Source organism: Diceros bicornis, chromosome 4, assembly GCF_020826845.1.
Source record: "Diceros bicornis minor isolate mBicDic1 chromosome 4, mDicBic1.mat.cur, whole genome shotgun sequence".
Lineage (NCBI taxonomy): Eukaryota > Metazoa > Chordata > Mammalia > Perissodactyla > Rhinocerotidae > Diceros > Diceros bicornis.
The window spans coordinates 78,146,599-78,218,687 of record NC_080743.1 but is presented as its reverse complement, the minus strand read 5'-3'; the positions used below and the strand labels follow the sequence as shown (position 1 = coordinate 78,218,687).

Below are 72,089 nucleotides of genomic sequence, written 5' to 3'. Positions count from 1 at the left end.
TCAGAAGAAGCAGTGTTGTCTCTTTAGCATTCCTTTAAAGAATTTGGGAACAAAATACTGATGTTACCAGTTCATCATCCATGTGCTGGAGGGAAGCCACCATCTTTTTTTTCCCCTTTCATGTTGGCCTTGAAAAGGGAGAGGCTGGGTGAATAGGGACCGTGTAATTTCATTCTGACATATAAAGCCTTAGTTTTCACTTTCATGTTCCCAATAGCACACTTCTGCACTGGTTCTATTACATGTCCTGACATGTAGAACCAAAGGAAACACAAAATGAAAATGAAACAGTGCTCCACCTGAGTCACTGTCTGTGTTTCTCTTTATCACCAAAGCAATGAACTCCCACACAATTGAGGCTTGTTCTATTTAGGTTTTAAAACGTCATCTTTGTAATTAAAGCACACTATTATTGTTATAAAGTAAACAATTGGAAAACACGTTCTTAGAAACATCTCTGTGATTCATAAATATTTGGATGGTGAAGTCACAGAGGTGGAATGCTAACCTTGCTAACATGCCGTGGAAAAAGATCAGTAGACACTAGCATTACATGGTGAAAAGTTAGCCTTAGTCTGTGGTGGAAAAGTGAGGTGGAAAATTGGGCAGTTATTTTGTAATGGTCATTTGGAATAATATAGGTTTAAAAAATAAATACTTTTTCGTATGTTGTAATTCACTTGAGTTGTATTTATTAATTCATTCAAGAATTATTTATTGAGTGCCAGCCTCCTGGCTTGACACACCAGGTCCTTCTCTGGCCCTGTCTTTCCAGCTCAGCTGGGGCTGCTCCCCACCGGCACTTTAAGCCCCAACCACTTGAGGCGCTAGTGGTTTCAGTTTCTCATTGAGCCTTTCATTCACATGGCTACACTGTTGCTTATGCAACCTGGAATTTCCTCCTCCTCCCCACCACCCAGCCCTCTCCACTTGGAAAATTGCTATTTTATTTTATCTTTCAAAATTCAGTTCCAAAGCCATTTCCTTATGTATGTAATGTAATGTGAGTCACATCCAGGATTAGCCATGTAATTTATAATTTAAATGAAAATGCAGATCCCCTTGTTCAAAAATTAAGAATTCAAGCTGGTGACACCAAAGCATCAAACCAAGTGTGAGACCTCTTAAGAACGGGACTGCACAGATCACACACGCATGAAGCTAGCCCTGGTCGAACCTCCTCTGTGTTCCCATAGTTCATAGTTGATATTGTTTCTTGGCTGTTCAGCATCTATCCACCCCAATTCAGGTAACGGTTTCCCAGTTTTCCTCTGGGGAAGCCTTTCCCTTCACATTCCTGGTCCATGTGCATTGGGTGACCAGTCAAAGCAAACCATGCCAGGGTCCATGGTGACTGGTTAAGGAATGGGCTCGGGACCCAATCAGAGCCAACGAGCAGCTGGGAGCATTTGGCTGGGGCTGCTAGAGACAGGCTCACTGGCTTTCCCGCTGGACTTGAATGTGGGGGGCTGCGAGCCAGGGGCCACTGGGGTTGCCACATGGAGCCAGAGATAAAGGGCAGAGCCAGGAGGAGAGGGGCTATGCATCAAGATGGGCCTGCAGCCACATTTACCTATGCAGTCTTCAGCTATGTGAGCTAGTAAATTCCCCCTTTTTGCTTAAGCCATTGTGAACTGGGTTTTCTAACGCTTGCAAACAAAAGAGTCCTAGAGATACACATCTATTTGGTCCTTATCTACACTTTTTTGTATATGTGTTCAAGTTCAATACGCTAGCTATCTGCCACATGTTGTCATCGAGCACTTGAATGTGGCTAATCCAAATTGAGATGTGCTGTAAGTGTAAAACACACTGGATTTCAAAGACTTAGTACAAAAAAAGAATGTAAAATAGCACATTAATAATTTTTACATTAATTACATGTTGAAATATTTTGAATATATTGGGTTAAAGAAAATGTATGATGGAAATGAATGTCACTTTAATTTTACTTTCATAAATGTGGCTACTAGAAAATTAAAAATTATATACGCGGCTCACATTTGTGCTCGTATTTTATTTCTATTGGATAGCTGATCTAGAGTCTAGCATCCTGGCACATGCTCTGTTTCTATCTATAGACTCAAGCTCTCCTCTTCCCTCCTGCCACCCTCATCTGAGGCTCTTCTGCCCTACTGTCTCTGCTCTGTCTTCTCTCTTCTTGTTCTCCATCCTTCTTCCCTAATAAGGCAGAATATGTAAGAGGTAGACTGACTTTTTAAGTCTGGCACTTGTTGGCCTCTGCTAATTTATAAGGGCACAAAATAAACACAATGTCAACTCTGAACTTTGGAATGTTGTCAGGTTTTTTTAAGTTCATATTCTCCGAATATTTGCTTTTTAAAAAGAACATGTCTGTATTTAATTTTAAAAGAAAAATAACGAAGTCTGGCTGGGAGGTTACAATAAAACATATTCTAGTCCTTGCCAATCTTTTGTTAAATTCAGGAAGCAGGTAGTCTACCTGGGATGTGTCTTAGCCTCTTGCGTCTTTTCCCCAGCCCCCATCTATAAGGGCTGCTGGCCAGCTGCTCTTCAGCCCCACGGAGCCCCAAATTAGAGGAAATAGAATTCAACTCCAGGAAGAGGGCTCAACTAGACAGAAGGAAGACTTACTCTCAGTGAGAGCTTAGCCATTAAAAGAGACTATCAAGGCAGGTGAGAGAAGATTTCTTTCATGTAGATCTGTGTGGCTCTAAGTGGGTACGTGTTCGTAGGCAACTTAAGGACTAACTGGAAATAGCTGTCTTAGGTGAAATCTGAGAACTCAAGAATTCCAGGAGTGGCTATTCAGCATCACAGATTGAGCAGGGACAGTGGGGAGTTTTGAGGATCTACAGCCCTCAGTTCTAGGGCTGAGCATGGTGACTGATATAAATACAGACACAGACACATACGTATGCTTAATATCACTTACAAAGACTTAAGAACACTTACTTTAAAATGCCGTATTGTCAGTGGGTAGATCAGGCTGGCAGCACCCAAACTCACTGATCCATCTTAATATCCCTAGAAGTGGGACCACCAGACACCACGGACCTCTTCCCGTGATGTAATAGGAGGCACACCGTCCACCAAGGGAATTGAATCTGAATCTAATGAAGTCCCTAGATCTGACCACTGGCTTTCAGGAAATTTAGGGAATAGAGGAAATGATTAAACAATGCTATGAGGATGCAATCATCCAAATCCAGGATGGGGGAAATTTTATGGGACAAATAACCTTGTTTCTTCAACAAATAAATAGCATGAAAAAAAAGAGGAGGAGGAATTATCATTGATTAAAAGAGACTTAAGAGACTTATCAACCAAATGTGACACGTGGACCCTGTTTGACTCCTGATTCAAACTAACTGTAAAATGACATTTAAAGAGATAATTTTGGAAACATGAACATAGACTGGCTAACTAGATGATATTAGCAAATTATTGTTAATTTTGTTAGGTATGTTGTGATTATTATTTATAAAGTGCTTATTAGTCTTAAAAAGGAATGAAATTCTGATACATGCTTCAGCACGGACAAACCTTGAAAACATTATGCTAAATGAAATAAGGCAGACACAAAAGGACAAATATTGTATGATTTCACTTATATGAGGTATCTAGAATAGGTAAACTCATAGGGACAAAAAGAAGAATACAAGTTACCAGGGGCCATGATGAAGGAAGAATGGGGAGTTATTGTTGATGGATATAGAGTTTCAATTTAGGGTAATAATAATGTTCTGGTGATGGTTGCAAAACAATGTGAATATAATTAATGCGACTGAATTATACACTTAAAAATGGATAAAATGGTAAAATTTATGTTATGTATACTTTACCATAATTTTTAAAAGTACTTATGGGTTAGCGAGATACCCTGAGATGTCTGTGGTTCGCTTTAAAATACTCTTCCCCTCCCTTCCCCTATAAAAAGATGTGCGGAAGGATAGATAAAATAAGATTGGCAAAATATCGGTCATTGTTAAAGCTGGGTTATGGGTATATGAGACTCTATATGTGCATGTTTGAAATTTTCCATAATTAAGAAGTTTTTAAATGACTACACAGTGCCTGACTCTCATGGGTAAACGAATACACTGCAAATCTGTTGGCAAACATAACTGAGCCCAGCCGAATGGAAAGGCACATGCTGTGAAGCGGGAGCAGGGCTAGGGAGGGCCTCTTCTATTGCATTCCCCATGACTAATCCATAGGCCATCGGTGTCTAAAGAGTGCTTGCTTTTTCAAAGCAGTGTCCTTCAGTGACAATGTTTTCCTGACCTCTGCCCTTGCTGGAACACCTAATGCTTTTCTCAACCAGTTTGATGAACTTCTGGATTATATTTTTCCCACAGGTATAAGTCAAGATATCACGTTAGATTTTTCCTTGCAATAGGGGCCTGGGGACAATTGTTGAGTATAGGTAAGGAACCTCTGTTGAGCAAGAGGATGGTATAGGTTGCTGGGAACATTTGGGAGGGGTCCTCTCTGCCTAAGGAGCTTGAGGGGGCTGTAGTGGGGGAGGCTCCTTTAAAGAAGGTGGTCTCGAAGGCATCCCCTTAAGATGGTGGGGAAAGGCATTCCAGGTAGAGGAATCAAGATATACAAAGGCATGGGGGCACAAAGGAGTATGTCTCCTGTTGCACAGACACAGAAGTGAAGAAGAGTCTGGAAAAGCTAGCTGGGGTCCGAGTGTGGATACTCTTATATGTCTTGCCATGAATTTCATTCTTTCAACAAATTGAGACCATACTAAGGGGCACAGTTTTTGCACAGATGGACTCGGCCCCTTTCCCTTCTGACTAAGAAATGTGATCAAGAGGAGGGATGAAGGGAAATGCATTACCCACTGCACAACGTGGGACACCTGGCTATGGGGTCCAAAGTTATTTGTTACACCTTGAATCTTCAATCCTCCTTTAAACCTAGCTTTGCAGATGTGAGTGGGACCAGGGCAAGTAAAAGAGACCTGCTTAGGTAACAAAAGAAGATTCTAGACTATAAATAGGGCTTGGTACAAGAAACCAGGTCCATGGTAAAGAGATATTTCTCACTTCTGTGTAGTCTCTCCTTATTGTCTAAATGGTCGCCTCACTTATCTTGTAGCTAACAGTAAGATCAATGAAAATACATTATCCTGCTCCCCTAATGTTGCCCATATCCAATGCTAACCTCGTAAGTCTCTCAACAAGAGACCCATTAAGCTTATATTACCCATTTAAAGAAATGTCTGGAAAATGTGCAGTTTTTCAAGGAATAATAATACAGATTGCCATTACAAAATGAACATCTGTAGTCACGGCTCCTGTGTTCACAGTGAGTTCAACTTTTAAAAATGTGTGCTTTTAAATGCATTCCTCTCTTTTACATTTCTAAAATTAAAGTAATATATGCACAAGATTTTTAAAAAGCCAATAATTGAGGAGAAACTAAAGAAACCAAGAGTGCTTACCCTACACTCATGCCACTTTCCACAGACCACTACTTTCAACTATCTCTTTTAAAAATTATTTTTAAGAGTTATTCAGACTGATTTTAAAAACCATTTCTTGGTCAGTTTAAGATGTTGTGTATTGACTCACCTCTATGAAATATGAGGAGTTAGCTTCCTACTTCCCTGCCCCCAGCTTTCTGATTTACAATTTAGTCCTTCTATTTGTTCCCTCTGTACACTTACATGATTTACTTAATCCTCCATTTCTTCTGCCGTCTACGCAGTACCTTTTGAATCCCCACTATGTTAGCTGAGGATATTAGCTCAGTTCACTTCTTTCCATCTCTCCCATCTACTTCCCATTATCTGCTATTTGTACCTTTACTTTTAAGTCAAGAATGGAAACATCTATAATCACCTCCGTCACCATAGTTAAGTCTTTCTTGCTTTGTGGGTAGTTTGATTTCAAGAGTGGAAAGCAAATAGACAGGGTTTGCATTATTATGACTATGTAAATTTGGATTACTGTGATGCCCAGGGGCATGCTAGGATCATATTTCCTTCTCTACCAGGTCAAAGTCACCACCTCTCTGCCACTTAAAGGAGAACATGCCTAGCAAATCCAGTCATGTGGATTCTCTCTCATGCTCAAAATGATGCTATGTTTTAGTTGGCTTCCAATTGGGACAATGATTTTCTTTTTAAAAATATAACCATGGGGGCCGGCCCGGTGGCGCAAGCGGTTAAGTGCGCGCGCTCCGCTGCGGCGGCCCAGGGTTCGCTGGTTCGGATCCCGGGCGCGCACCGACGCACTGCTTGGTAAGCCATGCTGTGGCGGCGTCCCATATAAAGTGGAGGAAGATGGGCACCGATGTTAGCCCAGGGCCGTCTTCCTCAGCAAAAAAAAAAAAAAAAAAAAAAAAAAAAAAAAAAAAAAGAGGAGGATTGGCGGATGTTAGCTCAGGGCTGATCTCCTCACAAAAAAAAAAAAAAAAAATTAAAAATATAACCATGTCTACATAGTCACAGAAAAAAAATCATATACATGTATTACCTTTATTTTTGAAAAGGAAGTTATTGACCCAGTATGAAGACAACTAATATGTGGCATTATTGTGAGCATTTGAAGGAGGGATTATGCAGATGGTGGAGGAAAAGAGCTAAATCCAAAACATCCAAAGTTAGAAGTCAAGAGATAATGCCCAAAATGGAAAAACCAGGAAATTAGCAGTATAAGCACATTATTTATAAATATGGAGAAGAAACAGCTAAAAGAATGCAAAACAATTGCCTTCAGAGAGTGGAAATCAGGAGTGGATTTGCCTGGACTGGGAGACGGCTGTATTTTTCATTATGGAGCCTTGTGGTATTGTTGGACTTATAAAACTCTGCACATGTATTACTTTGATACAAATTAAACTTAAATTTAAAAAGAGAGTAACTGACCCTCTCATTCCACTCCCAAGATAATCACTGCTGACCCAATCTAATAGCTGAGAGTGAGGCACTAAAAAAAGGATCAGGGCTGTTCGTGTGGGGCGAGCCTCGTCGCCTGGTGGTGAAGCCCTAAGGTGATGAGATGTGATTCTTCGTTGGAAGACCTCAATGTTGAGACCCTAAGTTTTTTCTCTAACTTCCCTCTGGCAGAGGCTGGTGATAACAGGCCCCGTTGGGGGCTGTCTGTGAGCAGAGTGGGAAGCTGCCAAGCGTCCCAAAGTTCAGAATGTGCAGTCTCGCTTAATCCCCTCGTTTTCGTCCAAGTCCACACCATGCCTGGGATCTGTGTGTCTCGAGCCTCTCCAGTTTCAATTCTCCTTAAGAGAAGCTTTTCAAGGTGGGGAGGGTAGTCACCTGGCTAGAGGGGGTTGGGAAGCTACTTAAGGGGTCACCCTCTTGATTCAGATTTATAAGTAGTCTCCCTGGTTTCAGCCTCTCCTCTCGCCCTCACTTCCAGCAGTTACTGGTGCCCCCCAATGCTGAGCCTCGCAGGGGTCTGTAGAGAGACCCCCATGCCCCTAGCAGGCACCTCACTTGGACTCCTGCTTTGCTAAATTAATTACATGTGCCCCATTCCACCTCCACTTTCCATCTTCCACAATTCTGTTGACATCTCTTGTCTGCTGTTATCTATCCTCCTGTCCTTTCTGCCCTTATAAGTTAATATACTTTTCTTTTTTATCCCTTTGGTGTTATTTTCAAAGGGCTTGTGGGGAGAGAGAATGGAGATACACAAGTATTTTTAAGTGAGTGAACAAATGAATGATGGTTAATGCTCCATTTTAACTGAAGTTGCAACTGACTTTAAAACAGAAAGGCTGGATTTTATTTACCATTTTCTGCCCTCTGTTGTGGGTTCACATTCCAGGGTATTTCCCTGTTAACAATACTTTGTCCCTTGGCCAATGGTTGCTTCCCTGAGCCCAGCCTGTGGGCTTCCAAACTTGTGGGTTGATCACCAGAGGCCCTGGCTGGAGATGGTGGCGTCACCCACCCCCCTGGCAGCAACCCCAACTTCTGCAAAAGTCCAGTTGCAAGTCAGTTGTTTGGAATGCAAAACATATTTTCCTATAAACGATATAATAAAGGAATATTTTAGTTCCCAGGCCAGCTTCAAGAGTCTATTTAAAGCTCACAGGTGCGAATATTCTTATTTATTAATGTACTCATTCCCCAAATTTATTGAACGCCAATTATGTGTATTTTGAGCCTTGTATTATCATAAGATCCTATCAAACACAATCTTTTAAATACATCACTTTGCTCAATTTTTGGTTTCCCTTGTTTTTAATTTCCAAATGGTCATCTCTTTTCCAAACATAACTCCTTTCTCTCCTTCCCCCAACTCACCCGCCCCACCTTCAGAGAAAAAAGCAAAGCTTATGTCAGAGTCAGTGCAAATGTTTATCAGAGACAGAAAGCTCCTCATGATGCCCCCTGCACCTAGAAGACTCTTCTGCCAAGTGGATGGATGTCCCAGAAAGTCACTCATTGTGCTTTCTCCAGGGCATCGCACTGACTAGTGTGAGACTGGGAATTAGCTCTTCATCCACTATCTTAGGGATTCCTAAGGCTGTAGCACTGACATGAACAAAAAGTCACATTTTAAGCCTTGACGCTCATCACTGTTGGTTATTTTTTGCCTTCCCATAAAATTCAAAGGTGATTGGAGCATGTTGCCAGTGCCGCACTGCATGTCTTTATTTTCTTGTACACCTATTCACTTTCGGCTTGCAGAGAATGATGCTCTCACTCATGAGGAGAGGGGACAACTACTTTGCAGTGGACATTTGAAACTGTCACCAAATTAAGTTCTTTGGCACTTTCTCCAAGGTTATTCTGGGCAGGAGTATCATCCAAGATGGCAAACTCATGGTGATACAGTCCCATGTTCGTTCGTTCTTTCATTCACCAAATACTTGCTGGAGGCTTACTGTGTGCTGGGCACCATGTTCAGGGCTGAGGATGTCCTCCTGGGGCTACCTCTACACCATGAACACCGCACTTTGAGCAGTACAGAGGGAGAAAGTACCATGGCCCAAGAAGAGTATTTCCTCCCTGACCTCCCCCCACCCCAAATAAAGTTCTATCAGTTTGGGAGAGAAGGGAGAACCAGAAAAGGGAGAAATAAGGGGAGCTGCCTTTGTGGGTCTCCCTCCATCTCTGGGGTCAGAGGATAATAGAAACTCCATGAAAAATTGGGGAACCTCAGAACAGAGGACACTTGCACCCTTTTCCACAGTAACTTCCCAAAAAAGCCTGTGTGCAAGGGTAGAAGAGGCATGGTTGAGGGAGGCCAGCCTCCATAATTGCATGAGACAATTCCTTATAATCTATCTGTCTATCTAGCTATCTGTCTGTCTATCTATCATCTATCTATTATATTTCTTTCTATCTATCATTCTATCTATCTATCTATCATCTCTCCTATTGGTTCTGTTTCTCTGGAGAACCGTGACTAATATAGGTAGTAACAGCTGTTTTCTCTCTTCAGAAGGTTGTTAATAAACACTGATATAAGAAATCGAGGGCTGGCCTGGTGGCGCAAGCGGTTAAGTGCGCGCGCTCCGCTGCGGCGGCCCGGGGTTCGCTGGTTCGGATCCCGGGCACGCACCTACGCACTGCTTGGCAAGCCATGCTGTGGTGGCGTCCCATATAAAGTGGAGGAAGATGGGCACAGATGTTAGCCCAGGGCCGTCTTCCTCAGCAAAAAAAAAGAGGAGGATTGGCGGATGTTAGCACAGGGCTGATCTCTTCACAAAAAAAAAAAAAAAATCGAGAAGTGCCATGTGACATGGGTCTCTTTGGGAGACTAAAAAATAATTATAGCTACTATTTATGAGTGCCCTCTGGTGATATTTTATCTCCTCCCCCTTGTAAATACTTATGTAACATCTGGTTTTTTTGTAGGTATAATTTCCTTAAGGGCAGAGATTCTGTCTGTTTGGATCATCACTGTGACCACTCTGTGGGAGAGAGCCTGGCACGCAGTAGGTTCTTGGTAAATACTTGTTGAATGAGCCAGTTAAGTTATTTCTAATCTTCACCACAACGCAACATGGTAGGTACTGTGATTCCCATTTTAAAAAAAGCAAACTGATGCTAAGCTTGAGTGCTGTCGTTCTCTGAGTATATCGCCCCACCTCCAAGGCCTTCCATTCTTGTCTGCCCTGCTCTGGGCCCTGGGAGGCTGACCTCCACAGACATAGTACCTGGGCTCCTGGCCAGGGAAAGAGAGGTCAAGGTTAGGACCTCTGTTCTAGGGTATGGTTCTGACAGTGGCTGTGTTCCTCCAGGGCCACAGCTCCTGTCAGGCGGCTCCTCTTTCATGGCTCCAATTTCCAAGATCCAATAAAATATTTCCCCCCCCCGCCCTTCCGGCCTGGGGTGATAATGGTTTCTTGCTACTACCGGTCTCTCGGTACTTCACCATCCCTTGTTGGTTCCCTTAATGTTGCCAAAGCCTCAGTTAACAGTCTCTCTGTTAAACTCTCCTCAGTTAAACCTTCGTGTGCACCATCATTTTCCTGCTGGGATCCTGACTGATAAAGAGAAATTAGGTAACAAAGTTACAAAGCTAAAAGGTGGTAGAGGCAGGATTTGAACCCAGGTGTGTCTAGCACTGAAGCCCATTTTTTATACCTCACGACCTCTATTCTTCTCTCAGAAATTGGTTAGGAATTCTCCCCATGACATCCCATGATCTCTTCTAGAACATTCCACAACCCTGGCATACTTTAGCACTTCCCTCCTCCCAGAAAGGAAAAGTGGTGCCATGGAAATAGGGCTCGGCCTTCTGTGGCCCCAGAGACCCAAATTCCAATCCAAGCTCTGACACTAGCTATGTGACTCTGAGCAAGGGGCTTGACTTCTCTGAGCCTCTGTTTCCTGGTTTGTAAAATGGGGCCATACTACAGCAAGTGGGAGTGAGGAGTAAATAAATCAATGTATTTATATCACGAGCTCAGTAAAGTTAGTGTTTCCTCCTGTTTCTCCTAAGTTCAGGTCTCGTGGCAAGGCCTGAATACGTGCCTGAAATCACTCAGTCTCTTTTTTAGGTTAAAAAAATGCCGCTCAATCTCTGTGCAGGGAGAGATGTCAGGGATTTTGACTGCTAAAAAATCATGGTTCTGTTTCAGAAGGAAGCTTCCAGAGTCCTCAGCCCAGGAGACAGATCTTTTCTCCCAAGCTATCTTTCAGGCATTTAGTTTTACTGAGTCTCTTGTGACATGGCAAAAGGTGAATCTCATGACCAGTGTGTTTTTTCTCCAGCGCTAATGACTGTGACTAAAATAGGGCATTATGGGGAAGAGCCCACACACCCCTCCCCTTGCAGAAGTTCTACAGGCTGCCGTGCTGTACAAGGGCGCAATGGGTTTGAGAGCCATTGGTTGGTGAACCTAGTCTCTTTATAAGCCTCACAGTGTGTAAGTGGAAATGCATTAATGCAAGCTTACTAATACAGAAATTATGGAGTTTGGGACAGAGGCTGGCGAGGTTCCTTCCAGAGGATGGTGCAAAATGAGGGTTAAAAAAAGTGAGGTGGGTAGGGCTGCCAGATAAAACAGGATGCCCAGGTAAATTTGAACTTCAGATAAACAACAAATAATTTTTTGTGTATGTCCCATGTAACATCTGAGATACACTTGAACTAAAAATTCTTTGCTTTTATCTCAAATTCCCCTTTACTTGGGCATTGTGTATTTTTATTTGCTAAATCTGGAAGCTGTATAGGTCACGGGAAGAGAGATGTTTCACTGGTCTTAGAGAATATTGTTTTCAGGCTCCTCTCACACATTTTAAAAGCTTTCTTTTCAGAAACCAATGTGCTTTTTATAAAGTGCTTCTTTGTATTCATTAAAAGAGGACTCTAAATAACATTCTGTTACCTGGGTTCTAATGTTTAGGTTGTTGAACGTAATAAAACTGTATTTCCTTAAGAATATGTAACTATATCCCTTATCTAGAGGCCACATATCTAGCAACTTCAACTATCAAAACACTGCCAAGCTCTTATTGTATATACGTGTAAGATATTTCACATGTATATATTAAGTATTCCTTGGGATAATGAGTAATTATTTTATGTTTTTAATTTGTATAGTTTGCATTTTCATAGTTTAGGCCATATTTTGTTTATGCTGTTTATTTCTCTTAAACCATAATACCAAAAAGTATAACATTTATGGCAGAGCAAATATCTACGGAACCACAAATATTTTTTACATTTTAAATTCAATAAAGCATGCTTCCATTGGTGAAAACAACAAGAAAATAAAACTCCACGACACCCATAAGAGATGCCGTGGGGCTTATGCACTTTCCTCAGGGCACTGCCGAACTTTTTTGTAGATATCTACTCAAAACTGAATTTTCCAGTCATCGTTCCTCTGAGCTCTTGGTTTTCATGTTTTCCACCTTGAGGGAGTGTCAGGAGCAAAGTAAGGTGGCTGAGCTTTCCACTAGAGGCACGCACACTGAGAGCAGGCAGCAGTGAATGAGCAGAAGCCCTATTGAAACACAAGACGAAGCACTCTAAGAGCATCACAGCGAGGGGGCATTTCCTCTCGGGGCCAGCAGAGCCTCACATTGTGTCGGCCCCTGTTGGCATCACTGAGTTACTAAGGCATATAATAATGTTGCATGTCATCACACAAAAATTAAATTATGTTCCGGTCAAAAGTTTTGTCTTTTCATCTCCAGAAAGGGCACCATGACACTTTTTTAAAGTCTTATGACAGTTCTGAGGATTCTAGACAATGTCACAATTTTCTCAGAAAATTGGAATACTGTAAATACGGGATAATTACTGGCTTTTAATGTTTGTCCTTAGCGGTGAAAACAGAGTAAAGAACGATTATCATATTTACATACTAAACTGGAAATTGGGAAATAGTAGTGAAAACAAGAGGATCCTTCCTCCAACAGAGCTCAAAATCTGTAGAGAGGAGGGATACAGGTAAGTAAGCGTATCTGTCAGGATAGCCTAGATTATGCTGTGGTAACAAACAACTCTAAATTTCTCAGTGCCTTAAAACAATGAATTTGTTTCTCATTCACACTATATATCCATCATGGGTCAACAGGGATCTGCTCTGTTATTCTCACTCTGGAACATAGGCTGATAGAGCAGTCACCACCGGATAGAGTGTTGCCATCCAACCACGGGATTGTTTATTTTATAGAAGAGGAATTCTGGCTTTAGGATGATTAGGTGCCTTAGCTAGGTAAGGGGCTGAGCCATCCTGAAACCAGGGTCTCTGAACTCTTACACCAGTGTTTCTTCCTTTCTATAGACACAAGTTCCCTTCTGTATTAGGCTGACCACTCTCCAGGGGGACTGGGAGTAAACAAAGCTCCAGGTTCAACTCCAAAGGTGTAGTCCTTCAGTTTTCAACGTTAGCCATCATTTATTCATTCAGTTTACTGTGCATTGGTACTATTTAATGCATTGGGTATACAGTGATCAAAATACATACAGTCCCTCTCCTTTTGGAGCTTATGATTTTATGGTGGGGGAGGTACATGGAATTGAGTTTCCCAAGCTTGGGAAGAGAGGCTGAAAAACAGCTCTAGAGAGTTGCCTGGGCTCTAGCTGCTAGAATTTGCAGGCCTAGGGGTGTAGGAGGATGCAGACAGAGCCTGGTGATTGGGAATGAGTGAGTAACTGGATCTGCTGTGTCCCTACCACCACCATGCAGTAGCATCCCTGAAATACCACCAGAAATTCTGGCTCAGAGTTGGGAAGCTGGAGGACCAGGTGGGACAACTGGAATAGTGGGAGAAAAGGGAGGGGTGAGGGCAGAATAAGGAAAAGAGAGAAAGAAAACAAAACAAAACAAACACGACTTCCATCTGAAATGAGCCTGCAAATCCAAATTTCAACATACATGAAGAAATCTAATGCTAAGAAAGACAGCCAACAAAGTCAATAATCAGGACACGATTTCACTCCACATTGAAACTGATTTTATAGACCAGCCTAACAAAAATTTTCAAATAAGTACATTTGAGGTGTCAAAAGAGATGGATAAAACAAATTATAGGGGCCAGCCAGGTGGCGCAAGCGGTTAAGTGTGTGGGCTCTGCTGCGGCAGCCCAGAGTTCGCCAGTTCGGATCCTGGGCACGCACTGATGCACTGCTTGGCAAGCCATGCTGTGGCGGCATCCCATATAAAGTGGAGGAAGATGGGCACGGATGTTAGCCCAGGGCCAGTCTTCCTCAGCAAAAAAAGAGGAAGATTAGCAGATGTTAGCTCAGGGCTGATCTCCTCATAAAAAAAAAAAAAAAAGAAATTATAAAACAAATGAGGTAAAAACAATACCAAGTTTATTTTAAAAAGAGTTAACTAAAGATCTCAGAAATAAATAATATAATCATTGAAATTTAAAATGACCTGGATGAGAAAATTTCTGGACTGAATAAACACAATAATGAAGTGGAAATGGTTATGAGGAACACTCCAGGCAGGGAAGAGAAAGTACTAAGAGACACGGAAGGTCAATTGAGAGAACCAACCATCATCTAATGGGAACTCTGAAAGGAGGGAATGACAGTCAAGCAATATTTACAGAGATCATTGCTGAGAATTTTTCAGAATTAAAGACTTCAAATCAAAAGTATATTTGAGTACCAAGCATAGAAATAAGAATAAATCCATACCCAAACACATGGCAGCAAAATTGCAGAACATTAAGGATAAAGATAATCAAGAGTTAACAGAGATAAAAGATGGATTACCCGCAAAGGAATGAAAATGAGCTTGATGGCAGCCTTCTCACAGATAACAACAGATTCTAGAAGACACTAAGGGTAATATGTTCCAAGTGCAGAGGGAAAATAATTGTCAATCTAGAATTCTATACCTGATAAATAAAGACATTTCAGACATACAAAGACCAAGAGTGTTTACCAATCACAGACTGTCACTAAAAGAACTACTAAAGGATATTATAAACATAATTGACCATTAATTGTAAAAAATAACTATTTTTTATGTTTAAAAGGGTGAAACTACAACTCCAGAACCAAAATAAGATGGAGAGCAGAGTTCAACAGGTCACTAAAAAGTTCTGGGGCCCATGTTCTGGCCAAGAGAACAATGAATACTTAATACCTTAGAAACATATTCTGCAAAAATAAAATGAAAAACCAAACAAAAACAAGTCAATAATTTGTGACAACGTGGACGGACCTTGAGGGTATTATGCTAAGCAAAATGTCAGAGGGAGAAAGTCAATTACCGTATGATTTCACTCATAAATAGAAGATAAAAACAACAACAAACAAACAAACAGAGACAGAGATTGGATTGGTGGTTACCAGAGGGGAAGGGGGGAGGGAGGAGGGTGAAATGGGTGATTAGGCATAGGTGTATGGTGATGGATTGTAATTAGTCTTTGGGTGATGAACATGATGTAATCTACACAGAAATTGAAATATAATGATGTACACCCAAAATTTATATAATGTTATAAACCAATGTTACTGCAATAAAAAATAAATAAATAAATAATTTAAAAATAAAAGAAGGAAAAAAGAAAAAAAAAGTCAATAAATAAATAAAGTGATCAACTTAAGAAACTAAGAAAAGAACTACAGAAAAACCTAAACCAGAAATAAGAAAATAATAAATATAAGACAAAAAATTAAAGAAATAGTATTCAAGGAAGACAAATATAACCAGAAGTTGGTTTTTTGAAACAACTTACAGAAGTACACAAACCCTGAGCAAAACTGATCAAGAAAAAGGAAAAAAACACACACAGAATATAGGAATAAAAAGGGGTTAGATATAGATATAATGGAGATGTAAAAATACATTAAAAAATACTATAAAAACTTCATACCAATAAATACGGGAACTTAGAAGAAATGGGTAATTTTTAAGAAAAAATAAAATTTTGGTAATTTATTCAGGTGAAACCAGAATAAAGCGTTAGCCATTAGAGAAATTAAATTGTTAATCAAAAGGTCTCCCACCTCCAAAGACACTAGGCCCAAATGGTTTTACCAGATCTTCAAAAAATAAATAAACAATGTTTAAAAACAAAAAACTGTTTCAGAGAATGGGAAGAAAAGGAAAAGGATTACCCAACTTATTTTTTGAGATGCTAAAGCCAGACAAGGAAAGCACAAGTAAAGAAAATTATAACTTAGTCTCACTTTTCATGTAGATACAAAATCTTAAGGAAACTCATGACCAAACAGGATTTAATCTAAGTTGAAAGTATAAGTCAAGATTAGAAAACCTACTAAAGTTAACAGATTAAAAGAGAAAAATTTTTTCCTTTATTTTTTATTTTTTTAGTATCATCTTGATAAATGCAGAAAAGACATTTCATGGAATGCAGCATTCATTCATGGTTAAAAAAAATCTTTGGAAACTAGGTATAGAAGGCAACTTTCTTTACCCAATAAAGGCCATTTGTAAAAATTCTAGAAGTAAATGTTATACCAAATGGTGATATTTTAAAGACATTTCCATTAAAGTCAGGAATAACATAAGGATACCAGTTATAAGCCTCTATTCAGCCTTGTGCTGAAGGTCTTAACTGATGCAATGGAAAAGAAAGGAAAAAGAGAGAGATTGAAAAGAGAAAGAAAACTATTCTTGTTTGCAGAAAATGTGATTGTCTACATAAAGAACTCAAAAAAAATTCACAGAGAAACTCTTAGGGCTAAAAAGTATTCAGCAAGGATGCAGGATACAAAAATCACACAAAAATCAATAGTGTTCCTAATAATAATAACTAATTAGAAAAAATAATAGGAATAAAAAAGAATCCTATTCACAACAGTAGCAGAAATTATGTGGCACCTAGGGATAAATTTGTTAAAAGATGTGCAAGACCTCTATGAACAAAACTGTGGAAGTATTATTGAACAATATAAAGAAAGACCTAAATAAAGGAAGAGAAATACCATGTTCATTGATTAGAGTACTCCATAACATAAAAAAGTTCATCTTTTTCTATATAGATCTATAGACCTGATGGAATTTTAATTTTAAACATCCCAAAAATGTGTGTGTGTGTGTGTGTGTGTTTTGTGTGTGATTCTTAATAAGCTAATTCTGAAATTCATGTGAAATGGACAAGAAGAGTCAAGAAAATTTTGAAGAAGAAGGGGTAGCAAGACTTGTCTTATTAGCTATTTAGATATTAAAAAGACTGTGATGGTATTGGCCCAGGGGTTAGATGTATGGATGAATGGAACAGAACAAAAGCCCAGAAATAACCTAGACAATGAGGAAACTCTATATACGACTGAGGTAGCATCACAAACAATGGGGAAAATGGTGAGATTGGGATAACTGGTTATCTGTGTGGGAGAAAAGAGAAATTAGATTCCTACCCACACCAGCCATAAAGATTAAAGACCTAAATGTGAAAAGCAGAAGTTTGCAACTTTTAGAAGAAAATATAGGAAAATACATTTATTATCACCAAGTAGGGAAAGATTTCTGACATAAGATACAAACATACAAACAATCAAATAAGAGGGATATATTTAATTACATTATGACAAAAAAACTTATGCACTAAAGAAGACATGAGAAACAATGGAAAGAAATTATAGAATGAGAGAAGGTATTTGCAAGGCACATAACCAAAATAGGAGATATTTTAAGAAACAGTAATTAGACAAGCTTAATTCTTTAATCACAGGGGCAATAAAACTGTTAATAATAGAAATTAAAACAAAATAACAATTAAAGCATAAAGACAGAACAAAAATTCAACAAAACTAAAATTAAAGTATAGGAACACAGCAGTTAGAAGATAATTAAAATAAGAACACACCATATTAAAACTTATGAAATATAAATAAAGTGTCCTGAAAGGTGAAATTACAGTCTATGTTTTCCTTATTTTCAAGGAAAGGAAAAATGAAAGTTTCAACTCAAGGATTTGTAAAAACAACAATAAAATCCCTAAAAAGTCGAGAAATAAAAAATAAAGGCAAAAGCAAAACTAAATGCATGAGAAAATAGGAAAAATTATAGAATTAATTCAAGAGCTTATTTTCTGAAAAAACAATAAAATAGACAAAACTTTATAGAGAGTAAAGAAGAAAAAAAACCCTGTGGATAATAACATTAGAAATAAAAAGAAGGGATTTAACATCAAATAAGGAGGATATATTTTAAACATAAGACAGTCTTAGCAAAATTGTAAGTTATAAATTTGAAAACCTAGATGAAATGGAGAGTCTTCTGGAAAGATATACATTACCAAAATTAGAAGTATTAAACCTAAATACGCTAATCACAGCTGAAGAAACTAAAGAAAGAAAAGAGAGAAAGAATTCCCTCCAGAAAAAATATAGGCCTAGAAAACTTTATAGGGAAAATCTTTCAGTTCCTAAGGAATACACAATTACTATGCTTCAATAATTTCTTCAGAACATTGAAAAATTTGGAAAGTGTATCTAATTTACTTTACAGAGATAAGCCTGATGTCAAACCCTGAAAAATACAGCTCAAAACAAGATATAATAAACCTGTCTAAACTGTGAACATAGAGAAGAAAATCCAAACACAGATAACAGAGTATCCAAAGAACAACCCTAGCAGGGTTTAACCTAAAACAAAAAGGTTTTATGTTTTAATATTTGAAAAATTCAATAGTATAATATATCACATCCACTAGTAAAAAAGAAAATCCAAATGAGATTCTCAACAGATGAAGAAGAGATTAAAATTCAACAGCTAGTCCTTACTAAAAAATGATTACAAATTTAAGAACTCCTTCCTAATATAACAAAATGTTTATTTCAAACAGTCAAATCCATCCTTTATTATTATTAGGCAATATTATTAATTCAGGAATAAAACAGGGATATAGTTTATTGCCATTTTTAATTTTTATCTGGAAGTTCTGACCAGTTAAATAGTATGCATATAAAAATAAGATGCATAAATATTAGAAGGGAGAAAACAGATTTATAATTATTTGTAGATGATATAATTACACTCCTGGAAACTCAAAAGAATAATTCAACTAAAAATTATTAGAATTCATATGAGACTTCAAGAAAACTGATAAATATACAAAGGAGACACAAAAGCCTATAGCTTTTCTATATAGAAATACTATCCAGTGGGAAAATATAATGAAAAAATTAACCTACGATAGTAAAAATTAACAATGAAGACATTGAAAACCTCTATTAAATAGCTTGGAATAGGTTTAATGAGAATGTGAAGGATCCATATAATAAAAACTACAAAATGTTACTGACAAATATAGGAGAAAATTGAATATTCAAGTTCTATGGCAACTATGTCAGTATTTTTCAAATTAGTTTGTATGCTCAATATACTTTCAATAAAAATCTCAGTAAGACTCTTTTCAGAATTTGACATTATCATTCTAATATTTACTGAAAGAATAATTAGGTATCAACAGCAAAGAAAATGCTGAACATGGAAAGGAATGATGAGACAGTGGGCCTGCCAGGTGTTAAATCATTTTAAAAGCAAGTGTCAATAAAATCGTGTGGAACTGACAAAAGAACAAATGTATAAATGTACAAATCAATTGCACAGAATAGATATGCTGAAACCACATTATAAGAACTTAATCTATGATAAAGAAAGCATCACAAATCAATAGGGAATAAAATTCTTATTTAATAAACTGTGTTGGGTTAATTGATTATTTAGAAAAAAATAAATTTAGAGATTTACCTCAAATCATAATCAAAATAACTTAGGATGGATAAATAGATGTAATTAAATGTAATACAGAACTATTAAAATAAAATTTAAAAAACTAGAAGTACATGAAAAAATGTTCAATAATTGTAGTCATCAAGGAAATGTAAATTAAAACTGTAATAAGCTACCACTGCACACCCAACAGAATGGCTAAAATGAAAAAGACTGACAACTTCAAATGTTGGCGAGGATACGGAGCATCTGGAACTCGCATGTGTTGTTGGTGGGAGTGTAAAATGGTGCAATCACTTTGGGAAAAAATCTGGTGGTTTCTTATAAAACTAAGCATACATTTATTCTATGACTCAGCAATTCCACCCCCAGATATTTCCCCAAGAGAAAGGAAAGCATACATCCACAAGAAGACATGTACAAGAATGCTCAGAATGGCCCCAAACTGAAAACAGCCCAGGTGTCCATCAATAGAGGAATGGATAAACAAACTGTAATATACACATATAACAAAATATTACTCTTAGCAACCAAAAGAAACTCCGGAAACACCAACACAGATGAATTTTTAAACCATTACGTTGAGTGAAAGAAACTTTACACAAAAGAGTTCATGCTGCATGATTCCATTTATATAAAGTTCTAAAATAGGCAAAACTAATCCATAATGAGAAAACTAAAAACCGTGGTTGTCTCTGGGGTAGAGTGGGATCTATTGGGAAGTGATACTGGGAACTTTCTGGGATGATATTAATTTCTCTCTATATTTTAACAGCTTTATTTAGATGTAATTCATACCATACAATTCACCCATTTAAAGTGTACAAACCAATGGTTTTTAGTATAATCATGTATATGTGCAACCATCAGCTCAAAAAGAAACCCATACTCTTTGAATTTCTAGATCTTGGTAGGTTTATGAATTTGTCATTTGTCAAAACTCACTGAATGAGCCACTGAAGATTTGTACATTTCACTGTAAATATGTAAACCTTACCTTTAAAAGTTTTTTCCTAACTAAAAGAAAATATGAAATAATTTTCAAAGTTCTGTATAGAAAAGATTCTTCAGAAGGGAAAAGATTGATAGATTTGATTACTTTAAATCTAAAAACCTTTGTGTGTCAAAAAAATATATCAATATAGCCAACATTAAAAAGCAAATATTAAGCCAGAGGATGATTATTATTTTAAAAAACCCATATTAGACAAGGAAGTCTTTGTCTATATATTTGATAAATGTGTAAAACATTTTAAATCACTGCAAATTTTAAGATACCAATAGATACGTGGGCAAAGACTCTGAACAGAAAATTCATAAAGAGGAAATAAAACTTGTTAATAAACACAGGGGGAAATTTCTTCATGTCTACAGAAATTTAAATTAAAATTACATCAGGAGCAATATATATATATATATCAAAAGCCCCAGGACTTGTATACTCTGATTTATTTTCATTTGAGAAATATATTTATTCTCCTTTGAGAAGAGACATTCAAAGTAAATAAGAATGGCTATGCACAAAGATTTAGCTACAAGAATGTTTACTGCAGCATTATTTATAATATTGGCAAATCAGATATTACCCAAATGTTTAACATAGAGTATTAAATAAATAAATTACAGTACAAAGATATTAAATTAAGACTCCTGTACAACCATTAAAAATGATATTGTAGAAGAATACTTAATGATGTGGGAAGATGTTTACATGTTGAGTTTACAAAAAAAAAAAAAAAAAAAAAGGGCCAAAAAATTCCTTTATCCTGTTAGGCTAACCCATTCCCCTGTATCCCTGCTGTGGACACACAGGCCTTTCACTTCTGTCAGCTCTCTCCCTTTCTTCCCCATTTCTCTTTGGAAGCTGTTCCTGTCTCTCACTTCTGGGGAGGAGGAAATACGCTGGCATTAGAATTGGGGGAAAAAATAAGACACTTTTAAAAAATGAAAACAGGAAGGGTACAAAACACTGTTTTGGGTAACTATTTTTTTAATTGGGAAAAAGCATATGTGCACATGATTAAAAATGGAAAGAGTCAAAAAATGCAGATGATGAAAAGTCTCTGTCAGTCCTAGACACCTTAACCAGCTTTTCTTAACTTCTTCTAGATATATTTTTTAGAAAAACGTCTGCCAAAGGCAACAAACAAACAAAACAAAGAAAGAGGATAAAAGGAAGAGAGGGAAGTAAAAATGGAGGAAGAGAAAGAAAAAGAGAAGGAAGGAAGGGGGAAGGCGGTCAAGGGGGAATATGGGGGAAAATTAGAATGAGTTTATTTTACAAGGGTTCTAAACAGCCAAAGTTTATTTTAGGATATGCACTAGACATTTGGATCTCAAGTGTTTAGCAACTTGCTACTAAATAACATTATTAAATTAATATTAAATTATTTATAAATATTTATAAAATAAATCAGGATCAAAAGTGAGCCCTTTTACTTGAGATGCTTTAGGAAACAGTGACCATGTCATCCACATCCAAATTAGGGTTTCTGGTCTGACAAACATTAATGTACCTGCAGGAACAATGGTGTAGAGGATGTGCAATCAGGACTGTCCTGTACCCGCAGCTCTGATACAAAGAGAGTAATGGAGGTTCAGAACCTTAGAAATGTCCCCAGCCTGGATTTACCCCACTGGAGAGTCGGCCTAGGGCAGAAGCACCAAATGACAGCCACTGGGAGCGCACGCAACATTTTCTTTCCTAGCATCACCCTCTGATGTTTGGGAGGGGACCACAGATCTGATTCTTTTTAGCAAACATTTTGGGTTGACTAGCCCTGAATGCACTGGTTTATATTTACTGCTTGAAGTAATCCTAACACTACTACTAATGGGGGGGAGAGGAGAGATCAGTCAATGCAGGTAGTCCACAAAAACCACACCCACTGGGGCTTCTCAGTTGAGGGCAGATTAGGGTTCTCTGTGTCTTTCTTTGGTGGTCCCCGTTTTTTCCATGGTGCCAATGAAGAACATTCAAAGGGCGTGAACTCAGGGATGAAATTTAATAAAATTAACTTTTACTACCTCATCAAAGACATTCCTAAGTGAACAGGAATATTTGTGTGTGTGATTAAGCTTGGTAACTTAAAAGTAATCAATGATTTATTTATGAACAATTTATTTATGAGGGAGCTTATAATTAGTTCATGACTTTTTCTTTTCGTATTAAAAAAAAAACTTTATTGACCACTCAGCATGTGAATAACACCTAGCTGGAAGCTATAAGAAAGTTTACAAGATGAGAAGGAATGCTTGGGGAGGAGAGCAACATGAGAACAAGATCAAAGGAAGGAGTTAACTTAGGGATGGAGGGGAGAGGGAAAAGAAGAAGGAAACAAAGGCAGAGAGGCCAAAGCAGGAAGGGAAAGAACCAGAGAACAGAGTCATCTGTTGCAGATGCTGTAAAAGACTGCATCTATACCTGTAAGCCCTTATCAAAATCTAGAAATACGTCCTCGCATATAAAATCAAGTGGATATTTTTTCCTATGAAAAAAATGGCAGGATAAATTTTTCATAATTTCTCCTTTTCTTTTATACCTTTAAACGAGTATCTGAGAGTGGAACTTTTTTTTAAAGGCTTATCCAGTCCAAATACCTCTCTTTCACCTGCCATCACAATGCCCAGACACCAGTTAACTTGATTGTTATTACCCCTGCAGTGATGATCTCAGCACAAAAATCAGCAGGTGAAATGAAGCCAGACAGTTCTCCTGATTTACCTCCAACATATAAAGAAATTAAAAGTCCTGCCATGCTTTTTTTTTTTTTTTTTGGGGGGAAGATCAGCCCTGAGCTAACATCCATGCCAATCCTCCTCTTTTTGCTGAGGAAGACCGCCTGCCATGCTTTTGAATGAGCCTTTTCTAAAGGAGTTTCTCAGTTGAGTGTTGTACTTTGATCTGGTTTCAGCAGTTAGTCCCCGAGGATGTGAGCAGTTATTTTTCCCTGTTAGTGCTAGTGCCTTCAGTAGACGCATCTCCAAGCACGGCCCCACTTGCTGAGCTCCCTTGGCCCCAGCCGGGGGGGAACTAAAGGCAAGAAGACCAACTAAACAGAAGAGCAGAGTTCTGGTGTTCAAAGCTCTTATCTCATTCCTTAATTCTGCAAATATTTACTAAGCACCTACTCTGTGCAGGCTCCAAGTTAGACATATGGGGTACATGGTTGGCAGACATTGTCTTTGCCTTCCCAGAGTTCAAGGCTGTTCCTGGGAGGTAGGGAGAGCATGTGTTATTAATATTCCCATTATGAGACAAGGAAACAGAGGCAAGAGACAGACACAGCTCTGGAACCGGACGGGAGCCCCTCTCTCCTCTCCTGAGGAGAGGTTCACTGTACTCGATGGCTCTCAAACTTTTACTAATTCGACAAAGGACCTTTAAGAAGGCATTCACCTACCCACGGGCTTCTGCTCCCCATCTTTAAAATTGGGAAATGATTTGTGTCCTCTTTCCTGCCTGAGAAGGAACAGCACATTTCTTCACACAACTTTAATCTATTTTAATTATGAATACTAATAATAAATTGGCTTTAAGAAATAATTTGCTGAAGTCTTTAATCCGTCTTTCCCTGGAGTTGGGTAAATGAAAACAAAGACTATAAAAAAAAGTTTTTTCATACAAAATGATCAGACACCCAGGAATTCAGATAAGGATGCTAGATCTGGATCCTTCCTCAAGGAACTCTAAGTTCACTGGCCTTTCACATGCGAATCCTTTTCAAAAAAGAGGAGTCCAGAGAGAAAGGTTGTTTTCCTGAGAGCATTTTCTTATTCCCTCACTCATTTCAGCTGTTAGCAGCAGCTGGTTCCTTTCCAGTGCTGAAATGCCGGCTGCCTAGTAAACATTCTCTGTAATACCTCGCATTACTCATAGTTTGAAAATCACTTTGACTCCTGAAACGTAATTATGTTAATGTCAGATGAGTCAGCAGGAGGACAGCATGCTGGTCCTATGGCAGCCGCACCCCCTGCCAGCCTCTCAAGCTTCAGAGCCCGGGGCTTTGAAAATAAAAAAAATTCAAAAAGAGAGAAACCCCCTTTTGGTAGGAGTGAAGAGAAATTATGCTTATGGCTCAAAGAACAGCTTCCAAGGAGTCAATTTCATTTTCGCTGCAACATGAAAGGGAGAGTCGAAGTAAAATCGCCAACCCTAGGTTAATCCATTTACATGAAGAATAAACAGGAATTTGGCGAGTTTCTCTGGAGGATCTGTGATTTTTCTGGAAGGGATGAGTTGAGACGGGTCAATATACAGTTGTGATCTGTTATCTCCAGGGCTCCCCCTCGGAGGTGTTTTCACACCGTGGGGGTGATGCTGAGCAGCCCCGGAGGTGCAAGGCGCAGGACTATTACCCTGGGGCATCCATGGGAGCTAGGCGGCTGCTCATTTGCAGGGGGATTCCAGACCCCGGTGGGGCTCCCCACGCCCCTCTTCGCTTTGGCGCTGTGCCCACTCAGGCTGCAGGTCCTCTCAGACAAGAGTTTGCAGCCACTCTCTTGGGCTGTTTTCAGCATCATTTACAATCTCTCAACTGTTTCCCCTTGCTGAGCTGCTGGGAAATGACGGAGGAACCGAGCAGGACAGGGTTGGAGGTTTTCATGGCCGGGCTGACCACAACCCCCACCTCCTCACACTCCCAGCCCTGGTCACAGTCCAAACTGCCGGTAAGCCCAACCATCAGGTCCTCAGCCTGCCTCCCCACCCCCCTTCCCTTGGGAACTCAGAATCATTTAAACACATTTACATAGTGCCTCCCAAAAGGCTTCCAGGTACATTATCTCACCTATGTGTCATAATAACCCTACAAGTGGGAAAACTGAGGTTCAGAAAAGGGGTGTCCGAGTGCAAGGTCGCACAGTGAGTAGCAGAGCCACACACTCAGACCCCAGGCCCTTTCTACTCTGTCCACAACAGAACAGAGATCCACACTTAAAGGATTGGAGCTGCCAGTTAGAGTTGGAAGGACCCCAAATGCACATATTTTCACAGACAAGACGAGGAACCAAAATCTGAAGAGATGCCCAAGGTCACACAGCTGGAAAAGTGGCAGACCCAGCTGCCAAACAAGGTCTCCTAACCCCTGGTCCAGGCCTTTTTCTCTCTCACCTCTTGACTTCCTCTCTCTGGACTTATTCCAGTTTAGACACAGGAAGAGTCAGCTCTCCCCAGTGAACCTCTGCACTTACACCGCCGATACAAAGCATTCTATTTCCAAAGCACAAGGCCCCACAAGAGGTAGAGATGCCAAGGAGGATAATACACTGGAAGAAAGGGGTTTACCAAATCCAGTGGCTTTCCATTATGATATGACTAATCAATACCCCAGATGAACTACAGCACTGATCAGTGGTATCTCAAACCATGCCTTCATTCAGGCTAAGTTCAAAGGCTGAGACAACATCATTGCCTCAGTGGGGTGCTGATCTGCCCCACGAATGTCATGTAACCTGTGAGGGGTAAAACGCCTAACCCAACCTGCCAATCCCAATTCGGCAGCAACTTTTCAGTCCCCCTCCTTCGGACCATTTCATTGGGTGCCATACCGACATCAGGTAGCTGGTGCACCAAACTTGTCACTTTTCCACCCCTCTTCAGAGTGGCGCCAACTCTGACCACAGTTAATCTGGCCGTCATGGGTATTCCCCCAGCTAGAGGCTTCCTGACCAAATACTTTTCTCCCTTGACATTTCCCCTGCTTGGCCCCAAAGTCAAAGTAAAGTCAAGACTCACATTTCGGGGTGAGGTGCTGAAAATCCTTAGGAAACTGTGGAACAACCAATTTAGAGGAGCATTTCTCCTCTTATCGTGACTCCCTGGCTGGTCCCATCCAATTTATCCTCAAGGCATGATTGGTCAACAAGAGCTGACCCCGCCCCTGCCCCCCAAAGCTGTTACTATATTGAGCGGCAATATGATGTCATATCATAGGTGACTAACCCACCGAGGCTTCTCTGCGAGCCATCATCTAAATATGACAGCCTGCCATCATCCTGACCTTTTCATGGGAGAAAGCTGAGTGAGGGGCTTGACACTGCCTCTCGGGGCTCAAGTCCACGTCTGACCTTCTGTGGCCAGCATCTGACTGAGCATGTGAGGACACATGCCCACTCCCACATGCAGATTCCTTTCCTAGTAGAAGGTCACTTTCACCCCAGACAGCTTTCCTCAACTGGCCAGGCTTTAAAATTAGCAGCCATCAGAATGTTTAATAATTACAGTCATTAGGGAGGAATTGCGGAGGAGGGTTGTGTGTTCTTACCATGTCGTATATCCCAGGTAATGGGTTAGACATTTTACATACAGTTTTTCATTTAATTCTCAGAGTGCTCTGAGGCAGGCATTACAACCCTGTGGAGTTACAGAAACTGAGATCAAAGGGGTTAAGTAACTTTCCCAAAATTACAGAGCTGGTTATGGTGGGGCTCAGATTCCAGCCCAAGTCTCTGTGGCTCCACAGTGGACCGAACTCTACATACAGAAAGGTGTTATCACCTCACCTGGATTTTTTTTTGAAATAGACTTTATTTTGCAGAGCAGTTATAGGTTCACAGCAAAATTAAGCAGAAAGTACAGAGATTTCCCATATACCTCCTGCCCTCCCCACATACACACTCTCCCCCACTAGATGTACCAGAGTGGTATAATTGTTACAACTGATGAACCTACATTGGCACATCATAATCCCCCAAAGTCCATCGTTTACATTAGGGTTCAATCTTGGTGTTATACATTCTGTGGGTTAGACAAATGTATAATGACGTGTATTCACCATTATAGTATCATACAGAGTAGTTTCACTGCCCTAAAAATACTCTGTGCTCCACCTTTTCATCCATCCCCACCCCCAACCCCTGGCAACCAATGATCTTTTTACTGTCTCCATAATTTTGCCTTTTCCAGAAGGTCATATAGGTGGAATCATATGGTATGTAGCCTTTTCAAATTGGCTCCTTCACTTAGTGATATGCACTTAAGGTTCCTCCATGTCTTTTCATGGGTTGATAGCTCATTTCTTTTTAGTGCTGAATCATATTCATTGTTTGGATGTACCACAGTTTATTTGGCCATTCACCTACTGAATCACCTGGCTTTTAAAACTTCACTCTGGTATGATTCCTATTGAAAATAGAGATAGCCACAGAGCTGGGCTTTCTCTTCTGGACCACATACCTACCTCCTCACTCCTGCCACCCATACAGCACCTGTCAGGGGGGCGTCCCTTTGGCATCCCTTGTCCATGCATCATTTCAGCAGCCTAGGAACCAGACAAGCTCTAGGGCCAATCTGAGGAGAGCTCATAAACGCATGTCTACCATAAAATCAGGACATTCCCTTTTTCCTTCATGCCAATGATACTCTCAGGTTTATCCTCCAGCCCCCAATACAGTCATTCCTAATATGTCTCACCAATTACCACACAGGGTTTCTCTTTTTTTATTCCTTCCATCCATCACCCATCCATCCATCCATCCACCCAGCAAGCATTTACTGAGGACCTACTATATGTTGGTCATAGATGATAAGTCTTTAGAGGACACTGAATGTGTTTGCGTAAGTTTGCTTGCAGAGTTATGCCCATGACAGCACCTCACTCCGTTAATAAATACTTTTTGATGGGTGGGGAGTGGTGTGTGTAGAGATAAAGACAAAGACAAACATCGTGAGTGACCAAAAATAAGCCTGTGAGACCATCTGAATTAACTGTGATTATCATCAAATTATAATATATTATATTTATTATATGTAACAAAATTATAGAAGTGTTATTATTATTATAAACAGAACCCTTATATAGCATGTTCTGTGTTTTCGGACCTAAGTGCTTTTACATAAATGGTAAATCTACTTGTTGCCTGAAAAGGCTGTAATATAAATAGATTAAAGCAAGTTTCAAATAAATTCCTGGAGGGCAGATCTATAACAAGTTATTAAAGTGGAGTTAGGAACAACCAGGGTGCATTCCTAACCAATGAGAATGATGTCATGAAGGGTAAGTGCCGTAATCCAGCCCAAGCCATCTTAGTGGCTCCATCAGAGGCGGGCACTCAAGTGGACCAGAGCTCAGGGCTGACCCAGCAGGCCATTGCTAAGCAGTTGCTATGGAACTGGATTCACCCAGGGACCCCTGAGCTTGCACTATGCTGGGAGCCTGCCGAATGGCTTCTCCTCCACCTTTTCGCCTCTGTCAGGCAAGCAGCTATGTGTGTCTTCCTGTCTCTCCCCTCCACAAAAGGCACTCCTTTGCTTTCTGTCATCCAGTGAGTCACTGGCACGGTTGGGAACAGACCCAGGATTCCTGCTCCTTTCTTTGCTGGGGCTATTTGCTGGAGATCACAATCCTTCCACATTAGTGGCCAGTTACATTTATGGCTCTTAATGACATTTAATGGGGCTTCTGAGATAGGAAAATGATGGGAAGTGAAGGCAGGGAGATAAAAAATCAAAACCTGAAACGACACACAAGACCTTGATTACTGAAGTTTTAAAAATGGCAATCCCACTCATCCCGTCATTCCATTGGGAAATGGTTCCTAGGTCTGGGGAGGAGTAACCCCCTCACCTATCTTGAGACTGGATGAGAGAGAGAGGAAAAGGGAAGAAGGAATAGCGGGGGGTCCTCAGAAATTGTGCTTTCCGATTCTTTCCTACGATTTCATCTCTATATTTACTTCAAGTCACCATCTGTCTTCCTTTCTATCACGTATATGACACGTTACAGTTTACCATATACATTTACACCCACTGTTTACAGAGGTGTGATCCATGGAGCGAGCAGTGGGCTGGGAAGTCAAGCGACTAGGATTCTCTACCTAACAGGCCCTGTGACCCTGGGCATGTCACCTCACCTGGACTTTAGCCCCTTAGTTATAAAACGGGCTGGACTGGTTGGCCTGAAGGTACCATAGCGCTCTGAGCTTCCATGTCTGTGTGTCCAGCCCCAGTACAAGGGAAGAAACCGCTGTACTCACAGCTGAGGCTGCCTGTGGTATCCTCCCATCTTCTTCTGAGGCTGTGGTGGGAGCACACACAGTGTGCTTAGTCACAGGCTCCCGAAAACCTGGAGGTACAAGAGGAGCAGTGGGCAGTGACTCTCATTGATAAAGGGGTCAGGAGCATGATAGAGGGGACAGGAGCAGGGGACACAAAGGAGAGAGCTTTGTAGTGGCTGGAGACTGGGTATGAGGGAACAGGGGTCAGTTTAAATGCCTCCCAGGGGTGAGCTGGGGGAGGAAAGTGCCCCTGGTAGACCTGGCATGTGTAGCCTGAGGATGGGGCTGTGACACTCAGCCAAGGACCAATAATAACTGTCACAAGATAACAGTGACAGCAGCTCACCCACCTGGCTCCCTTTCCAGTACACAGGCACCATCATTTTGTTTAAAACTTCAAGAAGCTGTTGCTGTCTTTAATTTGTTTTTGGCACGAACATGCTGTTCCAATAGGAGATTTTCTGTTGCTTTATAGAGAGGGGATTATGATGGAGGAGAAACAAGGTATTTCTTCTGCACTGGGTAGAGCTGGCTGCTGGTGTGCCAGGTGACGACACTTTAAGCAGGATGCCCTCTCTAGTTTCAAGAGAGGAAACACAGAGTCAAGGGTGGGCCTGGCGGGGCTGGGACTAGGGTGAGGCGAGTTGAGGTGCCTAGCTACAAATGTCAAGGAGGCACTCCCCCTCAAGGTCCTCCAAGTGCAGCATGAGCACCTGAGGGTGAGCACCTTCCCCCCTGCCTCACCTTTGTCCAGGCCTGAGGCCTGGCCCCTCCTTCTCTGGGGATCTTCTGGCGTGGACTGGGTTACCTGTTCAGAGGCACTGGGCTTGCATTAAAAGGAAAAAAGCTGGTTCTAGGGGACTCAGTACACCCAGAATAAGACATTTCACAGCCCACCTTTATCACCAAAAAACAGACTCGGAGTCCAACCCACCTGGGAATGACTTCCTGTTTTCCATTCTTTAGCGGTGTAACCTGGGGAAACAGACTTAGATTTCCTTCTTCATCAGTAAAATGGGGACAATTAATATCTACCTCAGAGAGGAGACAGGAGGATTAATCGAGGGGGACGGGGAGGATAATGAAAATACCTGCCACACAGTAAACCTCAGTAAGCTGTTGGTTCCCTGTGAGGCTGCAATAGTGCTGAACGATCAGGCGTTGGACAGGATTCCTGCCTCTGAAACTTCCTCGGGCAATATTAGCATAAGAGGAGGGTTTGGAGACCAGCTCAGCAACTTCACACCCAGAGTTAAATAACTTGTTTCAGGTCACGTGACTAATGACAGAGTCTGGACAGATAAATGGGCCAAGCTGCCCCAAGTTGATGGAGTATATAAATAAACACTCAAACCACAGCCTTTCTCTACCAGCAGAGATACAAGCGTATGGAGAGGGGCTGTAAGTGAACGGGTAGCGAATCAAGGGCCACGGAAAACTTCCTGACTTTTGAGTCAGGATCAGATTCTGGTTAATCAAAGAGGGCTTCCAAGAGGAGGTTCTGAGGCTTCCAGGAGTTTCCAATGTGGCTCAGTTGCTCTCCTTTTCTCAACACCATCTCAACAGCCAACACTTTTCAGTACAAAGAGATATAAGATGGGCTCCGACTCCACGGGTGGGTGAGTGGAGTCATCGCCCCAGACTTTTCATGATCCAAAGCCTGGTCCCTTTAAGGCACCGAAACTCTGTGAACGTTCTACAGCAGGCCTCGCGGCCTCCCCGAGGCGCGCTGACGTCATCCTTCGGGGAAGCGGCTGACGTCAGCGCGTCCTCGGCGAGGGGGGGGCGGGGTCGTGACTCACCCGGACCCCGCCCGGCGGGGCGCACGTGAGCGCACGCGGCGCTTGTTTCTAATTTTAGCTCCGGCTGCCTCCGGGGGGTCGGGCGAGGTAAAGGGGGTAGAGGGGTCTACGCGGGCTGGGGGCGCGGTTCTTCCGGTCCCTTGCTGCGCCGCCGTCGGTCCTCCTGGAGGACGAGGGCGCGGCCCGAGGGGTGGGGCCCGCCGGCGACTGGAGGTGCTGGAGCGCGGGCGCTTCCCGGGGCAAGGCCCGAAGGGTCTCCCCCGCGGGCGAGCCCGGCCCCCAGCCCGGCGTGCCTCAGAGTGGGCGCTCCATAAACGAATCGGGCTTCCCTCCCGGATGGCGACTGGGACTTCCCAGAGAGGGCCAGCGTTCTGGAACGTTCCCTGCTGGCCGGGGAGCGGTGTGGGCTGAAGTCAGAACAGGAGCCGGGTTCGGCGAGGACTCGGGCAGGCGGAGTGGACAGAGCCCGTCGGGGCGTCAGCTCTTGGTCACTACCGTGGGGGCGGTCTCCGGGCGAGAGGCCCCGGGCTTGGGCGGGGGTCGCCATCACCGCGGGTGGGGGGCGCCTGGGACCCCCACTGAGCCGCCGGGTCCGAATTCGGCGTGGCAGTGGGAGGGACGGTGCCCTCCGTGGTGTGAAGGGCGGTGGCCGTTCTAGGGTCAGGGCAAGCACAGAGGCCTGAAGGTCGCGGTTTGAGAAGCCAACGTTGTTGTCCCAAAGCCCAGACGCTTGGTCCCGAGCCGCGCGGGTACCAAGGTGACCTTCCAGGGACCAGATAAAAGCTTCGTTTTTAAAGAAAGCAGTGCCAGACCCCTTGTGAAATCGACACTCTCCGGTTCTTGGGGGGAGGAGGGGGCGGTTCTGGAAAGAAGCTCTGTCAGCATAAAGTGAACTGCACTTTTGACTTTGCAGAGTGGTCCGCCGTGGTACGGTGACCTGCATTCTGTTGGCGTGGCGACCTCAGGTTTCATAGGGTTTGTCTGCTAGGCAGCTTACAAAACAATGTTCTGGGAGCCTTTGACCTTGTTAGATGAAGGATGTTGGATGTTACAAAAGAGTGTTAAATACAGTGATAAACTGGAAATGTCAGTATAGGATCATTTTGTAATTATTGAGTCGTTGAAAATTTCCCTTTCAAGTTGTCGGTGGCTATAACCTTAAAAAACCTTTTACTGTGCCCTTAAAAAGAAATGGAAAGTTCATTGGGGAAGAAAGATAGCTTTGGGAATTATGACATGAATGGATGACAAATCTGTAAATCCAAACGTGTGATTTTCATTTGTTTTGCAAAAATAAACATTAGCGTTCGTAAACTGGAGATTTTTTCTGATGTAAATATGAAAACTTCGAGTGTTGAGGGCTTTATTCCCCATTCGGTAACCATCTTAACACAGTTTAAAAGGACTGACAGTTATAATCTAATAAATACATCCAGAAGTATGCCTACTGTTTTATATTGTTCATATAGCAACAGAAGTCTCTCTGTCCTAGTTTTGTACAGTTGCTACCACATTTTCCCCTAATGCCTGTTTGGGAGGGTCTTAAATTGAGCAAGTGTGAATGATGGTGAATCATGTTCTCAAAGTGAGCAAATTTCCCTTTGTGTGGGTTATTATTGTGTGTGTATGTATAATGTATAAGAACCTTAACATAAAAGACCTCACATTCAGAAGTTAAGATTCTTAGTCCGGAAATTGAGTTTTTCCTTAAAAATTACTTTACCTTAGAATGGGCCACCTGCATCCTGTAGGCAGCTCGTTAGCATTTCTGTAGTCTTCCGTGCCCCCAAGTTGTACCTGCTCTCTTTGAGCTACATCTGTTGTTCAGTTATTGTTCATTGTGTTGTGATTGTTTGGTTACAAGTTTGTTTCTCCCACTAGACTTAAAATCATGGGGCTATGGACTAGTGTCTATCTTTGTATCTCTAGCATCTAGAATAGTGCTAGCATGTAGTAAGAGCTACCGTTTTTGTACTGTTTTGTTTTGTTGAATAAATGTGGGTTTCCCAAACCAGATTGCAGATTTTGGGAAGGGAGAGTTTTTCATAGTTCAGAGGATTGAGCTGCAGACCTATGTTGCTGCTGTAGGGGACACATTTTCCTCTTTTCCAAGCCCACCCTAACCCTTCCCACCACCTCCACCATCCAAGAGGAGGGAACCAAGGAAAATAAAACCAACAACCAAACTCTAAATTATTTGGGATCTAAGTAGTGTGGTGTACTTTTAGATTCAAGATGTTAGCACTTTTTCCAGCTCTCCAGGCCATAACTGTAATCTACACACTGATGTTAGTCAGCTTCTTGTCACAGAGGGGTTGGCTAGTCTTCACTTTTTTAAAAAATAGGAGTTTTAGAACTTCTGCTGCTTCTGTGGATAGTTAAGACTGGTTGCTAAATGAATGGTTACATTTGAAATAGAACCGGTTTCTGCACAATGATGCTTCATGCTTACCCTGAGAGAATATTTAAGGATATAAAATGAAGAGATCGTACTTATTCTCTTCCTTAGATGTTACTGTTGTCAAAGAGAGGGAGATTTTTACAGTCAAGTTTTACTAGCCAGAACTCTTTGCAAACTGGAATTGATGTCACACTCAATTTTATGAAGGGCTAATGACAGCAAATTAAGTTGCTATCAGAGATTTAGTTTTGGAAATAAATATCTAATATGTTACAGTGATTACTGATATTTTCAGTAATAACCTAGTACGTTTGCAAAATCTAAATCAAAAGGTCCACATTTTTATATTCACTGTTTAATTAAGGAAAGAGTGATATGTATTTGGAATATTTTTAACAAGATTTTAATTAGGGTTTTAGAAAGCGTTTCAGCTGAACTTTTCCAGACCAAGAATTACATGAGTGTGATGAAACAGAAGGTAGCTTTCATAAAAATAGGAGAGAAGACTAGAAGGAAAGAACAAGGGACACTTTGCTGTTGGCTAGGTTAAGCTTGGACAATTCCAACTGACTTTCGTATCATCCTCCTCATCAAGAATACATCTTTAGTCCCTGTTCCACTTGGATTTTTCTCTTTTTTTTATTTATTATTATTTTTTTATTTTTTAATTTTTTGTTTATTGCAGTAACATTGGTTTATAACATTGTATAAATTTCAGGTGTACATTATTATACTTCTATTTCTGCATAGATTACATCATGTTCACCACCCAAATACTAATTACAACCCATCACCACACACATGTGCCGAATTATCCCTTTTGCCCTCCTCACTCCCCCCTTCCCCTCTGGTAACCACCAATGCATCCTCTGTCTCTATGTGTTTGTTGTTGTTATCTACTACTTAATGAGAGAAATCATACGGTATTTGACATTCTCCCTCTGACGTTTCACTTTGCATAATACCCTCGATGTCCATCCATGTTGTCACAAATGGCTGGATTTCATCGTTTCTTATGGCTGAGTAGTATTCCATTGTGTATATATACCACATCTTCTTTATCCATTTGTCCCTTGATGGGCACTTAGGTTGCTTCCAAGTCTTGGCTGTTGTGAATAACGCTGCAGTGAACACAGGAGTACATGTATCTTTATGCATTGGTGTTTTCAAGTTCTTTGGATAAATACCCGGCAGTGGAATAGCTGGATCATATGGTAGTTCTATCCTTAATTTTTTGTGGATTTTTCTCTTCTTACAAGTAAAAATAACAACTTTCATTTATTGAGCCATATGTGCCAGGCCCTGTACTCAATGCTTTATGAAATTATTTCAATTAATCCTTGCTACAATCTTGTGCTAAATGGATTATTATTTCCATTTTATAGGCTCAGGGAGGTTAAGGGGCTTGCTTAAGGTCACACTGCTGTTAAGAAACAGCCATGATTTTGAACCCAGTGTGTATTAGATTTTCCAGAGAAACAGAACCAATAGGATATGTGTGTGTGTGTATATATATGTGTGTTACATGTATTATATATGTAAAGAGATTTATAATAATGAATTGGCTCACATGATTATGGAGGTTGACAAGTCCAAAGATCTGCAGGGTGAGTCGGCAAGTTGGAGACCCAGGAGAGCCAATGGTGTAGTTCCATTCTGAGTCCAAAGGCAGGAAAAAGCTGATGTCCCATTTTGAAGGCCATCAGGCAGGAAGGTTGAGTGCCTTCCTTTATTATGGAGGGCAGTCTACCTTACTCAGTCTACTAATTTAAATGTTAATCTCATCCAAAAACACTCTCACAGAAACACCCAGAATAATGTTTGGTCAAATATCTGGCCACCCTGTGGCCCAGTAAAGTTAACAAATCAGCCATTATACAAATCTATCTGATTTCCAAAGCTCATACTCTTAACATTATGTCACAATGTCTCCATCCCACTCCAGGATTCACAGAATAGTTTGATCTCTGGGTCTTTTTTCCCCTCATCTAGAATGTCTGTCAGATCTTCCACCCCAGTCATACTTGGCAAACATAATTAGTACAGGTGTTTAAATATCAGTAACCAACTCAGAATCCCCTTACCCAGTAGCACACACAGCACAGCCATTTCCTTCCATAGAATAACTTCCCAGCTTTCTAATTATACTCCAAGCTTTCTGATTTTCTATTCACATAACCCTTTGAACGAATTCCCTCTACACTAGTGAATCTTACCTGAATCCTTGTTCAGTCCCCTTCATTCACCTCTTTGAAAGGCACCAATCCCTGACCGTACAGCTCAGTGAGGCCATGAGCTTCCCTTCTCTCAGCTACCTCCTTAGGACCAAACTTTCTTATTGCTTACTCTTGACTCACTCCTGCCATCATGTCACTGTCAATTTAGGACTCTAACCTCTCCACCCCCTCCCCCCAACAGAAGCAACTGTCACTGCAGGGACTTCACTTGGTTGAGTTCAGATTTATGAATTCATGTCCCAGAGATTGCTTATTTAATTAAAAATACTTCCATGATCTATGTACTTTTTTTTGCTGAGGAAGATTGGCCTGAGCTAACATCTGTGCCAATCTTCCTCTATTTTGTATGTGGGTTGCCGCCACAGCATGGTCCCCCTACACCTATGAGTGGTGTAGGTCTGCACCTGGGCTCTGAACCCGGGCCACCGAAGTGGAGCATGCTGAACTTAACCACTAGGCCATGGGGCTGGCCCCTGATCTATGTACTTTTAATAAATATTGTTTATTAAGTTTATTGATTACAATTTTGGAAAGAATAAAAATTCTTAGAGTAATTTTTAGCTAGTTGGCACTAATCTGTTACATCCTAGGACACCTTATATAGACATCATGAATGTCATAATACTGCTCTCCAGCATTTTTTCGTGAAGAGCCTTGGAGCATTTGCTCTTAGAAAGCTAGTTGTCTTTTAATATCCAGAACATAGTCATTCCTAACAAAGTGCTGCTTTGAGTACTTTCTCTCCCTCTCAGATTTTTTATGCTATTTTTCCTTGTTATATTATTAAAGATAAAAACATTAGAGAATATTTTAAACAGCGCACGGACAAAATCAGATTTTATTGACATTCAAAAGATAGGCTTGAGCCTGTCTAGCTTCTAAAAAATGAAAATTTTGGGACCGGCCTGGTGGCGCAGCGGTTAAGTGCGTGTGCTCCACTTCGATGGCCCAGGGTTTGCAGGTTCGGATCCTGGGTGTGCACCGACGCACTGCTTATCAAGCCATGCTGTGGTGGCATCCCATATAAAGTAGAGAAGATGGGCACAAATGTTAGCCCAGGGCCAATCTTCCTCAGCAAGAAAGAGGAGGATTGGCATCGGATGTTAGCTCAGGGCTGATCTTCCTCACAAAAAAAAAAGAAAAATTTTAAGTTGGATTTTGGAAGATGGGCTTCACTGAGAGAGGGCAATTGTTATAGATAGTTGTCACGTATTAAATTACATAAGGTATTTTCCATTCTTCTAAAAGTTAATTTACCAAGCACAATACACTAAAAGGATATTTTTATCAAAGCTACAAATAAAAATGCACTCCTCTTCTAGATTAGGAAAAAAAAATAATCAGGTGCGTATTATTTGATTGACAAATGACATCTGCCACAATTATGTTGCTTTAATCAAGGTGAGAGAGCTCTTCCTGGTTTATAGTATATTCATTCCAGGGTTTCCAGGGCTTGGAATTACATTACCCCTCCTAATTTAAATTGACTTGGTTGGCTTTGGTATGTCTGGTAGAATAAAAACCGAGGGCCAGCCTCTGTTTGGGGCCAGCCCTGTGGTATAGCAGTTAAGTGCTCGCCCTCTGCTGCTGGCAGCCCGGGTTCGGATCCCGGGCGTGCACCGACGCACCACTTGTCAGGCCATGCTGTGACGGCATCCCACATAAAGTGGAGGAAGATGGGCCTGGATGTTAGCTCTGGGCCAGTCTTCCTCAGCAAAAAGAGGAGGATTGGCATGGATGTTAGCTCAGGGCTGATCTTCCTCACCAAAAAAAAAACAAAACAAAAACAAAAACAGAGGGTATTAAAGTAGGGATCCTAAAAATATAAATTGAGAACTTTAGTGTATAATTTGCTTCTGTCTTTACAAGCCAGATTCCAGTGGCAGGGAAGTGACTTTGGTCTCTAAAACAATTATGAGGCTGCGTCCTTGGTAAATGGTTTCTTGAGTGTATTTGCTTCTATTGAAACCTTAATAAAGAGAAGACATCACTGCATTACCCTTTCCTGTGTCCTTCATGGTATTTTTTTTTTAACCAAGTTTTGTTGAAAACATTCTTTTCTTTTGCCTTTTTTAGAAGCTGAGCTACAATTATGTTTTAGGATGCGTACATCTATCAAGTAATGAAGCTAGCTGGTAATTCTTCGTCCTTAACTATTAAATGTAGAGTTTTTGGCATATTATATAAGCAGCATTTATGGTTAATATTCTGGAAGTTTAAATCATTGAAATTTTTAACAGACTTAGATTGCTATTTTCTGTTTGAGGTATTTTTTAAAAATAGAGCATTGTGTGGGAACATTATGGTTATAATAAAGTGTTCTTTTTTTTTTTTTTTTTGTGAGGAAGATCAGCCCCGAGCTAACATCCTCTGGCAATCCTCCTCTTTTTGCTGAGGAAGACTGGCCCTGGGCTAACATTCGTGCCCATCTTCCTCCACTTTATGTGGGACGCTGCCACAGCATGGTCTGACAAGTGGTGCGTCGATGTGTGCCCGGGATCCGAACCTGGGCCACCAGCAGTGGAGCGCGTGCACTTAACTGCTACACCATGGGGCCGGCCCATATAATAAAGGTTTTGCAATCCAGATTTTTATTATTTTTTTTATTATTTATTTATTTTTTGCTGAGGAAGATTAGCCCTGGACTAACATCTGTGCCAGTCTTCCTCCACTTTATATGTGGGCCACTGCCACAGCATGACTGATAAGTGGTGTAGGTCTGTACCTGGGACCTGAACCCGAGAACCTGGGCTGCTAAAGCAGAGCATGCCGAACTTAACCACTACACTGCGGGGCTGGACCCCCAAATTTTTATTTTTAAAAAGTATAACATTTTTCTTATATCCTATTTTAAAATCTTGATATATTGAATTATATAATATCAAATTGGATTATTAGCATTATAAATACAAAAAATTACTAGACCTCCTTCACTCATGAAAATAAAAGTTTGTTTTGCACCTAAATTGTAAATTGAATTTAAAACTTTATTTTATTTTTAGCTGGGTAGTTAAGATTTCAGAAGGAAGAGTGGCAATGGAGAACAGAAAGGAGACATGATGGGAAATTGAGAAAGGGAGACATGTTTACTGAATTAATGATTGAATGATGAATGAATGAGTAAGCTGAGAGCAAAACAACAAAAAAGAGTTAGTAAGGTTGTCCTATAAAAGCCATCTTGTCATATGACATCTGTAATAAAAAAGATAAAAGAGTAAGGAAGTTATACAAACAACATAGAAAAAATAGGTATCTAAATATTTTGGAAAAAATAAAGCAAGAATGCAAAAGCTTACTTTTATACAGTGTTAATTTGTATATATTACATAGTATTAAGGTTCAGAAAACAGTGGTTCAAAGTTGTTTGCCTGCTCTAATTTCCTAAAGTTATTAAATAATTTCACCAGTACAATGGTATTAGAGCAGCTAAATTTTGAACATAATGAAACAAAGAATGCCAGTTTTCTTGACTAATAAGCACAGAAAAAAGAATTTTCTCTGCCCAACCAAACTATCAACTGTGAGGGTAGAATAAAGACAATTTCAAATAAGCAGGATCTCAAAAAAGTTACATCTCATTTACCCTTGTCTTAGGAAACTACTGGAGGGGGTGTTCTATCGAAATGAGGGAATAAACCAAGAGGAATGCGTGAGACGCTGGAACCAGGGACTCCAACTAGTGTTACAAAGGAATAGAGGTAACTTTCAAAACTATTTGTAATATGGAAGATTGAAATAAAAAGTTGAAGGAGACAGGTGAAAGAAAATTAGATAAGAAAACAGAAGCTAGAGATAAGAGGGAGAGAAATGCATGCTCTGAACCTATACAGTTTCAAGAATGGAATGGCAAATCTGGCCCTTAAGTTTCCTAACATCCAAAGCAAAAGCGAAAATATGCTCAGTCGCAAGTTGCATAATATCCTTAAGATAAAAACAAAGCAGTTGTTTCCCAAAAGACCTATTGTGGATCTTATGTAAAGGATCCTTTGCCCTACGATAGACTGTCGTGTTTCGTGTGACTGTTTCTTCTAGTATATCTAATGGCCCCAAAGCATTATTAAGTAAAGGCAATTCTGTAAGGACTAAATAGTGCTCTCTGAGGTGAACCAAGGGCATGTGAATGGCTGGTCAGGTTATTGTTAATTGGCACCCCATTAAACTTCATGGGAGGCTGGAAGGAGGTTGGCAGGTTAGTCTCTCTGTTATCTAGCACACTGTAGCTCTTGCCCCACACTAGCCCCCTTGAAGCAAAACAAGAGCTCTTAACTGTAGTTGCCCTCCTTAAGAGGCAGTTTAGCACCTGTCTGGTGACTGGAGCATGTTCACTGTGATCTCATGTCCCACCCCAAATGGTTAATCAGAGTATGCCTTCCTATCTTAATTTCTGAAAGAAATTTTGGTAAATACAATTTTCTCAAGTGCATTTACATTTTCAATAATGTTTTAGTACCTTTAGACTGGATTTTCTGGCCCTCCCATTAAACTAACTCTGAATACAATCTAGACAGAAAACTTTCTGATGGACTTGTTCCTTCGACAAGTAACGTTCAGCTATCATGTTCTTCAAAGCAATCTTCCATAAACATTTATTTCCTACGACACGGCTTATATTAATAAGTAGGATTGCATTTAGTTAGAAGCTATAAAGTTTGGACAACTAACTAGAATTTTCAGTTATCTATTGCATATCAACCCCTAGCCATTGATGAGAATTTACTATATCACTTGTATGGTTCTCAATTTTGAAAAATTGAACCCCTTATCCTTTCATTTGATATACTTTCCATTAATAATAATTCTTAATAGAAAATCAAGTATAATTTTTATAACTCATTGAGTATTTGCCATTGTTTAACCTATACTTCACTAGTTATTGAATAAACATTGGAAATAAATATATTTTTTAAGTAACTTTTGAACTAATCTTTAGAAAGATAAATTTTGTGCTATTATCTGTTTTGTGTCTATTAGAATATGTTTATTTACACATAAATAGCTCAGTCTCTTGGACATCCTAAAATTCAAAACCTTAAAATAGACTTCTATTTGTATAGGATTATTAACTGCTGTTTTCTAGGAAGCTTATTAATAGTGTTATTTTTCAAAGTAATAAACTGCCTGCCTGCCACTTACAGGCCAGTTATTAGTATGCTAGCATTTTTGTTGTCTTCAATAGAATCTAGAAATGCTTGAAATTGAAGACTAAAAAATGCCATGGTAACCTAATAGAGTCCATAGTAACACTTCTATTCTGACCTGAACTAAATTACTATATATTAAATGAAGATTCAATGAAATAATATTTCTTCACAGTTAAATCTACATTTAACATTACTGTAAAAAATATCTAACCAGTTCTTTTATTTTTCATGACTACTGTTAATTTTTAGCTCTTTTTAAAAACAGAAAAATGTTTTTCTCAAACTTGGTATGATTTATAAACAATGATCTCTGAAGTACTGAAAGATGTATTCCTGTAAATAGAACTGTCATAAATTTAGAAATAATTTTTTTAAGTGAGACTATATCACAGATGTTGAAGAGTTTTTTATTTGTAGTCCCACCCCCCCACAAAGTGAGCAAACTATTTTGACTTTAGAAAAATCTATATAAGAAGAACGTAATTTTCAGGAGTAAAGTCAGCAAGATGGTGAAATAGGAAGCCCTGGACCCTCCTTGCCCCACAAACATGCCAAAGCTACATTTCATAGACAGATTCCCTTTGTGAGAAATCCAGAAACTAATTGAAAGGCTCTTGCACTCCACACAAATGAGAAACCAGAGTTACTGAAGCCAGTAAGGAGATTCAGGACACCCTGTCACCAGAGTTCTTGCCCCTGGCACAGCACTGTACAGTCAGGAAGAGACTCCCTAGCTCCCAGCTTCTCCCAGGAGAGGGAAGGGGTTGGTTCACGCATGCAATACCCCAGCTTTTCCCGGGAAGCTCCCCAGAGGACTGGCTTCAGTCTTGCAAGTCTTGGAACTCTGATGGGTCTGGCAGAATCTAGCTACCTGAGAGAGAATGGAGACAGTGGCGTGCACTGGTAGGTGCCATAAATCCTCCCTCGCTGCTCAGCACATAGTGGATGAAATTCCCAGCTCTCAGCCACCCCTTGGGGAGGAAAAGAGTTGATCCATATGTTCAGAGCCCCAACTTCTCCAGGGCTCCCTAAAGAACTAGCACCTTGGAGCTCTGATGGGTCTCATGCAGTCTAGCTGCCTGGGGGAGAATAGAGACAGTGGTTTGGATGGGTAAATGCTATAACTCTCTGCCCCCCAGATCAGAACAGAGTGCATGGACTAAAATCACAACTTCCAGCTTCTCCCTGGGGAGGGAAAGAGTTGGTAGAGGGCCCCAGAATCTCTGGCTTGGCTGATTGGTGGGAATCTCCTCTTGTACGAGGCCTGTCTGTGAAAACTGAGAGGATTACCTGCTTTGTCTGGTGCACAGACACCAACAGAGAGAGTCAAGGAAAATGAAGAATCAGGCATATGTGTTCCGAACAAAGGAACAACATAAATCTCCAGAAACCAACCCTAGTGACGTGGAATTATATCATTTACCTGATAGATAATTCAAAACAACTGTCATAAAGATGCTCACTGACATCAAAAGAAAAATGCTTGAACAAAGTAAGAATTTCATCAGACAGATAGAAAATATAAAAAAGTACCAAACAGAAATCATAGAGCTGAAGAATGCAATAATTGAACTGAAAAACTCACTAGAGGTGTTCAACAGCACACTAGATCAAGCAGAAGAAAGAATCAACAAACTTGAAGAAGTCATTGGGAATAATTCAGTTAGAGGAGCAAAAAGAAAAAGAATGAAAGAAAGTGAAGAAAACCTAAGGGACTTATAAGACCATCAAGTAGACCAATATACACATTATGGGAGTCCCAGAAGGAGAAGAGAGTGAGAAAGGACCAGAAAGCTTATTCAAAGAAATAATGGCTGAAAACTTCCCAAATCTGGGGAAGGAAATGAACATCCAAATCCAAGAAGCCCCCAAAACACCAAACAAGATGAACCCAAAGAAATCCACACTGAGACGCATTATAATCAAATTGTCAAAAGTCAAAAACAAAGAGATACTTTTGAAAACAGCAAGAGAAAGGCAACTTATCATGTACAAGAGAACCCCCATAAGACTGTCAGGGGATTTTTCAGCAGAAACCTTGCAGGCTGGAAGGGAGTAAGATGATATATTCAAAGTGCTGAAAGAAAAAAAAAATCCGACCAAGAATACTCTACTCAACAAAACTGCCTTTCAAAATAAAGGAGAGAGGAAAACTTTTCTAGACAAACAAAAGCTGAGGCAATTCATCACCACTAGACCTGCAAGAAATTCTAAAGAGAATTCTTAAGTTTAAATGCTAGGATGCTAAATAGCAACATGATAGCATAAGAAAGTATGAAACTCATTAGTAAAGGTAAATATATAGACAAATATACAATACTGTATTACTGTCATGGTGGTGGGTAAATCACTTTTAATTCTAGATATAAGCTAAAACACAAAAGTGTTAAAAATAACTATAACTAAAAATATGTTAAAAGAGACACAATATGAATAGATATAAATTGTGACAACAACAATATAAACTGTGGAGAGGAGAAGTTAAAGTGTAGAGTTTTTGTATGTAATTTAACTTAAGTTGTTATGAGCTTAAAATAGACTGTTATAACTATAAGATATTTTATGTAAGCTGCAAGGTAACCACACATACAGAAAATACCTATAGAAGTTACACAAAAGAAAAAGAGAAAGCTATCAAAGCATATCAATACAAAAAGATCAACAAAGCATCTAGGAAGACAGCAAGAGAGAAAAAGATAAAAGAACCACAAGACTAACAGAAAACAACTAACAAAATGGCAATAGTAAATCCTTCCCTATCATAATTACTATAATGCCTATATAATTACTTTAAATGTAAATAGATTAAACTTTCTAATCAAAAGACTGAATGGTTTAAAAAAAAAAAAAAAGACCCAACTATATGCTGTCTACAAGCAACTCACTTTAGATTTAAAGGACACACACAAACTGAAAGTGAAGGGATGGAAAAAGATTCCATTCAAATGGTAACCAAAGAGAGCAGGGGTGGCTATACATATATCAGACAAAATAGCCTTTAAGTCAAAAACTGTCACAAAAGACAAAGAAGGACATTATATAATGATAAAAGGGTCAATCTACCAGGAAGATATAATAATTATAAATACGTATGCACCCAAGATCAGAGCACCTAAATATATAAAGCAAACATTGACAGAAATGAAAGGAGAAATAAACAGCAATACAATAATTGTAGGAGACTTCAATACTCCACTTTCAATAATGGATTGAACATTCAACAGAAAATCAGTTAGGAAACAGAGGACTTAAAAAACTATAGACCAAATGGACCTAACAGACATATACAGAACATTTCCCCCCAAAGCGGCAGAATACATATTCTTCTCAAGTACACATAGTCTTTCTCCAGGATAGATCATGTTAGGTCACAAAACAAGTCTTAATAAATTTAAGAAGATTGAAATCAGGTATCTCTCCTTACCACAATGAAATGAAACTAGAAATCAATAGCAGAAGGAAAACTGGAAAATTCACAAATATGTGGAAATTAAGCAACACATTCTTGAACAATCTTTGGGCCAAAGAAAAAAAGTCAAAAAGGGAATTAGAAAATATGTCAAGACAAGCAAAAATGAAAACATAACATACCAAAACTTATGGGATACAGCAAAAACAGTACTAAGAGGGAAGTTCATAGCAATAAACTCATTAAAAAAGAAGAAAGATCTCAAAATAAACAGTCTAACTTTATACTTCAAGGAGCTAAAAAAACAAAACAAAGAATGAAAAACTAAGCCCAAAGATAGAAGAAAAAAGGAAATAATAGAGATTTGAGAAAAATAAACAAAATAGAAAAGAGGAAAAATAGAGAAAATCAGTGAAACTAAGAGTTGATTTTTTAAAAATATAAACAAAATGGACAACTCTTACCTAGCTAAGAAAAGAAAGAGAAGACCCAAATAGGTAAAGTCAGAATGAAAGAAAAGTCATTAAAACCGATGCCACAGAAATTTAAAAAAATCATAAAAGACTGCTATAAGCAATATATGCCAACAAACTGGATAACCTAGAAGACATGGATAAATTCTTAGAAACATACAACCTACCAAGACTACATCATGAAGACGTAGAAAGTCTGAACAGACTTAAAACTAGTATGGAGACTGAATCAGTAGTCAAAAACCTCCCAACAAAGAAAAGTCTAGGACCAGATGGCTTCAGTGGTAAATTCTACCAAATATTTAAAGAAGAATTAACACCAACCCTTCCCAAACTCTTCCAAAAAATTAAAAGAGTAGGCAACACTTCCAAACTCATTTTATGAGGCCAGCATTACCCTGATACCAAAGCCAGACAAAGAAACCACAAGAAAAGAAAAGTACAGGTCAATACCCCTGATGAATACAGATGCAAAAATCCTCAACAAAATACTACCAAACCAAATCCAACAGCACATTAAAAGAATCACACCATGACCAAGTAGGATTTATGCCTAGGGTGTAGGGATGGTTCAACATAGGGAAATCAACTAATGTGATACATCACAGTAATAAAGGATAAAAATCACAGGATTATCTCAATAGCTGCAGAAAAATGATTTAACAAAATTAAACATCCTTTCACGATAAAAACCCTCAACAAACTGGGAAAAGAAGGAAAGTACCTCAACATAATAAAGGCCATATAAGAAAAGCCAACAGCTAACATACTCAACAGTGAAAAGCTAAAAGCTTTTCCTCTAAGATCAGGAGCAAGGGAATATTGCCCACTCTCACGACTTCTATTCAATATAATACAGAAAGTCATAGTCAGAGCAGTTAGGCAAGAAAAAGAAATAAAAGGCATCTGAATTGGAAGGAAAATGTAAAATTGTCCCTATTTGTAGACAACAAGGTCTTATATATGGAAAACCCTAAAGATGCTATAAAAAAAACTATTAGAACTAATAAATGAATTCAGTAAAATTACAAGATGCAAAGTCAACATACAAAAATCAGTTACATTTTTAAACACTAACAACAACCTATCTGAAAAGGAAATTAGGAAAACAATTCCATTTACAGTAGCACCAAAAAGAATAAAATACTTGGGAGTAAACTTGTCTAACGAGGTGAAAGACTTGTATACTGAAAACTACAAAACATTGATGAAAGAAATTAAAGAAGACACAAACAAATGGAAAGACTTCCCTTGTTCATGGATTAGAAGACCTAATGTTGTTAAAATGTCCCTACTACCCAAAGCCATCCAGATTCAATGCAATCCCTATCAATATCCCAATGGCGTCTTTCACAGAAATAGAAAAAAGAATTCTACAACATATATGGAACCATAATAGACCACGAATAGCCAAATCAATCCTGAGAAGGAAGAACAAAACTAGAGACATCACAATTTCTGATTTCAAAATATATTACAAAGCTACAGTAATCAAAACAATGTGGTACTGGCATAAAGATAGACATATAGACCAATGGAACAGAATAGAAAGCGTGGAAATAAATGCACGCAGATACAGTCAACTGATATTTGATAAGGGTGCCAAGAATACACAATGGGGAAAGGATAGTCTCTTCAACAAATGATGCTGGGGAAACTGAATAGCCACATGCAAAAGAATGAAATTGGACTCTTCTCTTACACTGTACACAAAAATAAGCTCAAAATGGATGAAAGACTTAAATGTAAGACCTGAAACTGTAAAACACCTAGAAGAAAACATTGGGGAAAAGCTTCATGGCATTGGTCTTGGCAATGATTTCATGGATATGACACCAAAAGCACAGGCAGCAAAAAACAAGTGGGACTACCTCAAACTAAAAAGCTTTTGCACAGCAAAGGAAACAATGAACAGAGTGAAAAGGCAACCTACAAAATGGAAGAAAATATTTGCAAACCATATATCTGAGATGAGGTTAATCTCCAAGAGGTAAAACATTATTTCTGGGTGTGTCTGTGAGCGTGTTTCTGGAAGAGATTAGCATTTGATTTGGTAGACTGCGGAAAGAAGATCCACCCTCACCAATGTGGGTGGGCATCATCCAATCCATTGAGGGCCTGAATAGAACAAAAATGCAGAGGAAAGGTAAATTCTCTTTCTTCTTAAGCTGGGACATCCATCTTCTCTTGTGCTTCTAAATAGGAGCTCCTGGTTCTTGGGCCTTTGGACTCCAGGACTTAGACCAGCATTCCCCCTGGTTCTCAGGCTTTCAGACTGGGACTGAATTATAGCACTGGCATTATCGGTTCTCTAGCTTGCAGATGGCAGATTGTGGGACCTCTCAGCATCCGTAACCCATGAGCTAATTCCTATAATATATTGCTTATATATATCTATGTATATATCCTATTAGTTCTGTTTCTCTGGAGAACCCTCACTAATACAAAATATAAGGAACTCCTATAATTCAATAGTAAAAAAGCTAATAACCTGATTTTAAAATGCACTAGGAACTTGAATAGATATTTCTCCAAAGAAGACATGAAAATGACCAACAGGTATATGAAAAAATGCTCAGTGTCACTAATCATCAAGGAAATGCAAATCAAAACCACAAGGAGATATCACCTCACACCTTTCAGAATGGCTATTATCAAAAAACCAAAGGGGCCGGCCTGGTGGCGCAAGTGGTTAAGTGCTCGGCTCTGCTGTGGCGGCCCAGGGTTCGCCGGTTCAGATCCCGGGCGCGCACCAACGCACTGCTTGTTGAGCCATGCTGTGGCAGCGTCCTATATAAAGTAGAGGAAGATGGGCATGAATATTAGTTCAGGGCCGATCTTCCTCAGCAAAAAGAGGATTGGCATCAGATGTTAGCTCAGGGCTGATCTTCCTCACACACACACAAAAAAAGACAGGTGTTGGTGAGGATGTGGAGAAATTGGAACCTTTGCATACTGCTGGTGGGAATGTCAGATGGTACAGCTGCTATGGAAAATAGTATGGAGGTTCCTCAAAAAATTCCAAGTAGAACTACCATATGATCCAGCAATCCCACTTCTGAGTATTTATTCAAAAGAATCAAAATCAGGATCTCAAAGAGATATCAGCACTCTTATGTTCATTGCTGCACTACTCACAATAGCCAAGATGTGGAAACAACCTAAATGTCCATTGACAGATGAATAGATAAAGAAAATGTGGTGTGTGTATATATATATAAAGGAATATTATTCAGTCTTAAAAAAGAAAGAGATTCGGTAATATGTGACAACAAAGATGAACCTTGAGGACATTATACTAAGTGAAATGTCAGTCACAGAGAGACAAATACTGCATGACTCTAATTACATGGGCTATCTAAAATGGTCAAATTCATAGAATCAAAGAGTGGAATGGTGGTTGCCAGGGACTGAGGGGAAGGAGAAATGGGAAGTTACTAATCAACATGCATAAAGTTTCAGTTAAACAAGATAAATAAGTTCTAGAGATCTGCTGTACAACATTGAACCTATAGTCAACAATAATGTATTATACACTTAGTATTTTATTAAGAGGGTAGATCTCATGGTAAATGTTCTTACTGCAATAAAAATTTTTAAAAAGAATTAAAAAATATAATTTTCAGTTGTTTGAATCTTGTATTTTCTCCATCCAGAAGTTCTGAAGCTCTTTGCTATATAAAAATACCACTTAAATCAATAGAGAAATTGGGTAACGTGTATGTAAGAGTAAGTGTATAGCCATAGGATCTTAACAGCTAATAACTATGATTCATTGCTTTCCCATCAATATTCAAAAGCATATACTAACACTTCAGTTAAACTAGCTAAAGGATCTCTTGTATATATTTATGTCATCTAATTATGGGGAGAACCGATAATGTTCTTTGTTTAACTAACTTAAGTTTCTCAGTCTTAAATTCATTATGTGATGGGATAGAAATAAAATATTCTTAAACATTTTAGAAACTGGAAAATTGAAGAACTGATCAAGTACAGTGCTTTATAAAATATTTGCTTTCTAAAAGTCACTGTCCAATTAACTATAATGTTAGTATGTGACACCAAACCTGCTTGCTGCCTCTACTTATCTCCTTTCCTAGACTGTGAACTCCTTAAGTGATAAATAGTGAACTCCTTAAGTGATAAATAGTGGCTTTTCATGTTTGAAACCTTAGAGCTTAGGAAACATAGACAGCACCCAATAAATTCTTATTGAAAGAATTTGAAGGACTAGCAAAAGCTACAAAAGGTGAATTATTATTGCTAGTATTTTGGAATGAATCAAATAAGGCTCTCTACTCTTATCCTTTTTTCTACAATCTCTATTTGATACCCTTGAATAGGCATGGTCTGTTTTTGTCAATATGCTTGGTTTGTGTGTGGGTATGTAATGTGAATCTTTCAATGAGATACCCACATTTTCACACCCATCTTCTGTCCCATACCTATAGCCTAGGATCAGAAATATTGGAGGGATAGTCGTAACTTTACTACACCTTTCATAAAGGAAGTAAGTGTCTTTATATAATTTAGATGTCTGTTAAACATTTTTCCCAAGTAAATTATAATTTCATACAATTAGTAGAGGGAAAAAATTATAAAATCATTTTTAAAAGAGGGCATTGGCATAAGATGGGGCAAACCACTAGAAGTAAACATTCTCTGGGAGGAGGTGCAGTAGTACAACCAAAGCACTGACTTGGGAGACCTGGATTCTAGTGCTGGTGTTCCTCTGACTAGCTGTGACACCTAGACTGGTCCCCGGGTCCCTGTTTGTTTCCTCACCTGTAAAATGAGAGGGCTCAGTGACCTTTAAGTTTCCTTCCAATGCTATGGTTCTATGCTTTGAATGACTTTTAAATAACAGAATACTTGAATTGCCTAAATTTAAGCGTTAAGCTTTTTTTGCTTTGTTCTATTGTGCCTTCACTACATCATTGTGATGTAAACATGAGTTTTTCAGAATTTCCGTTTTTCAGATGGGATTCTGAGTGGGTGACTTTGGTCATGTGGTGGGTTGCCTAACCTCACTTTAGGCGGCTTCTTTGATGATCATATGTTTAGGAGGAAAACAAGCTAGTCTCTTTAGAACCAGATAGCTTAATATACATCACTATTATGTTAGCCCAATCAGTTATTCCCTAACTTTTTCAGCCAAATTAAAGTGAGTAGTTGTGCTTTTCACATTTTTTCGCTAGCCTCTGTATCTTATGCTCAAACAAACCAATGTTTTTGGGAACAACTGTAAAGTAAAAAATCGTTGTCCATGCTTCATGGTATAAGCTCCTATCATCATTTCCTTTATCCTCCACAAAGAACTCCCAAATTCTGTTTCCTTTCCAATATTAGAGCACTCTCCTGGATTCTTGATGTTTACCCACCTCTTCTCTACCCTGAACACTGGATCTCCATTCCTTCCATCAGCATTTTAAAGGCTTTGAGGGATGGACCCCCACCCCCCACCCCAGTAAAACTCAAGGACACTAAACATTGCCCAGATACCTACATATATTAATCCTGGTTTTTAAAATAGAAAAATGAATGCATGTGCAAATAAATTCAGACAGTGGAAGAAGTAAGAAGTAGTCTTCCACTCTAGACCCTAAGTCCTTCCCAGAAGTAATACTTTTGAATTTTTGCCACAATTTATATTTTTCAAATAAACCATATATTATCTTTGGTTTGAGCTACCTTCTCTAAATGAAAATTACTAGCTTGTTTCTTTTGAGCAGTATACACAAACTAGTTTATTACCGTTGTTTAACACCTTTACATGTTCTACTTTAATTTTTAAGATAAACAATAGATAAAAATCAAAATTATATTAGAAATGAAGAGGATTAAATGAACACCAAACTGAAAGCAAAGACTTGGTTTGGGTACAGGCTCTATCACTTGAATCAGGCAACCTGTAAGAGCCGTCCACTCAGAAATTCTGTAATTCTGTGACTGTCTACACCTACATCTACATTTAAATAATAGAATCCTCCAGAATCACAATCACAAATCCAGGTGATCTTTGTAAAAATGAAAGAGAGGAAGGAAACTAATATTTTTTGAGAGCTTGATAGACCCCAGATCTGGTGCTAATAATGATACACAATTATCTCATTTAGTTTTTAAAGAACTTTAGGAAATAAGCTTGTTCTATTAGTGATGAAATGGAAATATCTTCAAGATAAATTGTTATGTTTAAAAACAGGTAAAATACAGATGATCATGTATGGCATGATCCCACTAATGTGGAAAAAAAAAAAAAGTTAGGTTCTTGTATATGCCTAGAAAAATTCTGGAAAGCTACACAAGAAAATGTTAACAGTCGTTAACTCTCATAGATGTTTCTGGGGCTTAGAAATAAGAGTAAAGAAAAAGAGGGGCCGGCCTCGTGGCTTAGCAGTTAAGTGCACGCACTCTGCTGCTGGCGGCCCCGGGTTTGGATCCCGGGCACGCACCGACGCACCGCTTGTCCAGCCATGCTGAGGCCGCGTCCCACATACAGCAACTAGAAGGCTATGCAACTATGACATACAACTTTCTACTGTAGCTTTGGGGAGATAAAGGGGAAAAAAAGGGAGGAGGATTGGCAATAGATGTTAGCTCAGGGCCGGTCTTCCTCAGCAAAAAAAGAGGATTGGCATGGATGTTAGCTCAGGGCTGATCTTCATCAAAAAAAATAAAAAGAGTAAAGAAAAAGGTTTTTACTTTTCATATTATATTCTTTTGCACTTCTTAAAACCAAGGGCAGGTATTAACTTAGTTTTTATATCTTTTCTTTCATTTGTGAAGAAAATGATATTAAAGTAGACAAAAAGATAGTTGCCTAAGTATAGATAAACTCATAATCTTCTCTTTTAGAGGATTGAAAAGGGAGATCCTAATTTGTCTTTGCTCTGCCTTTGGAATCTAACTTCGAGTTTTTTGGCAAATGCAGCTCAGAGATAAATGGAGGTGGAATAAAACAAAGACTTGCATGTGCAATACAATGCAATTACAGTGATTCAGTTCTTGTGGCACAATGTGAGATTTATTCATTTCTTTATTCTTCTTTGCTTTGGTGTATAAAATGTTTTTACATTTGAATAAAATGCCCTCAAGTTTAAGAAAAAGTCCTGAACCTCTACATGGTGCTTGTATCCTAAGACAACTCTAAAACACAAAGATAATAATTCAGATATGGAGTTGGCTGAAAGACTTAGCATGTGATGTTTACAGGTTTTGGTTTGAATAAAATGGCAGTCTCACCCTTACCTTAGTCCCCGGCAAGAGACTTCACTGAAATGAGAGCAATAATAAAGTATTTTTGAATTATGTTTGTCTTTTTTACTCATCTAACATTGTCAGCTCATTAACAGACACCCAGACATATTTAATAATAAGGAAATTCTGTTGACTTTTATATCTTGCTCATATAAGAACCACAGCTTTCACCAGTTTTTACTTGGGTGTTAGTCAGCTTGGGCTGTCATAACAAGATACCACAGACTGGGTGGCTTAAACAACAGATAGTTGTTTTCTCATAGTTCTGGAGGCTGAAAGTTCAAGATCAAGGTGTCACAGGTTGGTTTCTGGTGAGGTGTCTCTTCCTGGCTTGCATATAGCTGCCTTCTTGCTGTGTCCTTACATGGCCTTTCCTCTGTGCACATGCAGGGAAAGAGAGATCTCTGGTGTCTCTTCCTCTTATAAGGACACCAGTCCTATTGGATTAGGGCCCTACCCTTTTGACCTCATTTAACTTTACCTCCTTAAAGGTGTTACCTCATATGGGGGTTAGGGCCTCAACATATGAATTAGCGAGAGGACAATTCAGTCCGTAATAGGTGTTGTGAAGGTCAAGCTAGGAATATAGAACATGCTTTACTTAGCTGTTTGTTAGCTTGATTTATAACTTTTACGTATTTAGACACATGGCATGTGGTTCTCCATTTGTACTCTTGTCCTGGCACCCACAAATGTAAGGGGCGGGCAAAGAATAAGTATATGCTACAATTTGCAGCTAAGAATGGCTTCCATCAAACCTAGCCCAATGAGTATTTACAGGAGAATTTTTCAATGAATAAAGCTCTCTTTCAATGGCATGATCTGTATAATGAGGTAGTAAGCTCCCTGTCACAGGACATGTTAAAGCAGAGGATTGGATCACCAAATGGCCAGAATGTTGGGAGGTAATGCCCGTGCTGAGTAGATGGTTAAACTAGATGATCATCAAGACTCTACCCAACTTTAAAATTCTGTGAAGACTCCATTATCCTGAAATATAGGCTCTTAGGTCTTCTTCCTTAGTTATATCTTTTTTTTTTTTTTTTGTGAGGAAGATCAGCCCTGAGCTAACATCCCCATGTCAATCCTCCTCTTTTTGCTGAGGAAGACTGGACCTGGGCTAACATCCTTGCCCATCTTTCTCCACTTTATATGGAACGCCACCTCAGCATGGCCGGAGAAGCGATGCGTCAGTGCGCGCCCGGGATCTGAACCCGGGCCGCCAGCAGTGGAGCGTGCGCACTTAACTGCTATGCCACGGGGCTGGCCCCCTTAGTTATATCTTTTAGAAAACAACATTAGCTTTCCAAATGCTAGGGTCAGAGAAGCTTTCCTAGGGCACTTAGTTTCTTCTGAACATTTTGCTTAATATCTACATAATCTTTTCAGCCACAAAAGCTGTTTTCGAGTTGTATGTGCTTTCAAAGATAGGCAGACTTTTGGCATCTAATATTTCAGGTTAAGCAGTAAAACTGCTACTTAACAACAACAACAAAAAAACCCAAAATGTGTTGCTTTCTGTAAGTGTAGTTCAGGTAACCTCTAAATAAGGTATTTGATTCAGATATAATCACAATCACAAGGGGATATTACAATAGAATTTTACCATTCTCTAGAAAATAGCTGATATGCACATATGTGGGGAATTTGGAAGTATTAGTTACCCAGACCTAACTGTGGAAAGACTCGAGTTACTGATGGTCTTCCTTCCCCAGAGAGCTTTCTTTTAGTTATGAAAAATTTCCAAGTTTTTACAGAGAAGGGGAAAAAATGTGTTGTACTGAGAATTGTAAGGTATGAAAAGACCTTAGGGGTAGGTCTCCCAATCCTTTCAACTCATTGTGCTAGTAAGGAAACAGATTTGGAGAACATAGACAACTTGCTTGAGGTTACACAGCTAGTTACTGGTAAAACCAGGACTAGACCTAGGTCTCCTCCCAATCCAGTATTTGTTTCCGTATACTACACTGCCATGGCCAGTTCATTAAACCATTTAGAACCTGGACTCCCAATAATATGCATCAAAAGCACACTGGGTAGAATAATGTCTTTGTTTCTAAACAAATCAAAATTTACCTAGCAAAATATCTAATGTGATGATAATTTCTGTTTATGAGTTCTATTATTCTAGACACTGAAATCATACAAATAGGCCAGAATTCTCCAAGTAGAAGTCTATCATTGGAGACCATCAATTTCTCTCTCTCTTTCTGCGTCTCAGAAAGATAACATTCAAATTCCTCCATCCATCTTCTTTCTGTCACTGTTTATCCTTTCCTTATAAAAATAAAAAAAAAAAACCTGTAGGCATTTATAATCCTCTTCAATAAAATATTCTAATACAGGGACCGGCCTGGTGGTGCAAGTGGTTAAGTGCACGTGCTCCGCTGCGGCGGCTCAGGGTTCGCCGGTTCGGATCCTGGGCACGCACCAACGCACTGCTTGGCAAGCCATGCTGCGGCGGGGTCCCATGTAAAGTGGAGGAAGATGGGCACGGATGTTAGCCCAGGGCCAGTCTTCCTCAGCAAAAAGAGAGGAGGATTGGCAGTTGTTAGCACAGGGCTGATCTCCTCACAAAAAAATATACACACATATATATTCTAATACATTGCAGCACTTATCTCAGAAAATTCTTTTTGAAGTCTAACCCAGAGGGCTCCAAAGTAAACCACTTTAAGGTAAACATATACATATCAAAAGAATATAGGAAAACTAGAAAACCTCCAGTAAGAAAAAGAGAAGGAAACCATAAAAGGTAACTTCACTCGCTAAACACAGACTGCGTAAGGAACCGAAACACGAAGGAAAAGGCACCAAAACTGGAACTTAGGTCAAATCCACCAAGAAGAGGAATGAAGCAGGGCAGTGATGAAGACTCAGTGATAAAAGCAGAAAACCCCAAACAGGAAGTGAAAGTTAAATGACAAAAGACAAAGGGAAATTAAGAATTCTTTATGTAAGGAACTAGAGGAATACAAAGGAAAATATTACCTTATTAGGTGTTGGAGGGGGAAATGCATACTCACTAGCCTGGTCAACACACAGAGATTCCCGTCAACACACACAGATTCCGAGGGAGTCAATACTGCTCCATGGGAATAGGCGGGCTGCCTGTCTCCCAAGAGGCCTCCCAGCCTGGCATTTGTTACCCATGGGGAATTATCTCCAAAAGCCCCAATTTCCTGAACTGTAAGTTGAAGGCAGTAAAAGTGCCTTCCTCAAAGAGTAAATCAGACAATGTTCATGAAGCACTTAGTGTAATGCCTGGTACCTAATAAATGCTGGATAAATGGTAGTTGTTATTAATGTCATTGCAAATTTATTAATCCAGATTTTTATTCTTTCCTTATGCTGTTAATTATAGATGTAATATGGTAGTTATATGACCTTCAAATACACAGGTAACTACCCTCCAGTAGATAAGGTCATCATTTGTAATAATCTGTTTTCATCAACAACCTTGATGTTGGGCTATTAGTGACAAATTTTACTATTGCAAATTTATAAAAATGGAACAGAGGCAGCTTAAGCAATTTTCCCAATGTGATACGGTAAATCAGTGACTTAGCTGAATACAAGACCTGCATCTCAGAGTCCTGTACTCTAGCCAGGATGTCCTGCTAGTATAAAAATAGCCACTTAGTTATTACGTTCTTATATACAAGCCGTATCATGAAGCATGATCTAACAATGATTTAGACTGATTTAATTATAGAAAAATCTATTTGCCTTGGGGTATTAAATATTTCTTAAAAGGAACGTCTAAAGCACAATTTATATTGAAAACTAAGGGCAGCAAACATTGAAGGGACAGAAGCAGTTAATATTTAAAATATGTTCATATTATTACAAAACGAATCATTTACAAGTTGATGTTAGAAAAACCTCCTGATCTTCCATACTTATCACACTAAGAATTTGTGTGTTTTATTTATTTGGCCTTACCTCTTGCTCCTAGCATATATTTATACTAATATAAATACTAGTGATATTAATGGCTAATATTTATTCCTGCTTCCTTACCACACCCCTTTCCTCCCTTGCAGGTCCCCAGCTTTCAGTTACAAGACATCACATAGAAGAAAGATGTAAATTGGTAAAGAGGCTACAGAGTGAGCATTTATCTATCCCATATACTATAGTAGGGACCAGATAGGCCAGACAACTAGAGGCTATAAACATCTAGGCTAGTGGTTCCCAGATTTAGGGTTTAGAGTCCAGTGAATTTTCAAAAAATTGGGGAGATTAGCATTGAGATGCCACTGTTTAATTTTGCCAAATAAGGACATTTCAAACAACAACTACTACCATTTACTAGCAACATTCTTTACTAAAAGAAAGAATATGTGAACTTAAAGAAAAACTCAGTAAGAAGGACAAAAATATCAGAGTAAAGGCAATCAACAAGAAGTGATACATGATAACTTTAAACTGTTTCATATGCATATGCGTGTGTGTTTTCTAAAAATTTTTTTTCTTGTTTTTCTGGAGACCAGTGAAAAAGTACTGGCCTAATTCTTAGAGTGGTCTTGGAATGCTGCTCCAGAAACTTCCAAAGAATCCTTTTTGGGGCCAGATAAATGTAAGATACAACAATAACTAGGGGACTTTTATGAAGGGGTTACTCTATTCCAGGCCCTATGCTAAGTGCTTTGCTTGCCTAAGGAGTGATGACGTCCTGGTGATGTTTGAGTAGAGGAGCCTGCCCCTGCTTATTTCTGATTCTAATCTCCATGAAAACCATTAGGACCTAAAAGATCTCACTGGTGAGCTGCTCTTTCCAAAAACATGATCACTATATGAAATTTTAAAACTCAGTCTAACAAAGGCTTGAGCAGCGCTTTGGGGGCCATTGCAGCAGATCTAGCCGCAACTGGGATTCAGTGTTCTTCTTTCACAAAGTAAGTAAGTGGCCAGGTTTTTTGCCACAAGCTTCTGTCCTGTGACAAAGCACTGCTTTGACCAGGGTACCGGGCCTGGTCTGAGACCACAACAGCCAGCCAGTTATGACAAACCAAAAATAGCCCCATAGTCTAAATCAAGACACATGGAAAGTGACCATCTTGAGTCACCCAGACTTGTTACATACTTTATTTTTGGATAACTTTAGTGGGGACTGAAACTGTTTCATTTGCTGGTTCTTCTCTCCAAATAAGAGTACAAAGAAAGGAACCAAGTCATGTGGTTTTGTTTAATTTACCATGAAGGTTGCAACTAGTATAGATGATGTGATTCCTCAGCTTTAGAAAGCCCATGGCTAACTGGTTGGGATGATGTGTCTCTCTGCATTGCCTAAACGGCCAGAAAGATCTTGGCTCACAATCTGTTGCATAAGAAAATTTTGCTCTGGGGAGTGCGTGTTATGTGTTATCATTCCAAGATCTTTGTTGCCATTCAGGGTGACAAAACACAAGTAATTGAGAATGTTGATGTGGAATAGAATGTAGGAGAGAGCTTGTTCGCCTTATTTAGGCTTATTTTCTACTTAAAATTTGAGTTAATTTTATAAGTGTTTATAACTTGCGTTGTAAATCTTCTAAGTATAAATATTTCCTCTTGGCAAATGTATTATTATCCTCATCCTTAAAAATGATTTCCATCAGTACATGTAATCTAGATTTTTTCACTGTCATCTGGTCCTCGCACCACTCCAAACTTGTATCCTATTGTTCTCCTTCTGATCACTACTCTTCAGCCCTCTCTTTGTTCTTGCAAAATGCCAAGATCATTCTCACTGTAGGGTCTTTGCATTTGCTATTTCTTCTGCCTGCAATGCTCTCTCCCTGTTGTCTTCATAGAGCTGGCTCCTTCTTGTCATGTCGGTCTCTTTTCAAATATCACTCCTTGGAGAAGCTTCTGTGACCACCTTGGCTGAAATAACCTATCCCTATCAGTCACTCTCTAATACATCATCATCTTTTACTATCTTTATAGCACTTAACGAATATCTGAAAATATCTTGCTCACTTATTTGTTAATTTCTTGTTTTCCCTCTCTAGAACGAAAGCCCTATGAGAACAAGGACTTTGTCTTATTCATTCCCATAGCCCAGCCCTGGAATAGTGTCTGGCACAGCACTCAATAAATATTTGTTGAATGACTGAATGAAAGGATAGAAGAATTCACTGGCATTTTCATATTTTGTTACCTTTATTCCAGAGAGTTCATGTCTGACTGGTACAAAGGCTAATGTATGTTCATCAGTTCTCTTGATAATTTTATCAATAAAGATAGGCAAAATGACTCATGATTTAAGTTATCTGGCTTTGCTGTCTATAATTGATCATATCACTGAACAGTTGCCAAATCTCCACTTCACTTAAGTTACATAGTTCTGAGAGAGCAATCAGATAACAGCACAAATAAAATTTTAATATAAAAAGGAAAAGTTAGACACAGTGGTTTAGGATAGATGAATACTTCTTAAAATAAAATATCTAATTTAAACCAACAGCTAACATGATAATTATTTGTAGGAAAAAAACACTAAAAGCAAGAGGCCTATTCTTTCTATTTTAAAAATATTGATCTGGAAGTTCTAACCAATGCAATATGATAAGAAAAAGAAAGCAATTATATAACTATTTTGAAGTAGACACAAAATTATCTTTACAAATAATGATTATCTCCTAGGAAAATTAAGATAAATTTTTTTAAAGGACTAATAGTGGAGTTCAGTGAGGTAGAGTTACAAAATAAGCACATAAAAAATGATAGATTTATTATAGAGAAGCAATAGTTCTTTAGAAAACATAAAGAAAAAAATAGCCAAAGAATGTTATGGATCTTAATATGCCAGCTACAGTTTTTTTCTTTTCCTAGTTTCCAAACATGGCATTAATCTTAGACTTTAGAATATGACTATGGATTTTAATATAATATTGTGTTTTCCTATGAAAAAGCATAACTTATCATTTATTCATTCTGCTAACATTTATTCTCTTCCTCTGTTTATAGTTCTGCACAAGAACTATGTAGAAAACAAAGGGAAAGGGAAGAAACATTGTTCCTGCACTTGAAGACTTTATAATCCTGTTGAAAAGAAATAATGTACACATGTGAAACTACTAGACAGTTGTTTCTGGTAACATTTATTTAGTAAATACTTACTCAGCATCTGTAATGAGAAGGCCCCTTTGCAATTTGTATGTGGAGTCGTGAATAGACTTATCATATATGTGATTAGAACTCTGTCCTTGCCATCCATGGAAGGTATAAGGGAGAATAAGGCACAAATATTTATAATGATAAAGCAATTAACTGAACTTTGAAAGAGAAAGGAAAACTTTCAGTGAATAGAGATAGACCAGATGGTGTTCCAAGTGGAAGGCACAACTTTGGGTAAGAAAAGAAAGTATCAGATGTTTGTGAACACTGAGTAATCCTGTTTGGATGGAGAATAGGTATACATGAAAGAGAACTGGGTGGTAAGACCAGAAGGAGAGATTGGAGCTCAGGTCTCAGGATGGGGGTCTTGATTTCCTAACTGCAGAATTTGGATTATATTTGTTGAGCCTTCAAACATTTTAAAACAAGAAAGTAACCTTAGGGCTCTGTTACAGGAATATTTGTCTGATGGCAGCATAAGGGCTGAGTTGTAGCATGCAGAGATGGAGGATGGAGGGTCTGTTAAGAAGCTTTGGAAGATAAAGGAACAAATAAAATTTTAATATAGAAAAGAAAAAGGAAAAGTTGGTCATAATGATTTAGGATAAACAAATACTTCTTAAAAGTATCTATTTTAAGCCCACAGCTAATATGATAATTACTAGTAGAAAAAATAAAATACTAAAGGCAAGAAGCCCATTTTTCCCATTTTAAAAATATTAATCCAGGGGGCCGGCCTCATAGCCTAGAGGTTAAGTTCAGTGTGCACCACTTCAGCAGCCCGGGTTTGGTTCCTGTGCCCTGGACAGACCTACACCACTTGTCAGCGGCCATGCTGTGGTGGTGACCCACATATAAAATAGAGGAAGATTGGCACAGATGTTAGCTCAGGATGAATCTTCCTCAAGCAAAAAGAGAAAGATTGGCAACAGATGTTAGTTCAGGGCAAATCTTCCTCAGCAAAAAAAAAAAAAAATATATATATATATATATATCTAGATCTGGAAGTTCTAACCAGGCCTGAGCTGGGCTAGAGTAGGCTTGAGAGACACTGCAGAGGTAGGATTGAAGGACTTTACACCCAGAACGGTGCCTGGCTTTTAGTAGGTATTCAATAAATATTTGTCAAATGAGTGAATAATTTTCTATCCTCCCCTTATAATTGGTTCTCTAGGGTAAGACCTCTCTCTCTTTTATTTTTTTTTTACACTACATCCCCAGAGTCTGGCATATAGTAGGCATTCAATGAATGCCACCTCGTTAGATATGTCACCTCAATGAACATCACCTCATTAGACATGGGATTGATGGAGATGGCGGAGTGAAAGATTATTCAGTTTTAAACTTATTTCAATGTTTGTGGCATGTTTTTTTGCACAAATATTAATAGAGAAGTTAGGAGGAGGGGCTGGTTTGGAGGTGAAGATTTGTTCACTTTTAAACTGCTGCATTTGAAAGAGTAGGAGGATTATCTAGAAGACATGATCCAGCAGACAGTTGAAAATATGAAAGTTGAACTCTACATAAGTTGGACTAGGGGTAAAGATCTGGGAGCATCTGCATAGAGGTGTTAATTGAAACAGTATGGGTACTTGAAATCACCAGGAAAGAGGTATAGACAAGGAAGAGAAACTGGGTTGAGGACAAATCTTGGGACGTACTTGTATTTTAAGTAAGGCACAAGAGGAGCCAACGAAGGAGATAGAAGTAAGTTAGTCAGAGTTAGGAGGCAAACTGTGTTCCAATCGAAGACGAAGGAAGACAATTTTCAAGAAGGTAGTTAAGAGCCAGCTTTGATGGCCTAGTGGTTAAAGTTTGGGGCTCTCACCGCTTCAGTAGCTCAGGTTCAGTTCCCGGTCATGGAACCACACCACTCGTCTTTCAGTATCCATGCTATGATGGGGGCTCACCTAGAAGAACTAGAAGGACTTACAACTAGAATATACAACTATGCACTGGGACTTTGGGGAGGGGAAAAAAAAATTCTCATCACAAGAAAAAAAAAATTTTTTTTAAAAGAAGTATGATTCATCTATATTTAAGGGAAAAAAAAGGTAGTCTTTTTTTCCCTTAAGCTACATCAAACTTAATAGTAAGATTAGTGAGGATAGAATTCAAGAAAAGCTATATTGCATCTGGAAGTTACAGTGAGTGTTTCAGAGTTTGCATATGTGTGGAGGGAGTGTGGGAAATGAAATCAGATTTAAATGGACAAAGTATGAGATGAAGGGAGTAGATACAGTTTACTCTCTCAAGAAATTTGGTGGGAAAGGGAGGGAGGAGAGAGAAAATATAGAGGTGTTTGACTAGTTTCTTTGTAAATGCCCCACCATTAAGTGAATAACTTGCCCCAAATTCTCAAACTACACACTAGTACAGTTTAGGTCTATCTGTCACATAACGTCCCATGATATATTCCATTGCCAATGGCCAGTCACAAATAGTTTTTGATGACCTCCTAAAGCAGCAGCATGGACTGGATTCTCTGGAAGAAGATGCAGAAGTATAAATATAAGGAACAGCAAGAGACAGCAGGTTGGGAGAAACTACATATGAAGCAGCAAAGAACCACACAAAGAGCAGAGCCAGAAGTAATCAACTTGGTTCACTGACACCATCAACCTCACATTCTGTACCAGGTACTGGGATCTGGGTTAAAGGGATAAATCTAAAGGATAAAGGGATAAATCTGGGGGTTGAGTAAAGTCTCTGCTTAATGGTGGGATGAGTCTACTGATGGCTTCTAAGCTGGAATAGTGAGGGGCTGGAATAGCAGGAGGGGTGTCCCTAAGCTGAATTTGAAGGTTGGCTTTAATTAGAGTGGGGAAGAGAAGGCGACCGTCAATCTGTAGGACACACTTGAAGACAACACAAACGTAAGGACTGCCTTCTTGTGGGCCTGTGAAACCCTGACCACAGTGGATGTGGAGGGCTTAGGGGCGAATGAGATTACAAAAGTGATCCTGAAAGCTATTCACTGACCATGGTGGTAGCTACCCCTTCTTAAAGCCTGAAGAAAATGGTTTTTTATGCTTGTTTTTTGTTTCTCCCCCACTATTTCTCTGACCTTGATGCAGAAATATACTTCATGAAATTCAGAAATACGTCATGATCACCACACTAGTTAGGAAAAACATTTTCCACCAAAATAAAAAATAAACAAATGTGCACCATCTATGATATTCATGTGAAGGGCCATCTCAAAACCACACAATTCTTGGCCACTCACCTTTTTGGAATAGGAGGAAGGAAGAGCTCACCATAGTCATCAGAATCAACCCACTCTTTCACCCACAAACTGCAAGGCGGATGTAATCAGCCTCCCCAGATGCCTTGTCATCTTGTGTCATCTTTGTCATGAGACCAGGACTGTGCCCCTCAAAGACCCATGTGACTCCAAGATCCTCTCCTGCCATTTAGCCCCCATCATCACAGTTGTAGTTTCAAAGAAGTTGGCTGAACTTTATCTTTCTTAATATCGCTTGATATCAGACCCTTTTCTTAAGAGCCACTTCAATTTTAATATTGGGGTTAAACAAAGTGACCTGTAAGATCCCTTCCAAGTTAAAAAGGCATTAAGAGCTATGGGCTTAACTAGTTAGCTCTCTCAGGGGGCACTGTTAGCTTGGATACTCTACTAAGAAAAGTCTAAAATACAGGGGAAGTGAGGCTTCCAAATCTTCAGGAGAGCATGGTTGTAAGGAAGTGACTTGATAATGTTCTACCAAGGACTGTTATTTCCTCAGGATAAAACAACGAGAAGCAGAGAAGATGTCCACTGAGACTGAGGACTGAGGGTCTAGGCAATAATTTAGAGGACTGGTGGGAGTTCCTTTCACCTATGATATTCCAGAATGACTATCCTTGAATTTAATGCACTACTTTGTACATCTTCTTTGATTAGAAATTTACCAATAAATACAAATTTTCAGGAAAGTTCTGAAGGCTTGGAAACTGTGGAATTGGTATGAGATAATCACCAAAGAATGGCAAAGAATCCTGCCATCCAGTGAGTTTTTAATAATCTTGAAATGGATGTGCTAACAGCTGCTGTCTAGAAAATCGTGATATCCCAATGAAGGTGCCAGGTTGATGAATTTTGAAGAATCCACAACATGACTTTTCTATTTAATCTGGTTTAGGTAACTAACTTTGGGAATTTCTCTGGGATCGTTTGAGACTTTTAGTGTATAAAATCAAACAGTGGATATAGGAAAAGGTCTAATGTCCAGGAGCAAAAAGAACATAGTCTTCTTAGGAATCTCAACACAATCGTCTCAACTGGCCTCTGGAGAAGGTACTACTTAGGCGTGTGTTTGTTTCTGGTCTTCAATCTTACCTAACAATTTACAGTCATGCACCGTATAACAATGTTTCGGTCAACGACGGACCGCATGTACCACGGTGATCCCATAAGATTAGTACCATATAGCCTAGGTGTGTAGTAGCCTATACCATCTTGGTTTGTGTAAGTACATTCTGTGATGTTCACACAACCACGAAATCATCTAATGGTGCATTTCTCAGAACGTATCCCTGTTGTTAAGCAACACATGACTGTATATCAAAAACTCGAGTAAATGGCACAGTCGTGCTCTGGTGATAAGCACCCTGGAGATGGATACAAAGCAAGATTTCTTTTGGCATTGTTGTTTTTGGCAGTTATAGGCTCATTGCTCAGGTATGCAGGTTGGTGTGAATGAAATGAACGATACACTTTGTTAAAATTGGCCACTGTTCCCACGTGGAGCCTAATTCCCTTAGCAGAGACTGACACCAGGAAGAATTCTGACTTTCATTTACAACGTGGCACTTCCTGATTCCTTCACTTTTTTTCTTCCTCCTTTAAGCGTACAACAAAGTATTTGGCAATAGTCAGCCACAGTATACAGACTCAGAGCTCTCACTCACTGTGTGTTACACGTTTCTCACAGACTCTCTGTGCTTTACAGAGAAAGCAGGGCCAGGGAGAGGGCCACGCAGGAGAGAGAAGGCTGCTATACACACTTGCAGCTAATCTGTCAACCCTCTGCGCTATGCCAGTCACCACGGATCTTACCCCTCCCCATTCCACAGACCACTCCCTCACCTTGTGTTATTTATTTTCTCCCCCAAATTGGTGCTTGAAGTTTACCTTAACTCAGTTTCACCTGGATACAAATGTAAGTGGGAATAAAGCCCAATTTCTAGACATGAGAAGTTGAATTTTTCATGCAATCCAGATCTAGAATGTAAGAATCAATGGGGATATAACGGGACAGGTTTGCTCTGAGTGAAGCTTTTCCTCTTCTCTTGAAAAAAGGTGACTCTTGGGTTTGCTCTGGCCACCTGATCAAGTCTAGAGACCTGAGGTCTCTCCTTACCACTGACTTCAGTGTGAGCCTGATAAATCCACAACATGAATTCTGAGAGATTACCAAATTTCTCAGAGTCTCAGTTTCTATCAATGTCAAAGGGAGAATAATGTTCCTCCTCTCTCTGGGTTATTATGAGAATCACGAGCTAAGGTATTTGAAAGTGCCTGACACAGTGCTTCTCGAGAGTTTGCCTCTTTGTCAGCTTTTACTTGAGCTACTGAAAGCACTCTTTCTTCTGAAAAATGCTCGGGAGTGCAAGTGCAGAGTGACACATTGTCTTAGTATCATGAGGAATACAGTTAATGGGAAATGACTTCAGTTTACTGCATCTGCTAGTAATCCTGTGATGCCATCGCAAAACAAAAAGCACGTGACTACTCGTAAGCTCACTGTACCTGAAAAAGAAATTGGATTCGATTCAGAAAATCAGGCTGTAAAGCTAATCGCTTTGATCCAATAAGGTGGCCCTACAGAGTGGCATCATCAGCCCTCAGAGGAGGGAGGGGGAGAGGGAGAGTGAGCACTCGGGGAGGCAGCTTCCCAGCTCTGCAGACACTCAAGCTGATGAAAAATTCATAAGGAGATGTTTTATAGCCAATGTCTAATACCACTGCTGGGTCACAAGCTGATCTGAGCCAATCAATAGTATTCATCATCCTGAAAGAAACTAGTGATTGCATGTTTATGAGAAGGCGGAGGTTTTCCAAGCCAAGGCCAGTTTCTGGTTACTTGGTATGTGTCACCCTTAAAAATATAGAACTTATTTTGAAAATGGAACCCAAGACCTTTAAAAAAATTATACAGGGGGAGGAAGAGAGTTTCTTTTCAAATCTAGGGGGGAAAATGTTTGAGTTCCTTTTTAAGTCAACCCAAGGACTAGTTTTTAAATTGAAGCTACTTTTTTGTTTCAGTCTTTGGTAGCCATTCTTTGTATGTGATTTCTTTTTACTTAGCTCCAGAGTTTTATATTTTTTTTTAATTGAGGTCATAATAGTTTATAACATTGTGAAATTTCAGTTGTACATTATTATTTGTCAGTCACCATATATTTGTGCCCTTTTACCCCTTATGCCCACCCCCCAACCCCCTTCCCCTCTGGTAACCACTAATCTTTTCTCTTTGTGTCCATGTGTTTGTTTATCTTCCACATATGAGTGAAATCATACGGTGTTTGTCTTTCTCTTTCTGGCTTATTTCACTTAACATAATACCCTCAAGGTCCATCCATGTTGTTGTGAATGGGACGATTTTTTTAAATGTTGAACAGTATTCTATTGTATATATATACCACATCTTCTTTATCCATTCATCAATCAATGGGCACTTAGGTTGCTTCCACGTCTTGGCTATTGTGAATAATGCTTCAGTGAACATAGGGATGCATAAGTCTCTTTGAATTGTTGATTTCAAGTTCTTTGGATAAATACCCAGTAGTGGGATAGCTGCTCCAGAGTTTTTTTTCATAACACTTTAGCATCTGTATCAAATTCCCCCAAATATAAATGGAAATGTATGAGAATGAAATCATAAAAAGGAAAATAAATGGAGTCAACTTTATCCTTATATATCATTAAGTTCCAGGTTAGTTTGATTTTTAAAAGCTTTAAAAGATCAAAGAAACTTCAACTTGAGTTTGAGGGTTTGCTTTCTACACAAGCAATGATTTAAGGGCAGAGGGAGGTAGAGACAGCAAGATGATCTTAAGCGTTATGTGCTCAGAAGTCTGCCAAGGATTTCAGGGGAAACCACACCTTAGTCTGGCTAGATGGGAAAAGCTCTGAGAAAACTAGGACTTCTGTGTGTGTGTTCCAGGTGTGGCTAAATTAGAGCCCTCCCTGAGGTTTTCAAAGCAAATCCCATTGAACGCCATCTCTCCCACTCTCACAAAAATTATTTTTGAACAGGTGAATTAAACATCAAGAGCTCACAAATGAAGTCTTGGAAAATCAACTTCTGAAGTAGGAAGGCAGGAGAAGAAGAGGGTCAGAGGATAAGCAGTTTCATCCTCTCCCCATTGATGGTGTCAGGAAAGAATCTATGCCCTTGCACCTTGGTAAACAAGATTTCTCTTAATGGCTCTAAAATTAACACAACATCCTTGTGTTTGAAAAATACAGAAAGAAAAGTAAAAAATAAGAAAATAAAAATCATTCAGAGCCTACTGTCCTGAAAAGTTCCCTTACCAAGATGGTGTATTTTCTGCCAGGCTGATATATATATGCACGTATGTATGTATCTCTACTAAATTGGAATCTTAGCGTGTATCATTTTATATCCTGAGTTTTCAATGTATATTTCTTTTGTAATCATTTTCGCATGTCAAAATATTCAGACGTGATATTTTATTGTCCGGTTAGTAGTCTATTAAAAGAATGTGCCATTATGTGCCATTCCTCTACTGACAGACAGTCCATGCGTTTTCAAGCCCTAGACTTTGCTCTCCCAGGCCTACAGCCCTCCCATCTCTGTTCATTGGACTCCTACTTGACTGTTGAGTTCCAATGCCATCTATGCTGAAGCCTGCCCCCTTCCCAGGTTGGAATTAATCACTGGTGGTGGGGTGGGGGGAGTTTGGGCTTTGGGGACTGACAAGCCAGGGTTGGAATCACTCCGGGGAAGCAGAGTGGAGGCGGGTGGGGCACAGCAGAGTTTGGGCTTTGGGCACTAACAAGCCTGGGCTCCATGCCTGGGGCATCACTCACCAGCTGCGTGACCTTGGGAAGCTTCTTAATTAAGCTGCAGTCTCCTCACCTATAAAATGAGGATAATCCTTCCTTCCTTAGAGTGTTCATATAATGATTGAGTAAAAGAATATAAGGGTTAGTTTCCTCCCCTCTGCCCTTTTCTGGCTTTCTGGCTTCTCCCAAGAGCAGCTATTGAGTAGTGCTTAAGAGCTTGAACAAGGAACCTAGGCTCTCTGTGCCTCAATTTCTTCATCTGCATCATGTGGATGCATCTCTGCATTCATCAGTTTTGGGGGAAGATTAAATCAGGTGATCAATATAAGGCGCTTGGTGCCCGGCACATGTAGGAGCACAGTAAATATTGGTTCCTTTTCTTTATAATCTTACAGGACCTCTGACGGATGTCACTTCGTTGTTTTCACCAGAATGTGAGCTCCTCCATGGCTTCACAGTGGATGATAAGTTCCCCCCTGTTGGCTGCCTCTTGGAGTCACTGTCTGGTGAGCCTCCAAGCAACCCCACGCCCGGGGCTCACTGTGGCCACACCCTGAGGAGGGCTCTGGCTGCCCAGACTTCCCCAGCAATCCCTGCTTGACTGTCACTGGGAACGGAGGAGCCCCTCTGAGCAAGTGGCCTGAGATGGGGAGACCCTCCTTAACCACTGCTCAGCATCCAGGTATCAGGCCAGAGGAAAGACAGTCTGGCTGAGAGAGAACTGCCTGAGAGTTGACTGAGTCAGTTCTCAGAAAAAGGCCCTGAGGGAGAGAAATAACCTCAGGGAAAGGTCATAGCACCCTCATCCTCCTCTTGGGCCTAATCGTTTTGGCGGGGAGCTCTCTTTCTGACAGGAGGTGGTAACATCCTGGCTTTGGTGCCACCAGGCAGGATCACAGTGAGAGGGTAGGATTCACTCACAAACCAGGATGTGGTAGCAATCTTGGAAGGTGTCTGTCCTGCCCCCAGCACCTGTGTGGTACTCTAGCAATGGTTCTCAAAGTGTGGTCCGTAGACTAGTAGCATCAGCATTACCAGGAAACGCATTAGAAATGCAAGTTCTCTTTGGGGCGGACCCCGTGGCGCAAGTGGTTAAGTGCACACGCTCCGCTGCAGCGGCACAGGGTTCGCCGGTTTGGATGCTGGGCGCGCACCCACACACTGCTTGGCCAGCCATGCTGTGGCGGCGTCCCATGTCAAGTGGAGGAAGCTGGGCATGGATGTTAGCTCTGGGCCAGTCTTCCTCAGCAAAAAGAGGAGGATTGGCATGGATGTTAGCTCAGGGCTGATCTTCCTCACAAAAAAAAAAAAAAAAAAAACCCTGTCAAACTGATTTCCAAAGTGGCTGTACCATTTTGGATTCCCACCAGCAATATGTCAAAGTTTTGGTTCTGCATCCTTGGTCTTGTAATTTCTGTTTAGCTATTCTAATACATGTGTAGTCACGCTCATTGTGGTTTTTGTTTGCATTTCCTCAATGGCTAATGACGTTTAAAAGCACATCTTTTCATGTGCTTATTTACCATCCATACATCCACATCTCTTTAGTGAAATTCTGTTCAAATATTTTGCCCCATTTTATTTGGATTGTTTTCTTATTATTGAGTTCACAGAGTTCTTTATATATTCTGGATACAAGTGTTTGTCTGCTATGTCCTGCAAATATCTTCTCCCAGTCCTTCATTTTCTTAAGTGTCTTTCAGAGAGCAAAAATTCTTAATTTTCATGAACTACAGTTAATCGATTTTTTTTTTAAGATTTGTGCTTTTAGTCTTGTATCTAAGAAATCTGTCTAACCCAAGGTCACAAAGATTTTCTGTTATGTTTTTTTCTAGAAGATTTATAGATTTAATTTTATGTTTAAGTGTGTGATCTATTTTGTATAAGATGTGAGGATCCCAGGCGCAGACCTATGCACTGCCTATCAAGCCATGCTGTGGCAGGCATCCCACATATAAAATAGAGGAAGATAGGCACAGATGTTAGCTCAGGGCCAATCTTTCTCATCAAAAAAAAAAAAAAAACCACACTACTAGATTCATCCTTGATTTTGGGGCTGGCCCAGTGGTGTAGTGGTTAAGTTCGCGCACTCTGCTTCAGCGGCCCTGGGTTCATAGGTTCGGATCCCAGGTGCAAACCGACACACTGCTTGTCAAGCCATGCTGTGGCACCATCCCATATAGAGGAAGATGGGCACGGATGTTAGCCCAGGGCCAATCTTCCTCAGCAAAAATAAGGAGGATTGGCATCAGATGTCAGCTCAGCGCTAGTCTTCCTCACACACACACAAAAATAAAAAATAAATTATGGCACACCCATATAATGGAATACTATGCAGCCACCTTTTCATAAAACGCTTGGGTGTTAAGGGGGAATGATCTCAATATAATGTTAAGTGATAAAAGATGGATATAAAACAGTATGCACAGAATAAATTCACACGTGCATAGAAAAAAACTAGAGGTAAACATACAAAATGTTAACAGTGGTTAACATCTCTGGGTAATAGTATCACAGAGTATTTTCATTTTTTTTCTTTCTAATTTTGGTATTTTCCCATTTTCTTCTTTTTTAATTTTTTCTTTGTACTTTTTGGTCCTTTCCAATTTTCCACAATGAAGATGTATTCCTTTTACAAATAGAAAAAACACAATAACAGTGTGAACTTGGGTTAGTCCTTTTACCCTTCCAAGTCAGTTTCTTGAACCTTCATGGCTCCCCTCTAGGACAGCCTGCCCAGTTGGAGAGTGTGATTATTGGCAGCTCCTCCTCCCCAAAATGTGTTCTCCTTTAACCTCCACTTTCACCATATTGTTTCTCATGAATCAAATGGATCTGGTGGCTGTTTCAGTTCTTTCCCATCCTCTGACCACCTCACTTTGATGACAGCAGTGACTAGTTGAGTTGTCATAACTGGAATAGTCTAAGATGTGACCATGCCAGGCCCAGACTGCAAACAGGTCTGGCAGGAAAGGGCAAGAAGCAAGGCCAGAGCGGGCCACTAAGGCACGGGGGAAATGGAGAGGAGCCCACCTGTGCCACTGGGGCTGGCCTGAGCTGGCCACAAGCAGCTCTGCCATGGTGCTCTGAGGATAAAGCAAGCTCTGGCAGCCTGTGATCCTTGTCCCAGCTGTGGACAAATTCAGGCAGCCAGAAAATAATACAATGGCCCAGCACAGTGCCTGGCATGTAGGGGATACTCAATAAATATCTGTTGAGTGGAGGAATAAATGGAGCTTCATCACAGTCCCTGGTGATCAAGACCCTCAACCAGAGGATGCCATTAGAGTCAGGGGTCTGGGCACAGACAAGCTGGCAAGGCAAGGGGACTGGGGTGAGAGACTCAGGGTGAGAGACTCGGCTGTGTAGAGAAAAACGGTGCCAAATGGTGGGGAAAGCAGGGGCCTTACAATCCAACCAGGTTTGAGTCTCACCTCTACCACTAAGCAGCTGGATAATCTGGGGCAGTTTATCTGACCTCTCTGGACCTCATTTCCTCCCTGGCTACCAGGGGATAACTCTCCCCGTCTTGTGAGGTTGTTTTCTGGTGCTTCTATGAGATAATGTAAGGCGTGTGAAAGACAGTTACAGGTCTGCTCCAGTGGCTCAGCAGCAGCCTGAGAGCAGATTAAGGCAGGAGCTATACCGTGACCCAAGCCAGCACCAGTGGGGCAAGGTAGGGCATGCTGCCACTTGCCCAGGAACCTGGGCAGGTCGCTGGCATCAGGCACTGCCCCTGGTTGGCAACAGGCAGCAGCCTCTGCACTGCCTGGCTGAGAGGCTGGCCAGGTCTGGGCCTGGAGGTGGATCCAGCAACAGAGCTGGGGAAGCAGAGAAGCTGGGAAGCTGGAAAGCTGGAAAGCGAAGAGGGAGCTGGCTTCAGAGGCCAAAAGGATAGGAAACAAGGGTAAGGCAAGGGCTTGTGCACCCACAGGATCCTCAGACAGAGAATGTAGGTTTGGTCTTCTCTTTCTCAGGGGCAGGTTTGGAATCTCATTTACTTGAGATGACTTGTCTCAGTGAGGAGTTCTTACGGCCCTTTGCTGGGTGTGCTCCAAGGTCGCTCAGACCTCCTATGCGCACACTGTTTTCAAAATGGCTCCCTAATGCCATAACGATGATCCGAGGTCCCCAAAGCCAGGTCATTTTCGTACATGAGAGGTACTTACACCTACACACACGTTCCTTCTTCTCACACCCGCAGGTTCTTCTTCCTGGAGCTTTCTTGTTACCAAGTCCTGCCCTCACATCTTTGGATTGATCCTTACTTGGAAGGCACATCGTGTTTGTTGTCGTCTTGCTAGTCCACCAGCCTTGTCATTCTCACCTGCACCTTGGGCGATGTTTGCCAGCACAGCACTTCCGAGTCTGTCATGGCTGCCTTCTGACCTAGTCACCTCTATCTTATGTCAGCCTGTACCAGACCGTGAGCCTATTTGGTGCGGAGGTTGTATCTTATTCATCTTTCTACCCTTTGCAGATCCTAGCACAGTGCCCGTCACACAGAAGGTGCACAACGTTGGCTGGGGGTAATAGAGAGGGAGGGCGTGTAGCAGACTCTGTGGATTGACCACCCAAAAGCCTTTCAGGACCTTTTCCCTTTGCCTTCTTCTACAGTGGGGCTGGGAACAA

General features: G+C 40.0%; 1 long non-coding RNA gene across 1 annotated transcript; it reads left to right on the top strand.

The window, feature by feature from the left end:
- The first annotated feature begins 31,406 nt into the window (after positions 1–31,406).
- Positions 31,407–63,363, top strand: LOC131404780 (uncharacterized). The gene is made up of 5 exons (XR_009219852.1): positions 31,407–31,481; positions 38,109–38,167; positions 39,627–39,730; positions 61,887–62,061; positions 63,169–63,363. It is a non-coding gene; the product is annotated as an uncharacterized LOC131404780 (long non-coding RNA).
- Positions 63,364–72,089: the final 8,726 nt, after the last annotated feature.